Source organism: Lampetra planeri, chromosome 13 (assembly GCF_965212315.1).
Source record: "Lampetra planeri chromosome 13, kcLamPlan1.2.h2, whole genome shotgun sequence".
Taxonomy (NCBI): Eukaryota; Metazoa; Chordata; class Hyperoartia; order Petromyzontiformes; family Petromyzontidae; genus Lampetra; species Lampetra planeri.
The window spans coordinates 6,254,382-6,326,470 of NC_136119.1; the positions used below are offsets into that span (position 1 = coordinate 6,254,382).

A 72,089-nucleotide genomic window follows, 5' to 3' on the forward strand; every position below is an offset into this window, starting at 1 on the left:
GTGATATCGACTGCAAACTTGGTATACTTATGTCATACTAATGACAACACTATATTCTATTAAAAAAAATTACATTCATTTTTTATGTTATGTTTCGGCTTGGGTCTAATTGTCCACGCTCAACTCACGTTGGCTGTAAATCATCAAGGCCCCTTACGTTACAGCAAGCCTCGCGGCCATTTCCTGGAGTCGTGGAGTTCTACCATTACTAGTGCGGTACATTTCATTAAAGCCTGTTGTTAAAAAGTTTACTTAAATCTTACTTATTTTTATATAATCTTTGGGTATTTCGTGACTTTACCGAAAGACCCAAAGAGTATGAATTCATGCAGTCACGAAAGCTTTAAAGTCAAGGCTTTGTTGTTGTTATCGAGGGGGGGGGGTGTTCGCGAGCACCTACGAAGGCCGGCGCGGTGACACACGAGGGGGCGGGGGGCCAGCACCCCACGCCCGGCCGCCTTTGTCTCCCTAGTGGCGCTGTTTTTTTGTGGGGGGTGGAGGGATGGTGGGACCCACTGGGCAGGGTGCAAGATGATCCGTCGCCGCTGTTGGGCGCTGAGCGGGATCCGTCGTCGTCGAGGACGAGTCGCGGTATTTACCCTCCTGCACACATCGCCTCGGGACGCGTTCAATTCCTCCATTGCATTTGTCGCGTTGCCTTTCGCACTGCCCCTTACCAAGATGGCCACCGGAGCGCTTCCTCCCCGACCGCCCCGCCCCCTACGTCGCCCCGCCCCTTCCGTCCCGCCCCTTCCGTCCCGCCCCCCTCCGTCGCCCCGCTTCCCTCCGTCGCCCCGCCCCCCTCCGTCGCCCCGCCCCCATCCGCTTCGCCGGTGACGTCACCGCGAGCGCCGCCGCCGCTTCCTGCTCCCCGTCGTGACAAGACGCAATGGATGTCAATGGGTACCACCACCACCACCACCACAACAACAACCACCACCACCACAAATCTCCGCAGCAGCATAAACAGCACCAACAGCAGCCGCCCGAACAAACATCGACCGCCGCCAAAGACTACGAAGCCCTCGCCGCGAATGTGTTCCGTGCGGCGAGCGAGGGCAAGGCCCTCACGCTCGCCGCCCTCCTGCTGGACAGGAACGCGGACGAGGAGCGCTCGGCGCTGGAGCACAGCACCCGCCTGGGCGGACAGAAGGCGACGCCGCTCATCGCCGCCGCGCGACACGGCCACGTCGGGGTGGTGCGTCTGCTGGTGGAGCACTACCGCGTGGACACGGAGCAGACGGGCACCGTCAAGTTCGACGGATACGTGATCGAGGGCGCCACGGCGCTGTGGTGCGCGGCGGGCGCGGGGCACTACCCCGTGGTGAACTTCCTCGTGTCCGAGGTGTGCTTACTACGTGGGTGGCGATGATGAAGAGGTGGTGGTGGTTTTGGGGTTGTTGAGATTTGAGATGAGGTTGACAGGGTGGGGTGATGGGAATGGACGAGTGAGACGTGTTGGTGGGTGGTTGTGAAGGTTTGAGATGATGTTGACAGGGTGGGGTGATGGGAATGGACGAATGAGACGTGGTGGTGGTTGGGGTGGGTGTGAATGTTTGAGATGAGGTTGACACGGTGGAGTAACGGGAATGGACGAGTGAGATGTGGTGGTGGTTGGGATGGTTGTGAAGATTTGATATGAGGTTGACACGGTGGGGTGATGGGAATGGGCGAGTGAGACGTGGTGGTGGTCGGGGGTGGGTAGTTGTTGAGATTTGTGATGAGGTTGACACGATAGGGTGGCAGGAATGGACGAGTGAGACGTGGTGGGGGTGGTTGTGAAGGTTTGAGATGATGTTGACAGGGTGGGGGGGGTGATGGGAATGGACGAGTGAGACGTGGTGGGGGGGGGGGTTGTGAAGATTTGAGATGAGGTTGACAAGCTGGGGTGACAGAATGGACGAGTGAGACGTGGTGGGGGTGGTGGTTGGGGTGGGTGGTTGGGGTGGGTGGTTGTTGAGGTTTGAGATGAGGTTGACACAGTGGGGTAACGGGAATGGACGAGTGAGACGTGGTGGTGGTGGTTGGGGGTGGGTGGTTCGCAGGTGATGCGAAAAGGTAAGTGTGGAGGTAACGGGTGGCGGTGACAAGTTGGGTTTGTGCACGTGTTGAACTTCTTTTTCACCGTACACAGCCAACCGTGCTAATCAGAGGTATTATTTGATTTGTTACACGGATGATAGCATTTAGCTGGTTGCCCGGCTATTTTACAAGGGAGATCCATGGTTCGTGAGCACAGCAGCCACAAAAGGCAAAAAACTACACGAATATTAGAATAAGTTTTCCCCTTCTGGCAACAAAACAGGTGTTAAAATGTTAAAACACCGAACTGAAACCTTTTACAAGGAATCATACTCTGAGTGTTTTTTGTTTGCATTTTGACCACAAATATTGTGGTTAATGCAGACATGATTCCTTGTAAAAAGTTTCAGTTTGGTGTTTTAACATCTTGAACAGCTGTTTTGTTGCCAGAAAAAAGGGGAAAACCTATTCTCATATTTTGGTACTGGCAAAGGAAGTCCCATGATCCACGAATATTGTATTGCAGAGTTACAAGTACATCGTAGAGTACTTAAGGGATATTGCACAACTAATAAACGAGGTATTTGACCGTCGTAAACGAAACACTGGACTAAAAAAAGTGCAAATATATGACAGCAAGAGCCGCCAGAAAAAAAGTTAGGTACAGGTGCAAATTGGTGCAATGTTTTAGTCTTAACAGTGACATAAATACACGCAAATAGAAAAAAGACACGGTGGGTGAAGGGGTGAGGGTGAGGGAAGGTCGCAGTGAGAATGACATTTGAGTCGGGTGCAGTGAAGAAGTTGAGGGTGAATTTCGATTTAAAGCTTTCGTGACTGCAGGGATTCATCTTCTTGGTTCTTTCGGTAAAGTCACGTAGAAGGGAGATAATACAATAATAAAAATAAAACATAATAAAATAATACAATTCTCACGACGTTTCGGCCACAACACAAGCAGCCGTCCTCAGGTGAAGAACAGGTCTGTTGGAAAGACAGCGTCTGGAAAGACGCTGTCTTTCCGACAGACCTGTGACTTTACCAAAAGAACCAAGAAGAAGTTGAGGGTGATCAAGCTAGTGGTTGAAGGTGAGCGTGATTGACTATGGCGTATGAATGTTGAGATTGGCTGAATTATGTGAAGCAGGCGTTGGTTGTGACTGGAACGTGAGGAGGCGAGGTGGGCGAGGGTGAGGCAGTGAATGATACAGGTGGTGATTGATGTGGTGTCTGAGGGACAGATGTGGGTCCGAGTTGAGGGCATCAGGTCAGGGAGGGCGGCATGTGAGAAGGAAAGGCATGGAAAGGCATGGAAGGTGAAAGTGGAAGGGAGGTGGTTGAGAGTGACATTAGAACGAATTATGCGTGGGAGGAATGGTGTGAGTGATACCGTGAGGGTTATTAATATGTGAGGCAGGAAGGGTTCGTGGGTGACAGGAATAGGTGGATCATACAGTAAACCGCTGTAGTCTCCACTCCTTCAATGGGGGAATAGCAAAACTACACAAACTCTCCTGAAGCCCTCTCGTAGCTATCAGACCTTGACATTTAGCTTCTGAACAATATTGCCATAAGCAAGAACAGATGACAGCTGAGGAAGTATGATTGGTACGGTTTATAGGTGTGGGTGATAGATGAAGTTTGAGGATGAATGAGAGTTTTGACAGGTGAGGGGGGTGACAGGTATGTGGAGTGCAAGGGTGGGCGATTGAGGTGGTACTACAGTGAAGATTGAGGGCATGGGTGAGTGATGTGGGTTTACGGTTGACAGGTGTTGTTGAGGGTGACGTGTTGGTTACAGGTTTGTCTTTGACAGGTGCATGAGTGTAAGGGTGACAGTGGGTAGGTGAGCATTATGTCGTGGGTGATGATGTAAATGAGTGCCGATGTGAATAGGCAATAAATCCCATAAGCGCCATCATCAACGGTCAACAAATAATCCAACATCCATGCATCCTAAATGAAATCACTTGCGGTAAAGCCACGTAGATTTAAAAAAATTATATCTACGTGGCTTTACCGAAAGACCCAAAGAATATGAATTCCTGCAGTCACGAAAGCTTTGTCAAGATTGATCTTGCACTTCTTCTTCACAGGCTCATGCCAACGTGAACCACATAACTGTGACGAGCTCCACCCCTCTGCGCGCCGCCTGCTTTGACGGCCGCCTGGACATCGTGCGGCTGCTGGTGGAGCACCGGGCCGACGTGTCCATCGCCAACAAGTACGGCAACACTTGCCTGATGATCGCCGCCTACCGTGGCCACGCCTCGGTCGTGCGCTTTCTGCTGGGCCAAGGCGCCGACCCCAATGTGCGGGCGCACTGTGGCGCCACGGCACTGCACTTCGCCGCCGAGGTGGGCCATGCCGATGTGGTGTCAGCGCTGCTGGCAGCGCGGGCTGCGATCCTGCCCAATGATCATGGCATGACTCCACTCAAGGTGGCCGCCGAGACCTGCAAGGTATGGACGGGACCCATCCCTGTGCATGGCATTGCCTCGCATAGTTGCGGTCGTGCCGGAGTTCTGTGTTTTGAGGTGTTGGCCTTGATGAAAATAAATTTCCATTCTCGCAATGCATCAAATTGATTCATACAATTTATGATTACAGTCTGGATTTATATAGCATTTAAATGTGAGGACGATGCACATGAACAGTTGGAAAACATCCTGAAAAAAATACGGTACATTTAGGGAAATGGCTTAAACAAGACTTCAAACGAGATAGAAAAAATCAGAAAAATGACAAATGAGATAGTAAAACTTACAAAATAATTGATTCTGAATTTATATTGTCATTCATTCTACCACAATTTACAAGTTGAATGCCTGCATGCACATGTTATTAATATATCATGTTATATTCACTCGCAAAATAGAATTGCCTTTGTAAAGAAGGTAATTCATTATATAGTTGGTGTTTTGCCCGTTTCATAGGTGAGAATGGTCATAAGTCATTTTTGTGTTTTCCATTTATCTATATTAATTATCCTTAATGTGACTAGCTTAGATTGGACATGACCACAGTATTGGGTGGTCTGAACTTTGGGTACTGGCAGTGGAGCAAAATATTGATTTTAATATAATGCACAATTCATGAGCTATTAATCAGAGGTTATTTATAACAATACACTCCAGTTGAACATATATTCTGTCCCACTGCCCTGTCTCTTCATAATCTTACATTTTTTAGGTTACTGAATAAACATGTCCAGAGCTATGGTTTGTCATACCATCAATTCACTTTGACAGCTGGGGTTCGTTGCGTGTAATCTGCGATGACCTCTGCATATGCCCTCGTCCCAAGTCTCGCTGACAGTAGCAGGTGCAGATTCATTGGTCGGGGTGGCATTGCAATCAGTCACCATATGAGTAAGCAGCAGAGGTGTGGACTCGAGTCATGTGACTTGGACTCGAGTCAGACTCGAGTCATGAATTTGATGACTTGCGACTCGACTTGGACTTGCATAACAATGACTTTGTCCCACCTATGAGATGTGGACTCGAGTCATGTGACTTGGACTCGAGTCAGACTCGAGTCATGAATTTGATGACTTGCGACTCGACTTGGACTTGCATAACAATGACTTTGTCCCACCTCTGGTAAGCAGTATTAGCTTCTCTGGGCTCTGGCAGAAGAAGTCCTAGTTATTGGTCGTTCAACCACAAAAATGCGTGGCTCTGACTAAAGCATTGCAGTCTTCAAAGCGACCCTTGTCCCCAGGGAGCAGAGTATCCTCAGGGGCTCCTGATTGCAAGAGTGATGGAGATGATGATCGGTTTTGATGGTTAGTTTTGTGTTTGCGATCACCACCATAGTAATTTTGGCCGTTGCATTGTCCATTCCAGGCAGATGTGGTTCAACTCTTCCTAGACTCGGGTGCCTGCGACAGGGAGTCACGCATCGAGGCCATGGAGCTGCTGGGCGCTTCGTTCGCCAACGACCGTGATCACTACGACCTGGAAAAGACGTTCTACTACCTCTACCTGGCCATGGCGGAGCGAACCAACGCCAGGGGAGTGGCGCTGCCCATTCCCAAAGAACCGGTGGCTGCGCCCGTGGCAGCGTATGGCGGGCGCAGCGAGAGCCGCACGCTGTTGGACCTGGAGAATATGCGGCACGACCTCGACGCACTGCACATGGAGGGTCTCATCGTACGCGAGCGGATCCTCGGGCAGGACAACGTGGACGTGTCACAGCCCATCATCTACCGCGGGGCCGTGTACGCCGACGGGATGCAGTTCGACCGCTGCATCCAGCTGTGGCTGCGTGCACTGGAGTTACGCCAGCGCAACAATCGCTGCACGCAGAAAGACCTTCTGAGATTTGCGCAGGCAAGCAATATTCACTCCTGTTTTTCCGCATTCCTGAACAACTTTTGACCCTTGTTGACTACGCATGGGAATTTAAACTAATTTTAAAAGTACGGCTAGGTGTATATATTTTTGAAGGCCACTTTTTATTTTTATTAGAAAGCTACTCTGTGTTTAGAATGTTTTTATAAACTAAATCTGAGAACATAAACGATGAACTTATGACCAAATCACCAAGAAAGAATCTGATCTCAGGTCTTCGAGACTAACCAAGCTGATTTTACCCTACATTCTGCAGTGATATGTGGTGGACAGCAGAGGGCAGTGTAGCAAAATCCATTGTTGTACAGTATTATTCTCCAATATCTATGCTCCCCACTTTCACCAACCTGGACTGACCAGCGTGAAGTATTGCATTGTACAATGATACCTGCAACCCTCGGTGGTTTAACAAAAGGGAATGTGCATTATAAATTGTGTTTCGCGGTTACTGGGGAGGTGTAATGCTGATCATTTCAGTTCAAGCATTATTGACTTGATAAATTACACTGATCAGAGTGCCACGGTGCCGAGAGGGAGCACCACGGTGGCAAAGATGAACTACCTTGCCTGGTATACAGGAGGTTGTGGGTTGGATCCCAACCCTGACGCCTGTATTCTTAAAGTTTGCATGTTCTCCCCGTGATCGTATGGATTTTTCTTCGGGTCCTCCGGTATTTGGCTGCTCTAATTTCCATATAAGCCACATTATTGAGGTATAATTTATGGCCAGGTTGCTCAGTGGGCTTCCTCTGGTAAAATAAAATAGTAATAGATATACTGTCAACAGTGGTGACCCTAGTCCACCATTAATGTTGAACTTGTTTCCGCAGTGTAAATCTGGTTTGACTTGTCAGGCAGTCACCGGGTGTTTTTTTGTGCTAAAAAAAGTACCCATTTTTCTTGAATATATTTTGGCATTTGAAATTATTTTAAAGATATATTTCCTTTTGACTATTGGTACCTGCCAAGTTTCAATTCTACCCCACTTTACGAGTGTTACAGATTTTATTTACTGAATTATGACATTTTATACCCAAAGGAGGCGACTTCATAGCTCACACCATCCATAGCATTTGTTGTTTACAGGCAGAAAGCTGCATGGCATTGTAGAATATAATAATAGGGGTTTCCTCATTTTTCTGGCAACAAAACAGGTGTTAAGATGTTAAAACACCAAACTGAAACCTTTTACAAGGAATCATGTCTGCATTAACCACAATGCTTGTGGTCAGAATGCAAACAAAAAACATACTCTGCTCAAAGACTTTCGTCTTTGAGCATCACTGTACAGTATATGGCAAAACAATGTGGGAGCGGTGGCGCTGGGTTTAGCACATCGATGGTGAGTGATATTTGAACCTTTCCTGAGGGACCCCCTTCACCAGTCAGCATGGAGCAAAGTGGTAAAATATGTAAAAAAAACACATGACATTTGCACAAATTGTAATTAACTCCTGTATACATGATTTGATGCACGTCATGTGTGAGTAAGAATTTATTTTATCCAACAATTCGATACATCATTCCACGCCTAACACCTACATGTTTTTAGGTTGTCACTTCTGTCGACCACCAACCACATGGTGGGAAATGGCTGAGGGGGGGGGGGGCGGAGGGGTTGGCATTCCAGGCTGACCTGGACTCGAATGATTGAGGCCGATCTCAGACATCATAATCTCCGCCTGGACTCGGTGTGACGTCGGGAGCAGGACAGGGTTGCCTGGCAATGCATTGTGAAGACCGCTATGCCCTGGCCCAGGCGACCTGCGTTTCATTTATTAATTGGGAGTGATCACGAATACGTACAGTCACTAACGCCAGCCCATCCTGCCTACAGGTCTTCTCGCAGATGATCCATCTGAACGAACCGGTGCCTCCCGAGGCATTGGAGCGGGTGCTGGAGAGCTGCATCGCAGAGGTGAAGCGTAGCGTGTCGGGCGTGCAGGCCGCGTGCCAACACGACATGCACGCTTCTTGGGACATGCACGAGGCCAACCTGCACACGGCGCTGTACCTGGTCTGCGTGGTGACACGCACGCGCACCAGCGAGGAGCAGGCGCTCAGACTCAATCGCCAGATCTACCGGCTGCTGCGCATGGACGCACGTACCCGGGATGGCTCCACGCTGCTGCACCTGGCGGTGCACAGCGAGACGCCGGTCGACGACTTCCATACGGACGCCGTATGCTCCTTCCCAAGTGCGCCCGCCACACACCGCCTGTTAGAGTGTGGCGCATCACCCAATGAGGGCGACGTGCGAGGCGACACGCCCCTGCACGTCATCGTGCGCTACACGCGCCCCATCAGCGACTTCCTCACGCTGCATAGCATAATCTTGCTTCTCGCAAAGGCTGGCGCCCACACAGACGCAGCCAACGTGTGTGGGCGCACTCCACTACAGTGCGTTAGGACAGGGGTCGCGGAGGTCATCCTGCGCACGCAGAATCAGCTCAGCCTCCAGTGCCTGGCGGCGAGGGTTGTGCGCCAGAACTGCATTCCGCACGTTGGGCTCATTCCGAAAGCACTGGAGGAGTTTGTGAACCTGCACTGATACCCATTTTCCACTGGCATATCCGTGCCGAGCCAGCACAAGGCTCTCGCCGTCCAGGTGGTTTTCAACTGGCTATTTGGCATGTGGAGTGGGGAACCAAACCACGCTATGCTGGCATAATAAGACATCAGAATCTGGTTTCGGGCCAAGCAGGACCAGGGTCAGGCCCAATAATGCATTGATTGCATGTGACAGTACATCTCACAATGTCACCCCATTTACATGCAACTCAGGAGGCACCGACATTGTGTGCAATGTCGGTGCCTTCTGAGCTGCGCTGGTCTGGATCAGAATGGCTTTACAGTGGAAAAAGAGGTATTCGTGGCCCACAGTTCGACAGGTCAGCCTGGGTCAGGGTGCTGCAGAGAGCTGTGCCTTATTCGTTGTGTGTGACTGGGAGCAGAGATCACATTGCACCTAAATGATCTCCCTTCCAACGAAAGCTGAAAATACGTTTTACGTAGTGCATCCTTCCAGCTAAGGATGCACTACATGGTTATTGGTTGCCCCGGTGCAATGAATTGAATGTGATGTGTTATTGTGGCACACACTAACTGAGCATGACCTATATATATAAACCATACTCTGGTATATGTATAATGTATACATATATCAAACCAATCTACGTAATTGTAAATACATTTTCAGTGCTGTAATTGTTTTAGATTATTCCGGTAAAACTTATTCCTTCGGAGTATTTTTATATACTTATGATCATCTGGGCAGGGATTGGTAATTTATAACGGCTACATGATAGGAATGGGAATTTCATAAAGCCCAATATGTGGTGCATCATCACCAGATGGCAGCATTCAAGCAGCCCACTCTGTTAAGTGAGAAATCATGACGAATGCCATTAATGTGGCAACCGATTATCGATCATCGATCTCCCGGTCTCCAGAGCAACAACATAAGCCATGCCAACAGCCCTTTTCGGGGCTAAACAACGCGCCAGATAGGCCCTGGGACAAGGATCCTCCAACGGAACATTGAGGGACTCTCTCTGGCGAAGTGCGAGCATCTCACGAACATAATGAACACGTAACGTGCCAGTCGCGATCACATCCATGGATACAACCTCATGACGAGCCACAACCAACCTAAATATGGCTTGGCCATATACGTGAAGAACACCATCACAGAGTTACGCGCCTTCCCACCAACTGAAAAAGAAGCCACCTCCACCACCAGCATCAAGATAGGGGAGCTGCACATCACCAACGTATATAGAGCCCTTAATTAAAAATGGCCAAAGTCAGCACTCCCAAGTGCACCATTCGCAGCCCTACTATACGTTGGTGACTTAAACAGCCACCATGCTGTGTGGGGCTATGTAGTAGATCAGGCTGACGGCGAAGACCTCACTGATTGGATGTCCACCGAAGATCTGCACCTGGTTTTCAATTCGAAGCAGCAATCAACTTTCCACTCATCGCTGGCAACGCGACTACGACCACCATCGTTTCCAAAGATCAAAGTGGGAGTCCACTTCACGCATCCTATAAAATACTTCCACCCACATTAGCATCGAAATCCCTGTGATTGTATCAAAACAGTTGACAAGATGGAACCTGGACAGAGCTGACTGGGACCACTATAATGAGGCTGCAGAGAGAGTGGCGAGTCAAATTCCTGCGACACTGAAATGCTATCACCGTTTTTTTGGCGTCCTTATTGTAGCCACCAACAAAAGCATCCCCCGAGGCTTCCGGAAAGAATACAAAAGAGACCCAGAAACTGCTCCGACAATACAACCAATCAAGCAGCCCACAGGTTGGAAAGGCCCTGATAGTTTCTAGACTCAACCAGACGCCAGCTATGGATTGAGTGCGTTGAAGGCCTGAACTTCACACACTCCAACCGCTGTGCCTGGGCCCTACTACAACGCCTCGGTGTTGCTAATCCAACAATACCTGACTGCAAGAGTCCTGCCCAACTCTATAGCCACCAAACTAGTGGAGAACACAAAAGGACCGTGCGACAAATATTTAAAGCGAGAGATCCATCGCCAATTACACCAGACAGTGGCCTTCATTTCTTCACAAGAACCCACCGTCATCAGCACAGAAGAAGTGAGGAAGGGTCTGGCTGCAATGAAGAAAGGCAAGGCTGCCGGCAGAGATGGTATCCCCCCAGAATTCCTCCATCACTTAGGCCCTAGGGGACTCCAATGACTGGAAAAAATGTATACAAAAACCATGAAAACCAGATGCATCCCAAAAGCACGGTGGGAGGCAATGGTAATTGCCATACCAAAACCGGGCAAGCCAACTGACAACCCGTGAAGATATAGGCCGATGTCACTCCCACTCGTCAAGTCAAGAATAAACGGGATTCCGGCCTGGACGCAGCTGCTGTCACCAAGTTTTGGCCTTTGCGACACACATCGACGTCAGATTCCAGAAGAAATACAAGACCAGCACAGCCTTTGTGGACTAGTCATCGGCCTATGAAACAGTCTTGATTAAGGGCTCGAAATTGAAGCTCGCAAGGACCATTCCCTGCCTCGAAACAATACACCTGATATAGGCGATGCTGAGTGTGTCTATATGGGCGACAAAGCCAGCTCACCCCGGTTCCTCAAAAATGGATTGCCTTAAGGTTCAGTACTTGCACATATCTCTCCCACACCCATCCGGCTCAACACTGCAACTCTCCGGGAAGTCCTGCGAATCGAGGAAAACAGTCGCCTTCCCATTCACCAGGACCTCGGTAACGTCCCACGTCATGGCTTGAAGTCATGCAAGCCATTTTGGACCCATGCGCTTGGCCTTCAAAAATCTGAGATCAACCCCAATGAAGTTTGGAGACCTGAATGGAGTTCAAAATAACTCGCAAACACCTTGTGAAAGACCCAACGCAGAAGATCCCCGGGGTTGATCTTCCACGTAGCTCATGGTCCACCCTAAACCGCATCCGCACAAACCATGGCAGATATGGATACCTGATGCACAAATGTAACATTTAAAACTGTCCAGGGTGCGACTGTAGTCATCCAGAACAGACCAAACGGCATATGACGCGATGCCCAATCCACAAATACAAAGGAGACATCACAGCTATACACTCTGCTACTACTCCTCACGCGGTGATCTGGCTTGACCACCTGAATGTGAACTTGTAGTTGTTGCTCTGCATCTACATCAGACATAGGAAATAAGAAGCAGCCCACCTAGCTGTGGAACTCAATAAAACATGCAATAACATGTTTCAAGTGTTTTCAAATCAGCACGTATACATAGATTATCATGCCGTATATACAATTACATTGCACTATTTGAACAATAGGAAAATAATCTTGATTTTAAGCTTTCGTGACTGCAGGAATCCATACTCTCTGGTTCTTTCGGTAAAGTCACGTAGGTAGAAAAATAGATCAGACGTTTCGATCGCAACACAAGCAATCGTCATCAGGTGGGACAACCACAGCAAGAAAACACTGCTGAAGAAAAAAAAAGTCAGCAGTTTTTTCTTGCTGTGGTTGTCCCACCTGATGACGATTGCTTGCGTTGCGATCGAAACGTCTAATCTATTATTTCTCTACCTACGTGACTTTACCGAAAGAACCAAAGAGTATGAATAGGAAAGCAACTCTTATGTTAGTTTTGACTGCGTACATTTTAGGAAATCATTTAAACAATAGTAACCTTTGTTAGTAAAGAGGGTTTTTGTTTAAATGTTACTTAGGATTTTTATTATCAAGCTGGAGCAGCAGCACGTTGGTGGTTAACACGCTGCTATGAACCCATGAAGCAAAATAGGAAATACGAGGCAATAAAAACTTGCCAAAAACTAATCATGACCAGAATCATGGCAGTTCTTCAAATTGCAGGGGAGTCTTGAGATAATCGTTCCATACCTGCTTTATTGAAACAAAATGTATCTAACAAACCACAACCTATTTGCTTCCAGGTGTTCTAAAAACAGGGAGAGGATCATGAATTTAGTTTAATCTCTTATTTCTCTCATCTCTTCACTATCGTGCACAATGGTTTCTCCATCATTAAGCAAATGGTTGTACATTTAAGTTGGTGATTAAACTAGTTTTTTCATCTTCATTTTAATTAAGATTTTAATTTGACTTCATGACATACTTCTCGCACCTCCGATTAGGACGTTTGGCTACGTACTGTGCGAAAAAAGTTCAACGGTCTGTTTTATAACATGTTTTTATCATGCGAATTGGACATAACGCGATTAATGTATTAGGGAACACATTTTTACAACGCGGATGCGAATTGGCTATAACGCGATTGAATGAACAGAACTACGTCGCACGAATAGGAATAAGTGGTTGTACGGCTGCCTCGGCGTAGCATCACACAAGGCGGGATGCTGCTGGATGCTTCTATATGCTACCCACACGCTTCAGTCAACCTGCATACGCATCTCACGTGTTATCGCGGACTGTACTTTACACTATATATTATATATTATAACTCGATATTTCCATAAGTGTTCTTCAGAAATGCTACTACCGCGTTATAGGAGAATAGACTTGCTTCTGACTTACAGGCTAAAAACAGTATTTGTTACTACGGAATTAAATTTAGCAGTGGCATTCTTACAGCCAGGCCTTGAGTGCTAGCACATTCAGATATTCACAGTAACATGTATGTCATGTCTGTGGTCTCAGAACTGGGGAGCGGGAGTGTAGCAGTTAGCGCTACGCTGCGCTATGAACCTGGCGACACTTTGTTTCCCGCTCATGGCCAATACCAGTGACAATTATCTGAACTGGTCCTGGGCCTCCCCTAGATCGACTTTGCCTTAAATGAGTACCTGGTGCGATGTGTAAACATCACCACTGGGGAGATAAAGGCGGCCGGGCGTGGTGCTGGCCACCCACCCCCTCATGTGCCATTCCGGCTTTCATAGGTGCTCGCTAACAGCAATTAGCCCCAACAGTCGGTTAAGTTTTAACAGATCTTTGTGCGAAGAATTGCATTTTCCAAACTATAGCTTTCATGTAGTCTCAATGAGCAGAAAACTGTTGATAGGCTTGGATCGTACAATAACCTGTCTTGCTGGCACGGACATAATTGCGGCAATTCTAAAACAGCTTCACAAAAAATGTGGTAAATGTCTCCAGTTATTATCTGCAGTCGGAGTCCTAATTGATTATTTATAATTATTGGGCCTAGGTCAGTGGGGGGAATATATTGGGAGTTGCTAAGGGATTTAATTTCCCTATAACTTTCTCCAGAGCTTGCCTGTCAATGTAAATGTAGTCTGTTCAAAATTAAAACCAACTGCTTTGTGCAGCATTAAAGCATAAGCACCTGGCATCTGGCGAGCCATGACGGAACATTGCGAAAATGTACTTTGGTGGTTGTGAACCTCAAGATCCTGCTTATGTATGCGGGTTTTTGCAATTGTGTATGTGCAAATATCATTCACATGAGCAACAATGCCTGGTCCCTCAGCAGTCATTTTAAGTGGCATGACATCCAGAGGTTAAGCCCTGTTTGAGTAAAGAACGTCCTGAACCCACTTAATGCGCCCCACAATAAGTGTGTGCCGTCTAAGATGCTGATGAAACGCAAGTGTGTTACTGCCGCAGCACGTTCTGTCACAGGGATAAGTATTGTTCCGTGTTACAGCATCTACGTGTTCCATGCTGCCTCTTGTATTTTTTCTCCACTTACATCCCAATTATGCTATTGGCATATTTTAACGAGATGAAGAATACATTGGAACCTTTGCAGAGCAGTGCAAATCCCCGCATTATGGGTGCACAGAAGAAGTTAATAGTCTATTTCTGAGATCCTTTTAAGTGACCTCATCAACAGCAGGGGATAGCAATTTCCCACCTGTTTGTCACATGACAACCAAACCAAATATTTTTTAATTTTGAGAGCTGAAATTTAGATTGAGTAATTATGAAATGATCGTTCGAGGGTAATCAATTGCACCTAAAAAAATGAAAATTCTCATTTTTAAAATGTAAAGTGTGGCAGACTAAAAATGATATGTATCGCATGTATGTTGAACTTCGTTCACACCGTTCGTAGCCAACTGCTAATCGGATATATAAGTACATATGTATAAAAATAGTATATTTTGTATAAAGAATGCGAATTAAGGATGACTTCATTAGTGATGCTACAGATGATATGCATTACATAAATATCAGCTTACGTGTAATGCCTAAGTTTTAGATTTCAAATCATGCAGATCTGCTCAATAATACATATGCCGTGATGAAGCAGTGTTTTCGGATGTGATGATGTTTATAGGAATAAAAAAAAAACACGGGTGTCTTGGTCAATTACTCTTTTAATAATGCCTCTGTTGGGGAAAAATATGCAGGTGCAAGACACAATCACAAGTCCTTTAACCAAAATATAGGTCATATTTTAAAATCTTGAAAATCGAACCACCCAATTTGTTGTCATGCCTGTTGAACAAAAGAAGGTTCAGAATATTCTCTGAATATTCCAGTCAGGTGCGTCAAAAAACTACCATGGCAAAACATAATTATGAATTTAACACGTACGCTTTTGCGATCAATATAATCCATGAGGCTTTTTTGGGTCTGATCGCTTAAATATAAATGTATCGTTAAACCTGTCGCCACTCGACACGCCAATTAGTAAGGTTTGTTACGTAAACAAAACATGTTACTAGTTCAGCACACTGGCTGTCACCTGATGAGGCTGGTTGCAATGACCGGTGAAAGGTCATACTCGAATTGTGAATGTTGGTTTACTCCAATACACCGGTGTGCTGAACTAGTAACTAATTGGCATGTTTGTTTATGTGGCAACCCTTAATTGGCTGTGTTGGGTGGTTGTGGGTTTAACAACACGTTTATAGTTATGCAATAGAACCCAAAAAACCTCATGGACAATTATCAAAGTCTCAGATAAATGGTGCTAAAAAACAAACTGGTATTTCTGTTTTATATACATAAAAAGTAAACGATTATTTTTTGGGAATTGATAACACAAACTAAACTTTTAGAGCTAGAAAAAAATAATGTCCAACTGCTTACATTTTAATAAATACAACAAAATACATTTACAATTTGTCAAATGATTCAAGTCGCCGAATATTGTTTTTGGGTTCGAAAGAAAGCAAAGTTCATCATTGTTGCTCTCTTCGGTTGTGGAGCTGCTGCAACCAGAGCTGCAGCGCGTACACTGTGCCTGTGCTGACCCGTTCCACGTCGGGGCCTGACGAGGGGACCTGGGCCAGCAGGCACGACGTGGGCAAGGCCTCCAGCTCCTGCCTGCTCCCCTTCATCACCGTCGCACTGAGGGAGGTCACGAGAATAATTGGGAAGAGCAACCCCTTTTGAGTGATCCTGCATTCCCACCACCACTGTGAAGCCAACCTGTCGGTCCAGGGCAGACAAAAGCAACTGCAGCTCAGGATGCAGCACAGAAGCAGTGCATAGCGTGTAGAGGCAGTCTTGTCATTCACAGGATGAGAGCTTGAGCCTAGACTTGAATGGATAGGGAGTCGATGGCAGGGGGGAGTTCATTATCAAGTGGCCCTGTGAACTCAGCCTATTGGTTCTCTAGCCCCTCCATGGCTGGAATGGGAAAAAAAGGGTGTAATATGTTTGCTAATAATTATAGGTCATATACACTGCTGGATGAAGGCACAATGCTGGATATTATTGGTCAGTGATTATTTTACCCATACTTCATGCTAATCAGTGAGTGATTTCTGCACTGATTCAGATATCACGAACCATTGATGCTAGCCTCGGCCATGAATCAAACTGATGCCCAGGGTCCCAGGCCACCGGATGGCTTACGCAAATTCTGTAAATTACGTAGACCACGATTTCTCGCATTTCCGATTCCCCACGGGATTTACACATGGGGAATGCATACATTTTCGTGACAAAGTAGGAGCGATACTGAGCAGCCAAATGCGCTCGTTATAATGGAGTTTCTGAGCAGTCGACGACTAACTACTTGAGCTGTGCAGCGCCTAATAACATACCCTCAGTTATTTGCCCCGCCACCTCACCGTGTGCACATACATCGTATTTCGCCAAGCTTTATCGTTACATTATTTATAGGAAAATTGCTTTCACCTAAAACGCGCCACTTTTCAGGAACCCATCGTGTTAAATGAGAACTTACTGCACTCAGGCTTCCAGGTTTTGAGCACAGTGTGCTAACCACTGTGGCACCACTTCTCCACCCCATATTCTTGCTTAGGCGGCTTAAGTTAAACTCCACAGCTGAAGCCAATGACCACGCTTACCATTTCCACGTTGACCTCCGTGACGTCACATTTCTGTCTTAGAAGCGGCCTGGCTAAAAGGGTGCAGCCCTCTTGGGGAGAGTGAGCCGCATGGTCTTGTTAAACAGCGACGTATCCAGGTTGGCCTAGTACAGCTATTGTGGGAATCTGATCAGAGTCCACTTTGATTGGTTCATAAACCAGGAAAGCTCAATTCCCAGTGGTCTTGGGAACGTGGAATAAGGAATATTATTGTGCCGTGTACCCACAGTCAGCAGATAGCTACGGATGTGATGACATCAATTGAAATCGATTCTCATGCTCACAATATATATTCATCCAAACGTGCATGCAAGAGCTGATTAGGACCAATTCATACATATTCGGATTGACTTATCCCTGCAGTGACTAGACTTTACATGCACCACAAGGACAGATAGCATAACATCATGACAATTATTCATGACAATTGAATCATACAAATATGCATGTTTTCAACAACTGCATACATTTTTTAGCACTTTTACTACAGCAGGAGCTTTTGCGCACATGAAACATTGGAAAAGAGGTTTTCATAAAGTGCAATTTTCTCTAGCCACTCACAATCATATTTACAGTTTACTATTAAACAGCACACCTTGTTGGCGAGTGTTGCGGTGAACTTGTTGTGCAGTGTACCTGAATGTAGCAGGAATACCCTTGGGTGGTTGGCTTATTGGTGGGTGGGACTTGGCATTTTCCGCAGATGACACAATGGCTCTGGCCGTGTCCGGGTCGATCCAAGCACAAGCGCTCACCTCATCCACACACAGGGCGACGTGTTCCTACAACAAGCGCACGCGCCCGAGGCAGGCAGGCTTACACCGCTGAAGCGAAACGCAATCTTCAGTTTATCGGCCTCTGGGTCTTTCAGATGAACATTTCCATTTGCATTGATGCATTAAGCAAAGTTGGGACCAGCTCTGACTTCAGTAGGAACCCGCTGAAGCAGCAAAGACAAATGTGGACAGGCAAATGTGCGGATATAAGGTATGCATGTGCAGAGACTTAAAAACTGCATTACTTAAATTTGTAATCAGACTACAGTGTTCTGAAATCTGCCATTCAAATCCCAAAGCATGTGTCCAACTTAATTATGAGGTGCAGGTTATTATATATAAAGTATTAAAATCCTCACTTTCAAAGACTCGAATGAATGTAAAATATGTATGTTGTACAAATATGCATATTTATGTGTCATTACATGTTTGTATACGTGTCATTACGTGTTTGCTAAATCTTGAACACCCTTCCATCCCAAGGGGATTTTCCAGGCGAAATACTTGAACATACCTATTTTTATGTAAGGTGTTGGATGAATGGTTGCGAAGGTTGCTTGACTCGGATACCTGTAATTGCTGGTGCAGAAGGGATGTTTGCACCAAGGCATAAACCACAATATGATGCCTTCTGGGAAGACCTCGGATGAGATTTCCCGGATAGACCGACTGCAGGAGGGGAAAAAGATGGCCAGTTTCACACCTTCAAGTTAAACTTGGTAACATGGGGCTCTTAAATCTTGACTTGAAGCTTTCGTGACTGCAGGAATTCATATTCTTGGGTCTTTCGGTAAAGTCACGTAGATAGGTTCAAAGAAAATCACAAAAAATAACAAACAAAAACTACGACGTTTCGATCGCAACACAAGCGGTCCTGAAGACGACCGCTTGTGTTGCGATCGAAACATACGTTTTTTGTTATTTTTTGTGATTTACTTTCAACCTATCTATGTAACTTTACCGAAAGACCCAAGAATACGGGGCTCTTATTTTCTGCAATGCTCCTAGATGCCCCTTAGGTGGGGATAGAGTCTCAGGTTGATTTCATGAGCAGGACAAATGTCTGACATGTAGCCATTCACTCTACCCTGATTTAGGATGATTTGTCATCATTCAGGGTCATGATTAAATTCAAGAATACATGTTCTTTGGTGTTCCATCTGTGCTTTCATGCTCGTACTGTCTGTCACAACCCTAGGATGCAGTCTTGAAATAGTCTGCACTCTTCCATTGGTCAGGCCTGCAAGACCCATGCAAGCGGTAATGTATATTTCTCACGAAAGATGGCTTATTATTCCCTTTATGATGTTAAATGTCTTGTATGAGGTCATGCAAGAGCCTCCAAGTTGTATACTAAACATCATGCTGAGTGTCTTGAACCCAGGACTGCATCCTAGTGTCTTTCATGTGTCACGTTTTGTCTTGTTCACTCAGGCCATTGACAAAAAGGAAGATTTGCATGAATCGAATATATTATTAAATGCATGTATCGTGTAAAAAATACATGAGAATCAATATTAATTGATTAATGATTACACTTTTGATTTAAAGCTTTCGTGACTGCAGGGATTCATAATCTTGGTTCTTTCGGTAAAGTCACGAAGAAGGGAAATAATAAAATAATAAAATTAATAATTATATTTTTTATTGTTTTATATTTTTAATATTTTATTTGTTCCCTTCTACGTGTCTTTACCGAAAGAACCAATAATATAATTATTACACGTTTACATGCCAACAATGTATTCAAGAATTCATATTTTTTTTCTTTTGTTTGTACTACTCCTGAATGCTCTCCCCTGCACTCTCTAATCTGTACTGTGTAGTGTGTTTGTTTCAATGGTACTGTCACACCTCTATCGTCTTGTTTGTATTGTGTCATTTGTTGTGATATCATTTACATCATCTTGCTCACTTGTATTGCAGCACGGTTTTAATGTCTTTGGAGTTTGTTTTTCCTAAAATAATTTAATCAACAAACATTTCCTACCGACACAAGATAAAATATGTATTGTAGGCAGACCAGTGCCACAGTGCTTGATGCACTGTACTATGATCCCATTGACCTAGGTTCAATTCCTGGCCAAAGCTCACATCAGCTGAAAGTATCCCAGGTCACTCTTGCAAATGAGTCTGTCCTGGTCCCATGAGTTTCTCACCTGGGGAAATAAAACAAACTTTATATCTGAACCTGGACTCACCCTCCTCCTTCACCAACTGACACTGACCAGCAATGGTGACGTGTCGCCAAACAATCCCCATGACTGACACAGCATGGGGAGGCCTTGACCCAGTGGCGGATTGACAGAGGGTCCAACAACATCGTTGTGGAGCATCGAAACCGGACTCGTGAATTGTTACATGCCCGGTGAGAAGCACTGCTTACCTCCCACAGGCCCATGGTGGTGATGGTGCATTCGGATGGCGACATCTGCAGACCAGTCTCCTCTCTCAGCTCCCGCAGGCCAGCTTCCAGAAGCTGAGAAAAAAATATATCGGGCGGCATTCGTTAAGTTTTTGCAATCTTAATTTGATGTCTGCAAAGATCAATGTTGGTATTTTGCTAAACCCTACCTTAAAGTACTACGGAGTACAAAACACGTTTACATTTAAAGGTGTTGGGTCTTAAGAAAGAAGCACCCTTGATTTGACAATACACTTGAAGACAGTACATTTCATATCGGATTAAGCACTGACTTTCTCAATTGTCAGCAGATAATTACCTTAGGAACACATCTGCAACATGTTTTTCAGATGTGTGAAAGGCAGCCATTCGAATATGTTAGTTTAATGGGTTCATTAGGCTTGCATTCCTGTGACTGCAGGTCAAGGTTATTTTATTGCAGTGGCCTAAGTCCAACTATTGCCTGGGGCTTACCATTCAACACACACCATTAACCGCAAGAGATTGCACTAACTGTAACCTAACTTTACAACATAGCACTGCACTGAATCTAGACGCACGATATTCAGATACTAAAATGATGGAAAATATATCGCTATAAAAATAATCGAAAACATTTTCCAACAGAGATGTATAGATTGTATGCAATACATCACAGAAATTCTGTAATAAATTCCAAATGAATCAATCACGTGGGACCACAAATAGATAACATGTGTCCAATAAAGACTTCCGAATTAGGTACATGAATGCAGAAATAGAAGAGAAAATCTCAACCTGTTCTCCTGGATCCACGTGACCCCCTGTAGGTACAAACATTGGGTCGTGAATACAATGGGCAGCTGACTTAAATAATACAACAGAAAACAAAAGGCCTTCATCTTAAACTATATCTGTGGTGAATGCAAAATCTTACACAACGCATTTATATTGTACATGCTGATGTATTACAGTAAAACAGTCCTAATATATAAACGATACAAGGAAAATGCATTAGGAATATCCAAAAGGCAGTTAAACAAAGGGACCAGCCTCGAAAATATGCGATGTCTACAAAAAGAGTTAAGTGCCTGTTAAATAGCACACAACTGGGTCAGATTGTAAAAAAAAGTTGATTTATATTAAATGGCATCCGATCTCTATAATGTTTCTATTCCCGGGCATGCTCATCATCACATAGTTGGTCATAATCATGTAAATTACAAAGCTCATGAAGCATTCCAGATTTTAATTCCAAGTATGTAATAATAATGAACCTGATTGGGGTTCAATAACCAATATTGACTACAATGTATTCCACATTGAACCGAAGCAGATGATGGGAGGAAATTCCAACGTTTAGCAGTCAGTGGATAGAAGCAGACAGAAGTGTTTTGATCTGCGGTGAGGTGGCTGAACAAAATACGGACGAGAGAAAATTATGGCAACATGGGTGGACGAATTAAGGCATGAAGTGCATAGGAACAGTAACTATCGTAGTGGCAATAGCAGAGTGATACAGAAGCCACCAACCGTCGGGCGGTTAGCGACTGTAATTAAAGAGGTCTGGGTCATTAATCAACCTGACTGGGTGTGCCACCTCGCCAGCGGTATGACAACGGTATTCCAACTTTGGGCGCTTTTGTCTTTTTTTAAACCGCACCAAAATTCACAAACATTACCAAGCTGCCGCTGCTCCCCAACCCCACTGCCCGCCCCCCCCCGCTCGCTCATTAAGGACGCACAGAGCAGGTGCTCGTCATCCGTTTGTCCCCAACATACCGGGGGGCACCCAGACGTTGGGGAAGATGGAGAGCTGCACCGCCCTGCGCGTCAACAGCACGCGCGCGTCCACAGACTGCAGCACGACGGCCACGCCGACGTCAATCCCCCGCGCCAGCGTCTCCCGGGGAAGGCCGCGCGCGTCGTCCGGGCTCAGGTGCTGGATGGGGCAGTCTGCAGCTCGCTACCGTGCACGACAAGCAATCAGGGATACGCACGGGCGGGGGGGGGAGCGGTTGCTGCATTTAACAGAAGGCAGTGCACAACATTAGCAAAATCCATTAATTTGCTATACTATTGCTAATCTATGCTCCCCACCATAATCGACCCACACTGACCAGCATGGTAAAGTAGAGTTAAATAACCCCCACGACCTGCACAACATGTGCAGGCCCTCATCCAGTACATTGTTAAAAGCAATGCATGTGTGTGTACACTCAACAGATAGCTTTTTATTATTCAACACAGAAGAGTTACTTTACACGTGGTATATGGATTTATGTAGCGACGATGCATTGATTCATCATTCAAAATCGACTGCTGGAGTACTTAAACATGAGTTGGATGATGCGGTGAGTGCGGTAAAAAATGTTTAGTCTCCATGCCTTGAGTGGGACCAACTCTGCTCCGGGTAGATCCACGCAGTCCGAAATAAGAAAGCGATTTTCCTGCAGCTTGCAGCTCACAGTCAGTTGCTGTGCTCCATCACTGCTGAAGTAATCTGTCACGCTCTGTGCAGACAGCAGTAGAGTGAAATAGTGCAGCTGTGCTTACCAACGAATCACCCCAAATGTGCCGAATATCATCAGATCTCTACGCTACGATGGATGAGAACCACACATACATCGTGCTATGTTTGTGATTACGCTAAAAGGTGTCCAGGAAAAATTACATGGGGAGGTGTAGTATATTATATTACTATAAGCCAAGAATGTGTGTCCCGCGCGTGACGTCACTCCACACGAGACCCACCCCCCCGCGTGACGTCACTCCACACGACCCCCCCCTCATTATTATTCATGAGTGGGTGGATTTTTACACTAACGCAGAGGAAGGTCGAGCCGAATTATGCATAACATTGCGAAGACATTTAAGTTGGGAAAAACTCTTTTCTCATGCATACATTGTACATGTCATTTGAGCTGCCTTCAGTCTTATATTATAAACAACAAATGATACTTTTTTTTTTATTTACACAAGATTTTCACAAACACAGTATGATGAGGTATACTGTCCAATAATATTTTGTACTTACTGTGTGGACAAACAATAACATGAAGTTATTTTGCATTACAAAACGTTTAATGTTATAAACCCGTTAAAAGCAATTCGGATTGGTTCTTCACTAACAGTGAAAGCTATGTCCATATCCAATCATGTTTCAAACCTACATGTTACAGATGAACAAAAACATATAGAACGTCTCTCAAGGACGGTGCGTCAATGAGAAACGGCATGCAACACAAACGTGCTCCAAAATTCCGTAAACGTGGCAGTGGTGAAAACAGCTCCAAGCGAGTACAGTAAGAGGTGGCGATGCTGTCGATTTTCCTGCTATGGGCACCACTAGACAACGTTCAGTTCTATACTCATGACAGTCAAGTGCAGAAATTAAGAGTCTTTACATGATGCGCGAGGTATTGTTTGGGGGTAGGAGCGGTGGTTGCAGTGGTTTGTGCCGTTTGCTTTGAAGCCAGTGCCTTGAGTTTGATTCCTGGCCATGGCTAATATCAGTGGCAAGTGAGATTTTAACCAATTCTGGTGGCTCTGGATCAACAACCCGCACTGACCAGCATGATGAAATATGGTCAAACCCTCCATGACTGACACAGCATGGGGATGTCTTCGTCCAGTGGTGGATTGCCAATAGGTGTGTCAATTACGATTTAGTTTTATCACCACCAGTGGACAGATTGTGGCCGTTGAAGATGTTGACAGATGCTTGATCACTTAAAAACTTTCCTGTTACATTTAAAGTCCAACGATGAAAAAATAATTGAGTGAGAAATGTTTGTTGATTTTTTTTGCACCAAAAATATTCGTTAAGCCCAGGTTTTGGGTATTTAATTCAGTGAGCGTCCGTGCGATTGTGGTAAGGTGACTGTGGTATCCGGCGCTTACCTGGGTAAACTTGGCGCACACAGGCAAGGTGTTTTTCCTCAAGAGGTAAACAAGCACCCTCTCCATTTACAAGCAAAGCAGGGACTTGGCACGCCCAGCCACCTTCTGTTACACAACAACGTGGCCAGACACATGAGAGCCGTTACAAACCGCGCTACGTGTCAGTGACGCTACAAAGTATGCATTCATTTCAGTTACAGTACCAGTACCCTACAGTTAAGATCTGTGACCTCATATGCTTTAAAGAACTTGCTGTCATTTGAATAGTGAATGAAATACTCATAGTTACACACTTTAAAGGGAATGTGGCCCTCTTCTGGGTTGTATTTACCAACTGATCATAACAAACCTGTTTTAATGAAAGACTGCAACGAGATCGACTGTTTTCCAAACCAGAACAGCGATCAGGCCAAACCCTATCTTTATCTGATGCGTTCAGGTACAAAGGTGACTTGTGATAACCTTTGCAAATATTGCCCAACACTAAGAATCAAAAGTAAACTCCCACATACGCTTGGCAGATGAATGTTTAAAACTGCTGCGCAAAACCTAAAATTAGGACATAAAATTTCAAAACTAGATGGGTGGGAATTAGTTATTTAATCATGAGCTTACTGGGGTCACCCAAACCCTTCACGTCTTGATATATCGACTGCTCGATGAATGTCTGCCCAACTCAAGCCACCTATCAGGGTCTCGCAATGCAACAACTCATCTTGCTCCTGCACACAAGCTGATATCCTTGCTCCATCTCTGCGGTGAACATCCTCTCAGGCGTGTCCTCTCTGTTATTCCATCGTTAGTGTCGACCTGATTGCACCCAATATCGTCAGATCGTGGAAGCTTAGTACTTAGATGGGAGACTGCCTAAGAATACCAAGTGTTGTATGAAATGAACGGTAAGGTGGTTAGTAGATGGCAGTACAGCAAGTGGATTGTTGAATTTATTTGAGCATAAATGTGAGCGTTATCCCCTAAGTGTGTGATTTTCCTGAGGTCTGCACTTTCTTCGAAAATGCTAAACACAAAAAAATGGAATTTGGCCAAACATCCCAAAACTCACGAATACTCATTGTGGCTTTTCCAACTAACTAGAAGGCACTATTATGATTTAGTATGCTGCAGCCAGGTAAGCAATGATCCTTGACTTTACTAGGTACTGTATATTGAACATATGGTGTACCACTGGGATTTTGGCACACTCACTGGAGATTTTTTTTCGCTAACAAAATTTCCATCTTGCCACTACCGCTTTAATAAAAGTAAAACATTTTATATTCACGTTCTATATATTGTGTTGAATATTCAAACCTATTTTAAGTTTTAATAATAGTTTTCCCAGCTTATATTTAAAATGTACCTTGCTTCCTTGGCATTATGGTTGAAACAAAAATAAAACGTTGTTTATTTGCATGAGATGCTCACAAACATGACACATACGTCTGTGAAACATGTCTTTCCAATATTTTTTTTAATAAAATGCAGCACAAATAGTGAATACCATTGTATAGTGTTACATTATTCAATAGGCATTTGTAAAAACTGTACAATTTTCATTCCTTAAAAAACTATTCAGATTGGTTCTTCAAAAACAGGAAAAGCTACATCCATGACAAGTCATGTTACGTAACTAGATTTTATAGATGTAGAAATAACATCTGTGACATAACCTCTCTCGAAGAGGGTACCTTAATCAGAAACAGCATGTAGCACAAGTGTTCCATAAGTAAGAGTGCGGATGATGGAAGGACCCCCAAGTGAGGACAGCAACAGTTGGCTACTTGCTGCATTCATGGGTGGCCAGGCTGTTGTTATTGCATGAGCACCACTGGGACCATCAATCTTGATTTCCAGCTCCGTGCTCATGACATGCATTTGGTAAATAATTTAATTATGCTACAGATATTTTACGAAGAATAACTTTCAAATAATGTTAAAGGCCAATTCTAAGAAGATATATGATCCATTTTTTCGATTTAAAGCTTTCGTGACTGCAGGGATTCATCTTCTTGGTTCTTTCGGTAAAGTCACGTAGAAGGGAAATAATAAAATAATAAAAATAAAACATAATAAAATACAATTCTCATGACGTTTCGGCCACAACGCAAGCAGCCGTCCTCAGGTGAAGAACAGGGCCGTCCTCAGGTGAAAAACAGCCCTGTTCTTCACCTGAGGACGGCTGCTTGCGTTGTGGCCGAAACGTCGTGAGAATTGCATTTTATTATTTTTATTATTTTATTATTTCCCTTCTACGTGACTTTACCGAAAGAACCAAGAAGACATATTATCAATGTTTGTTGATTTTTTTCGTGGCATGTATCGGTTAAGCCCAGGTGTTATGCAAAGTGACTGTGGGATCCGGCACTGACCTGGGTAAACTTGGCGTACACGGGCAAGGTGTTTTTCCTCAACAGGTAAACAAACACTTTCTCCATTTACAAGCAAAGCAGGGACTTGGCACGCCCCGCCACCTTCTGTTACACAACAACGCGGTCACAGACAAAACGCAAGCCGTTACAAGCGTGCTCCCAAAGTTAAAATTGGATTGGAGCAATAAAGGTCTAAACAAAAAAGATGATATTAACAAAATATTTTTTTTTCGAGAAGTCATTGTAACAACCAATGGACATGAACTATAGGATACTATTGAAGAGTGTAATGTGTTGAGATTAAGATAAATTCGTAAAACAAAGGTCGTGTACAAAAATGTTTGGTGCAATGGGATCTGCTTGTGCAGGAGACGTATTGTGGCATCGCAAGACCATGATCGCTGGCGTCGCCGTGGACAGGCATTTCATCCAGCAAAGCATAGAACACGGCTGACGATTTAGAACAATTTCACAACATATAGGACATTTGATCTGGTTCTGGCTTTTATTTCTAGATGTGAAACACACATGCTCCAAATCAAAGAGGGAACAGAGACCTTCAGTGTTCCATAGGGTGCACTGTGCCATCTCGACATTACAACATCTACTACAGAATCAGAATATTAAGTAAAATAACTGAGCAAAACGTACTCTTCGGTTTTTCCGTAAAGTCACGTATGTAGAAATAAATAAATAATATAGCTTCAATTCTAATAGAAATAAAATAATAAATCACGACGTTTCGGAGGCAACACAAGTCTCCGTCATCAGGTGGGACAGTCACAGCTAGATTTACTGTCTCAAGTGAGACAGTAAATCTAGCTGAGACTTGTGTTGACTCCGAAACGTCGTGATTTATTATTTTATTTCTATTATTATAAAAAACATATTTTATTATTTATTTATTTATTCCTACGTGACTTTACCGAAAAACTTGCTTTTAAGGGATTACATCTTGAATCATTGCCTCACTTGATGCAGCTAATCTGGCTGTGACGGTCCCACCTGATGACGGAGACTTGTGTTGCCTCCGAAACGTCGTGATTTTTATTTTATTTATTTTCATTAATTTTGATGTTTTACCTACGTGACTTTACCGAAAAAACCTAAGAATATGAATCCTTGCAGTCACGAAAGCTTCAAATCTAGAATTATGAGGAAAACGTATTGGATTAAGTTGAGTGACTTTAACGGCCACCATTTTCATCAGATACCGAAAAGGATAGGCCATGCACAACTAGGCTACTGAACACTAAATCATATCCTGCTTTAAAGTACTTTATAAGTAAATGTACGCGAGATTGAGAATATGTAAAAACGAATGCCATCACACCATGCAAAATACTGCATTAGGTGCAGGTGGTTAATCAATGAGAGCAGATATGTGATGTCAGATATGGGATAGTTTATTGAAATGTATTTTCAACTGAAAAGGAGGGAATGATCCATTTGCTTCCGAGTGTTTCCCAAGCTAAAGCAGTGGCCACTCAACCCTACATGTTTATTTGATGACATCAGGTACAAAGGTAACAGCCGTTGCAAATATTGCACCACACAGGAAATAGTCACGTCCCACACGCCTGACAAATATTTAACAATGCCACAAGCAAGACGTTTTATGAGGGGCATACAATTCAAAACATTATGAGTGCAAGTTAATTTATTAACAAGCTTTCTCGGGCCAATTCAATCCATAGGATTTTAACTTCACATCTTGACAAATTTCCATTTTCGTCCTATTTTTGGCAAAATTGCCGCAGCATCTCCATGGGCCAATTTACCAAACCAATATATTCTGGTCATTTCAACAAGATGTGAAACTGTCCCTAGATCCATGGGAGTCTCTACTGTTCTTCCAATCCATCTGTTTCCTAGCTGTAGACACATGCACATAAATGGGCGAAATTGTATACACGGCTGCAGAATTTTGAGTGGATTATTCCAGCCATTAAGAGTAGCAATGCATTGGCAGCAACTTGCTCCACTGCAAATAATGAGACCTGGATAAGGCAGTTTGTTTTTGAAATGTTGGCATTGATTGACCACGTTATTCCACTGCAGCATGTAGGCCTTCGTCCAGTAGTAGATTGCCCATGGGTTGATGATATCATCTATACGGAGCACGAAAAACGTGATTCGATCATCAGCCATCAGCTACCTCCCCAAGCCCTACCCCATCGCTCAAGGTCTCGCGATGCTATAATCCATCTCCTGCACACCAGGCGATGTCATCGCTCCATCTCCATGGTTGACGTGCGTTGGAACGCATTCCCTCCTTTGGCTGCTACTTTGTCATTAGCCTCAACCACAAAAACAAAGATTGCCCGTACAACCTGAATCAAGTGCTGTCAACGAGCACCTATGAAGGCCGGCACGGTACACGAGGGGGTGTTTACTACACACCACTGCACCAGGTACTCATTTGAGGCTGAATCGACCTAGGAGAGGCCCAGCGCCGGTTCATATAATCGTCAACCACAGGCCATCACGACACGAGCACCTCATTTCACCCGTGTAATCATTACAGCAAGGCAATTTCCTCAACACCAGACAACGCGTGAGTCAATTCTGCCATTTCTATACATAGCGCATCTGGCGCGTTTATGAGCACAACAAAATCTTCTTTTGGCAAAACAAAGATCCCCCTGCCCCGGTATAGCCTGCACAGACTGAGGGGCAAGTGCTGTTGGCGAGCAGCACCTGTGAAGGCCGGCACCGTGGCCCACGAGGGGGTGGGTGGCATCGTGGCCCACGAGGGGGTGGGTGGCACCATGGCCCACGAGGGGGTGGGTGGCACACGAGGGGGTGGGTGGCACACGAGGGGGTGGGTGGCACACGAGGGGGTGGGTGGCACCGTGGCCCACGAGGGGGTGGGTGGCACACGAGGGGGTGGGTGGCACACGAGGGGGTGGGTGGCACACGAGGGGGGTGGGTGGCACCGTGGCACGCGAGGGGGTGGGTGGCCCACGAGGGGGTGGGTGGCACACGAGGGGGTGGGTGGCACCGTGGCCCACGAGGGGGTGGGTGGCACCGTGGCCCACGAGGGGGTGGGTGGCACACGAGGGGGTGGGTGGCACCGTGGCACGCGAGGGGGTGGGTGGCCCACGAGGGGGTGGGTGGCACACGAGGGGGTGGGTGGCACCGTGGCCCACGAGGGGGTGGGTGGCACACGAGGGGGTGGGTGGCACCGTGGCACACGAGGGGGTGGGTGGCCACTGGAGGGATGAACGATTTGGGGAAAATATCTAATTGCGATTTTTCTGACAGATATTGCGATTTGATTTGCGATAAAAATTTTAAGTCAAGCTTCAGTTCATTATTCACGGTGTAACAGATTTTAAACATGTAATGGAGCATTACCACATGATACCATCAAAATATTAACTGCTCTATATATTCTAATGCAAGGATGATAACTTAAAAAATATGAATTGCTTCCAACATTTTTCGATTAAAAGCTTTCGTGACTGCAGGGATTCATTTTCTCAGTTCGTTCGGTAAAGTCACGTAGAAGGGAAATAATAAAATAAAACATAATAATAAACGTCGTGAGAATGTATTGTTTCATTTTTATTATTTCCCTTCTACGTGACTTTACCGAAAGAACCAAGAATGCTTCCAACATGTATTAAACATTTTAATTGAAATAGAACAATCGAACATAGAACAATTGTTAAGTTTACCGAAAGAATCAAAGAGTATAAATAAAAAAAGTTATAATGAAAAATAAAACAATTCCAATAAGAAACAGGACTTTTCAAATCGCAAAAAATCGCAGCCTTTGCAATTTGCTAATCGCATTGCTTCAAATTGCAATTTCGATTTGAAATCGATTAATCGTTCATCCCTAGTAGCCAGCACCACGCCCGGCCGCCTTTGTCTCCCCAGTGGCAGTGTTATTTTGTTTGTCTTACGCACTGCACCAGGTACTCATTTGAGGCCGAGCCGACCTAGGGGCTGCCCAGGACCGGTTCGAATAATCGTCGCCGTGGTGTTGAATCCAACTCGGGTCGCGGGTTCCATGGCCCGGCGCGCTTCAACAAGAGACCGGGGGGGGGGGGGTGGGAGAAACGCGTTGATCACGACGGTGCTTGAATGGCACCAGACGGGCCACACACACACAATATACTCACGGCCAATCGCCCTGCATCGGTTTGCTGCGAATGTCAGCGAAGAGCAAAGGACGCGATCTGTTTGAGGGCGCAGAGACACGCGAGCAGGCGACGCACGGAGGGCCTCTGGACTGTGGCCGGGGTCCCAGCTGATCCGGAACCGGATCCCGTGTCAAGTGAACGGGAGGGATCCGGATCCCGTGTTGAGTGAATAGCACGAGATCCTGTGGAGGTGAATGTGGAGGTGAATGTGGAGTTGAATAGAACGAGATCCCGTGGAGGTGAATGTGGAGTTGAATAGAACGAGATCCCGTGGAGGTGAATATGGAAATGAATGTGGAGGTGAATGTGGAGTTGAATAGAACGAGATCCCGTGGAGGTGAATGTGGAGGTGAATAGAACGAGATCCTGTGGAGGTGAATGTGGAGTTGAATAGAACGAGATCACGTGGAGGTGAATGTGGAAGTGAATGTGGAGTTGAATAGAACGAGATCCTGTGGAGGTGAATGTGGAGTTGAATAGAACGAGATCCTGTGGAGGTGAATGTGGAGGTGAATGTGGAGTTGAATAGAACGAGATCCTGTGGAGGTGAATGTGGAAGTGAATGTGGAGTTGAATAGAACGAGATCCTGTGGAGGTGAATGTGGAGTTGAATAGAACGAGATCCTGTGGAGGTGAATGTGGAAGTGAATGTGGAGTTGAATAGAACGAGATCCTGTGGAGGTGACTGCGGAGTTGAATAGAACGAGATCCTGTGGAGGTGAATGTGGAAGTGAATGTGGAGTTGAATAGAACGAGATCCTGTGGAGGTGAATGTGGAGTTGAATAGAACGAGATCCTGTGGAGGTGAATGTGGAGGTGAATGTAGAGTTGAATAGAACGAGATCCTGTGGAAGTGAATGTGGAGTTGAATAGAACGAGATCACGTGGAGGTGAATGTGGAAGTGAATGTGGAGGTGAATGTGGAGTTGAATAGAACGAGATCACGTGGAGGTGAATGTGGAAGTGAATGTGCAGGTGGATATAACGAGATCCTGTGGAGGTGAATGTGGAAGTGAATGTGGAGGTGAATGTGGAGTTGAATAGAACGAGATCCTGTGGAGGTGAATGTGGAAGTGAATGTGGAGGTGAATGTGGAGTTGAATAGAACGAGATCCTGTGGAGGTGAATGTGGAAGTGAATGTGGAGGTGAATGTGGAGGTGAATGTGGAGTTGAATAGAACGAGATCCTGTGGAGGTGAATGTGGAAGTGAATGTGGAGGTGAATGTGGAGTTGAATAGAACGAGATCCTGTGGAGGTGAATGTGGAAGTGAATGTGGAGGTGAATGTGGAGGTGAATAGAACGAGATCCTGTGGATTTCACACCTGATGATTATTGCTTGTGTTGCAGTCGAAACGTCGTGAGAATGTTATTGTTTTTATATTTTTATTATTTTATTATTTCCCTTCTACCTGATTTTACCGAAAGAAGAATGATCGAGGCACAAATTCCATTCTTAACGAGGCATTGCTCTTACTTGGAAACGTTTGAACATGTCCGATGAGTTTCTTCCAGCAGTTGGTCCCACTTATCCGATGATGTTCACAGCTTTCCGCTCCCTCTTCATGCATACTGCGAAGGGCAGATAAAACCTCCCAGGAAACATTGCAACGTTGCGCCAACCTTAGCCCATATTTCTATAGCAAAAAAAACCGTATAGCTCAGGAATCAGACCGTTTCTTAAATGAAGAGGAGGAAGTTCCAGACGTCACACTGGATGAACCCAGAAAACAAGGAACATTTCGGAATTTTATACAGGTTGATATGGAATATTGGGGCCAACGTTCCATGTTTTCTGGGTTTATCCAGTGTGACATCTGGAACGTCATCCTCTTCATCTGAGAGCCGGTGTGATGTATAACATTCCTCAAATAATGTTAAATGTTCGATCTATACAATAGATTATTGATCAATCGCTCTTCCTAAGGGGAGCCGCTACCATTTGTGAATAGCCAACCATCATCTTCATGCTGCTGCCACTGCTTACTATGACGTCTTCTGTCACGTGATGTGTTTTATGAGACATTTTTCCTCATTCGAGCCTTTCTAGGTGTTAAAAACAAAAGAACGCGCGTGTATTTGATATTCAGTGCCATCAGACGTAATTTGCCATTACTCACTTTCGTTTACATAATAAACGTACGGTATTGGTAATTATCAGACTTGAGATTTTCGCATCTTATGACTGTTTTTACTTTACGTAAAGGGTGGTCCAGATGTATCGTGACCCTCACTTAATTCTCTAAAAGTCAATGTTTTTTAAAAAGTAAGGTTTATTTAAAACGGAAATAAATATGCAATTGAGAAAACAAATATTATTTGGTTCTTTTGGTGAAGTCACGTAGATATAAAATACTAATAAATAAAGTGAATAAAAATAATACAAATAAAATGCAAATAATAACAAAAAATCTGTCTGCATTAGTGCTTTTAATTTTTATTATTTTTATTCACTTTATATTGTATTAATACTTTATATCTACGTGAATTTACCGAAAAAAACAAAGAATATTAATTCCTGCAGTTACGAAAGTTTTAAGGCAAAGGGAAAACAAATGTTGAGGGTCAATTAATTGGAGGGGGGGGGGGGTCACAGGACATCTGGCCCAACCTGTACAGCGTTTGGATAAGTTTGGTTTCGTTCTCTAATTGGCACTGAGTGTCCTATTTCTTACCCCCCCCACCCGGTCCGTACTTTCTGTACTGTCCCCGTGCCACTCGTCACAGCCACCGGAGCCTTAACTAAACAAATAAACAAACAAACGCCAATTGCATACAACTTGCAGCGTTTCGACACCGATCCAATTCCGCCCCCAAATCGCTCAAGACGATTCCCCCGCACATATAGCGCGAACGTAGAAAAGAAATCGATTACACTAAACCGACCGTCTTAAATCGACGAATCGATACACGCCCATCGAACGCCGCCTTCGGCAGTCGAGTTAATAAATGTGAAGCGCGCTCGCGGCAACTCGCCGTTCGCGTGCGTGGTGCGCCGATTAATCGCGAACTGATCGATCGCCCACGATTGTTCGCTTGCTCAGAGGGCAGCGAGCGAGCGAGCGCCGCCGCCTGAGGATGACGGCTTGCGGCCGCTAAGAGCCACCCCCGGACACAAGTCGCCGTGGCGATGTCTGAGTGCGCGCAGTTGGCTTGCGCTGTGTGCCGGATCGGCCTCTACTCGGTAAGGACTTCGCCACGGCTTGTTTTTGTTTTCCTTTCCGCTTCGCTCGTAATCATTTCCGCGTGATTGAGTCTCCGTATTTTTTTTCTGTTATTTTTTTTTGTGCCGAGGCCTAAACAAAGCGCCGGTCTCTGATAGATGTCCAGGCCGGGTTCTCTGCCGCCCTGGCCGGCAGGATGAGGTGACCCCATTCGCCCCCCTCTTCCTTTGGTTCTATGTCCTCATTGGTATTTATCCACATAGTATTTCTTTGAACCCTAAACTTATGCTTAAGATTTGTTGTAGTGTAACTAAACGTATGCTGGTAATGTAGGTGTTGTTTAATGGTCAATTGATTCCAAATAAACTTGTTGACTCTGCAAATGTGTTTCCAAACACATTTTACAAATCTAAACTAATGCTGTAAGTTTGTTGTGATGTATGTAAACGTAAACTGGTATTGTTTTTCGATTTAAAGCTTTCGTGACTGCAGGGATTAATCTTCTTGGTTCTTTCGGTAAAGTCACGTAGAAGGGAAATAATAAAATAATAAAAATAAAACATTAAATAATTCTCACGACGTTTCGGCTGCTTGCGTTGTGGCCGAAACGTCGTGAGAATTATTTTATTATGTTTTATTTTTTATTATTTTATGATTTCCCTTCTACGTGACTTTACCGAAAGAACCAAGAAGATGGTATTGTTTTGTTATTTGTCATTTGACACGAAGTTTACCGTGTCTGCTTCACCAGCAAGGTGCCATGTAGTTAGCTCCTTTAAGTCCACACTTGTAAGGGTATTGTGATGTGTGTGAACGTCTGCTGGTAATGTTTGTTGTTATTTGTCATTTGGTCCAAAAGGAACTTGTCTGACATCACAAGAAAGGACCTCTTCTCTTCTGCTCAGCCTTTCTCCCAAAAAGTTATATACTCACTTATTTCAACCCTTCACCTACACGTTATTTTGATTTCATCTCAAGGACGGCTGCTAATGTTTGTATAGCCACTTGTCAGTTGCTGCTTTGGGGACTGATCTGACGTAACAAGGAAGCACACACCTTGTTTGCTGTTTTCAACATTCCCCTCCCTTGTTTTTGTGCCAAAAAAAACATCGCGAACACTTTACTGCAAACCCACACTCTCAGTTTATAAGCCACTTATGTGCTTGTGCTGATAATGTTTGTGTTGTGCCGTTTGTGTTTTGTGCCAAGACATTTGCTTCAAAAGCAACTGGTATAACATTGCAAGAACACACCCTCTAGTTCCTCTGTGTTGTTTACTAGAAAATCATCCCATGTCAATTCAAGACCCACAATTTAGAAATATTTACTTAAACCTCTGCTGATATGTTCTGGTAACTTAGTATACGGCACTCTAATACGATATGTACTCTTGAAGGAACTCGTCCAATCCCAAACAACATCCACTCTATTTCTCTTATGCCCCAAATCACTTACCCACCAGCTCTCATTCAACACGTTAAGTTTATTATGCATTTTAACCCGTCATGTTTATGTTTTTGCTGTAATGTGTCACTGTAGTAAACAATTGACTCAAACATGTTTTATGCAACACTGGATGGCCTGTGGAATGATTCACACCCACCATAGGAATGTGGAATTTCCACTCCTCAGGGCTGTAAAATAAGGGATAATCGCCTCCCAGTGCGTGTTTGAGTGGGGTACCACTCATGATTTTTTGTTGCAGAGAAACTTTCAACATCACAAATACCTTCCTAAAATTCTGAGTGGGCAAGATGCCAAAACTCAGGCGTTCCATTAGTAACGTAATTATTTGAATAATCTCGGCAAGATCTCTAATTTTACAAATCTGTGATTGTGCAGACACACTCCGCAGTATGCGCTTCATAAACTTTCTGCACTTGTTATGGTAGAGGTCTTCATCCAGATTTTAAAAGTGATCTTGTTAGGTAGGTATGGACCGTTTTATTTGCTGTAACCTCCGATAATGATCTTTCTTTCAAAGGTTAAACGTGTTTGTGCATGTGTTTCATTAACGGAGTGTGCCGGCCGTAATCATCCAAGCCAATAATAGTACTGTAATGCTGCAGTTAGCGATGCAATCGCAAGTCAATCTTGTACTTTGAAATACCTAAGCAGGATGGACCCTGGATAGTGTTCGGGTGGTCTATTGACATGCATAAAAACGAGTGTTTTTGGCTGCTGCAGGACCACGTCAGCAGAGGGCAGTATAGCAAAATCCATTGTAATGTAATACGCTATCATGTCTGTCTCCCTGCCTTCAACTGGCGCTGACAAACGTCGTGAAAACAGTCAAATAACCCCTACGGCCCACAGCGTGGGAAAGCCCTCTTCCAGTAGCGGATTGACAAAATCGCTGTATATGCACACTTCGTAATACTATTCTAGAATGTTTGCCAGCTATTGCACTCTGTTCTGTATGTATTTTGTAAGTGTGATTTTTAACGTTCTAAAGTCATTCATCTGTTTTGACTAAAATATTTAACCACGTGGTTTTTGAAAAGCAATGTGATCAAATCACAAGAGAAAGTAAAAGGCGCACGCTTACAACACATTCATTGCAGGCATTTAAGGAACTATCCATTGAACATTTAGAATGTAAGAAGTTAACGCAATGGAACACATTTTTCGTAAACAGTGTACGAACAGGTCAGACACTAAGTTGTAATTATTTACTCGGTGTGGGCTTCTATGGGCTTTCATTATGATTTTTCTGAATTTATCCAGTGGCCTAATAGCGCCACCTGGAGCATGTGCATTCAGTTTTCATTTATTAGGTATAACCCTGTGAGCCATGCGGCTCTTGACTCGGGTGCAACCGCAACAAAACAAAAACATGAACAAGAAACATCTTAAAGTGACTACACACAACAGAAAAACCCAGGAAAAAACAGCAAAGTCTCCCAGAACTTGCTTTAAATTAATTTTGTGTTTTTTTTCAGGATAAAAATATGATTGGTTTACACAATTTCTAGTTTGCGATTATGTTACCAATTAAAGTATCTTACTTTATTCTGTGCGGACCATATATCGTTTTTTTGGAATTCAGCAGCTTATGCGGTAATCTACAAAGTGGCAGCGGAGTTCTGTTGCTTGGGCAGCTTAAGAACGAACATAATTGGATATATCCTTGCTAAGTTAAAAGCTTCCTGTTGCCACGATTAAGCAACGCCTGTGAAGCTCGTTCTCGAATTTCAACAACAACTAGCTATACAAACAATCTAAATGGAATGTAATTCTTTGTTCGTCTTAACATAGTGTAACATCTCCTTTTCCATAAGTTCAAATTAACCTAAGCAAAAGGAGGTGGTGTGTATCACGAGACTTGGGCAAAAACTGCAGAGATCTTGGGTTTGAATCTGGGGAGGGCTCGTGATTTAACTAGGTTCTCAAGTATAGTCCTAACCTGTGAACCAATGACTGCACAATATACCTTAATACGTTTGCTTTGTCCTGTAATGTGGCAATATTCCAGCACTGATAATATAATTAAACAAATTGCTTTGACGAACACTTCTCTTTAGCACGATGTTTTGGGAAAGTGCAGCGCCCCAATGTGGTTACAGTTGATTACATGAAGTACTCGCGTGAAGGAATTTCAGATTTATTATTTCAACACAGGATGATGCTGTTGTCTGCAAGAGCCACCACATAGGCAATGTGTCTCATCACATGATGCCTATAGCACAATGGGAATACAACTGGTAAAAAAGACAATAATTTAGGGAAAACTTACACGGTGTAGGTAATTGCTTAAAGTATATGCTTTTTAAAGTAAAGTCAGAATATATTACTTCGATGAATTCTCATTTGAGTAAATTATTCATATGTGGGTTAATGTTGCAAAGTGCAACATATCTTAATGCAGGCGTTTGCATGTTGAATTAATATATGGGTAGTTGAGGTTCATTCTAGATTTGAAGTTTTCGTGACTGCAAGGATCCATACTCTTTGGTGATTACTGAAAGATGCAAAGAGTAGTTGAGGTTATTAATCGGCAGATGTTTAGAAACACAATGTCCCCTTTTATGACTAATGACCCTTGATGGTAACATTTCGGCATAGGTTAATTCATTTTACCTATGTATCAGGTTGAGATGGCCAGTGATAACTATCTGTCTCCTGGGTTTTGACTAACATCTCTTGGAAATGTGTTTTTCATGTAAAGAAAACACATGCGTGTAACATATTCCTTGGGTTTTTCGGCAGAATATTCCTGCAGTCACGAAAACTTTAAGTCAAGATTCATGCGTGTTCCATTTTAGAAATATTTTGGGTCATCCCTACAAGGTCACGAACGCATGTGCAGACAACGAAATGGGCATCTCCATGGGTATGGAATATATATTTTTTACGTGTTCTCCGAATTGTGCGCTCTATTGGAGCCACTAGAGGGTGCTGCATATTCAGGTATTGAAGGATCATGCTTTGCGAAATGACACCAGCTTACCAGGGAGAATACTGGTAAACTGGTATTGAGAACCCGAGCCTTGCATATGACGATCTGCTCAAGTATATATTTTTCATCAGTGTTGAATTTCTTAATCGATGAAAACGGATTATAAAAAGTATTACATTATCTATTAGAATGGATTCCTTGGAAACCATTTCAAAATGGCTTAAGCGAGGTATCCGTCCTCCAAAACACTGGAAGCACCCCGCGGTGCTTGCCCACCATGACAGGTGATGGTGGTCACGTCACTAATCCCTGCTCGTATCGACCTCCAGTCTGGCACTATCATTTATGCAAATGAAAAAAATTTACGCTTTTAAAATGTTGATTAATCAAAGCATTAAGCAGGCTATTGAAATCGATGAATGTAATGTTGCAGCTCAACTTTGCATTGCGTGGTCGTGAACCACTGCAGTGTTGAAGACTGCTGTGTGTCTTTCTGCTGTGCTGCCCTGCCCTGGGATCAGTGTTACAGGGTCCTGTGTTGTAAGGGCCCCCCACCAGCTCGCCCGGAGTTCGACGTGGTGTGCGTCGGCATGACTGGAGCCGGCAAAAGCACTCTGCTCGCGCAGCTGTGTGGAGAGAGCATCGACGACATCCTTCCCACCGCGGGTATGGTCACGCATGGCAGTGTGTGTCTGCAAGACTCTTTGGCAGCGTCTAGTGGGCAAAAGATCTAAACTTTGAAAGATGTGATGACGTTTAAAGCAAGAGGTTGCAAAACAAACGAAAACACTTTATTGTACAGTTAAGCAAAGCTTTGTGTCCCTGGTGTGACCCGAGTTTGATGCTTCGTTAATGAGAAAAGACTGTTAAGTTAATGTCAAGCTCTTTTTTTATGGAACTCTCGTGATATCGCTCAAGTGATATAACGGAGTGCTTGACCATGATTTTAAAGCCTTTTTTCGTATTCATGAAGCTTCAAACCCATGTCCCATAGTCCGAGATGCACACTGTAGGTACTTATCTACAAGAAAAATAATTATTAGTTTTTTGGGGTTCTGTCTTACAGTAAGGTACAAAGGTAAACAAGGACGTCACCTTGCTGTGATAATTTGTGTGCACGTACAGAACAAGTCACATTTGTAAATGGCCTGAAGTTAAATAGGCGTAGGGAATTTAGAACATTTGTTATAAGTCACAGTTCATGTCGTGTGAACTAAAAGCAGGGGCTTTGTCACTCAGATATATCATGGCTTTGTGGATAAGATTGACTTTTTTTAAAGTACCGTTTCCATGGATAGGCACACTTGAAAAAAATAATGGTGAAGTGCAATTTGGAAATGTTAACTGTTGCACAAACTGCTCCTTACCACATGCTTGTCTAATGCAAAACACTTGCTGTAAAGATCGCTCTGCTTTTCTGCTACTTTGCCAAGCTTAGTTCTATGCCATAAATCTATTAACCCTTTACCTACCGCGGTGCCTGGGATGGCCCTACACAGCTGCCATCTGCCTCTCGAGTGCTTCAGCTGCTTGATCCTGGCATGCAAAAATATGGCAAACATGTCTGGGTTGAGGCACACACTCTACTGCTTGCATTCATTCAAATTTACGGCACTGGTATGCATTTCAAATATATTTTTCAATTTATTTTGGGAAGTCTTTGGAAAGGTTTTATTTCCATGAAGAATTTTTTTTTAAAGAGCCAGCAGTGTTTTTTTCTAAAACTTTATTCCAGTAGTAGTGCTGGTGTCATGTCATGACACACAGAAATTTCCATTCAAAAGTGTTGCAGTTAATGCACCACCTTGCATCAGAGAAGAGTCCTTGAAGATGACATAGATCGACTTCCAAAGTGCCTTTAAAGGGCCTCTTTATCCAAACTTTGCCCACATGTTTCTTTGCCCTTAGTAATGTTTGTTGCATATCAATAAAATAAAAATGTGTGTATTCTAAATAGCTGAAATAAGATTAAATAAATGACATCAAATGTTATGGCTGACACCATAACTTTACCAAACTTGAGGCCATGGTTTAATCTGGGGTGGTTGTCTGGATTTTTTTCTAAAACTTTATTCCAGCAGTAGTGCTGGTGTCATGTCATGACACACAGAAATTTCCATTCAAAAGTGTTGCAGTTAATGCACCACCTTGCATCAGAGAAGAGTCCTTGAAGATGACATAGATCGACTTCCGAAGTCCTTTTAAAGGGCCTCTTTATCCAAACTTTGGCCACATGTTTTTTTGCCGTGAGTAATGTTTGTTGCATATTAATACAACTAAAATGTGTTTATTCTAAATAGCTGGAATAAGATTAAATACATGACAAATCAAATGTTATGGCTGACACCATAATTTTACCACACTTGAGGCCATGGTTTAATCTGGGGTGGTTGTCTGGATTTGAACACAGGATCTCCTAGGGTTCAGAAAACCACTGCTTTTAATTATGAATATGTTATATATATTGTTAATGCATGACAAATATGTATATACGTGAGTTCTCGGCAGAATGTTAACACAATTTGGACAGTTATTCTTTTGTTTTTGATTTTCATGTGCAAGGAATTAGCTGTTTTTATTCACTTATTTAGCTGTCTTGCTTTGGCTGATGTACGGATGGCCACGGAAAGGCACGCATTAAACAGTGATCTGGATGGGCCGCATTGTTCTCCAATGATCAGTGGTCAGCAGTAATGAGATCTGCAAGACAGCTGAAATTCCACACCAGGGTGAATTAAAAAAACAGGAACACAAAATCTCAATGAGCTGTACAATCACCTGTTATTTTAACAGTATCCGTTCAAACATTGTCAGTTTTGCTTGCATAATCCACCAATGTTCAAATCTCCTTTCTCAAAAAATAACCTGTTCTGGATTAGTTCCTGCCTGATAAATGTATATTTAGTGTTATAAATTGTGTAGATTATATTTGCATGCACATTTGCATAAACAATGCAGGAATTAACCCATTCTTGTTATGTCTATTTTTTTTACTTTAAGGCAATCTAACGTGATGTGTTCGTTTTTCAGGTTTTAGTATAAAGGCCATCCCACTGCAAAATGTTATCCTCAATGTGAAGGAACTTGGAGGTAATTCATGAAAAAAGTATTTTTCTCTTGAAATGTAACTCGTTTATAAGGCACTTATTTGCCATTACTTTTGCTAAAATATTGCTCGACTTGCTAAGTTTTTGCAGTCGAGTAAGTGCATACCAAGAGTTGAATGTTTGGGATCATTTTTCTACAGGGTAAACTATCATAATCAAAACAGGGCTCCATTCTTGTTATTGGCAACAAGCATGTAACCTTTTGAAATGTGCCAGTTACAATTGTTTTAAATGTCAAATGTCACATGGACAATATAGGTTTTCCATTTGTTACGGAACATAATGGGGAAGAAAAAAAATACTTCCCAGACCAATCTTGAGGAATTCATTGAAAATACATTCACCACAGATCACAAGAATTGGCAATAATGGTTTAGACTGCACAATTGTAACTGTTAACAAATAATACTATTATTGCACTGGTATTATCGTTTTCTATTCGTCTTTGGGTAGAGTATCATGAGGTCCATCTAAATATTCACACTGATGTTAGGCATACAATCACCTGTCATTTTAACAGTATCCATTCAAACATTGTCAGTTTTGCTTGCGTAATCCACCAATGTTCAAATCTCCTTTCTCAAAAGTTTATTTTAGTCACAAACTTTGGTATTATTTAACTTGTTTTGCTTTACAGGCCTTTATCAATTCACTGCTGGTTGAAGGCCTTTGAATACCGTGTTGGTCAGAGACGATATTTGACCATACATCACCACGCTAGTCAGTGCGGGTCAGGAAACTCAGTATTTGTTGAGATATAACTTGTCATGATGTCAGCCATTGCCACAAATCGTACTCTTGTGGTTGGGGTCATAGGAGAGTGTGCAACCACTACTACCACTCCATTTCCCATGAAGTAGTCAATGTTTTTTTGTCGATATAAATTGGCTTGTGTTATGTGGGTGTTTTTTTTTTGTGTTAATTTTGCTGAATAGTTTTTTTGTATTTGCCATTTAAAAAGGGAAAACGTTTGTCACGTGGCACTATTTTATATACCTTGTTTATTTAAACATTTTAAAGACGGCACTTTCAGATGTCTGAACATGTTTATTGCATCGGAAGGAACTCCATGTCATAGGTTTAGTGGCTACAGATGTTTTACTTTGAAAAACTCTTTTTCCCTTTCCTTTTCTTCCTTACGTCAACTTTTTCTTCTCAATGACTTTTTACGCATTGAAGTATGTGTCCTCACGTGCACATTTTATAGATTGATTCGACTTGTGAGACAGCGACATCCTCTACCCCCCCGCCCCCCCACACTGCTTGCAGTCTTGGAGAAAGACGTTACTGTGCTCCGGCAGGTGGGGATGCGATCCGTAAATATTGGAGCCGCTACTACCAGGGTTCGCAAGGCCTCATCTTCGTACTGGACAGCGCGGCAATGGAGGACGACCTGGAGGTTGCACGCTCCGAACTGCACGCCGCACTGCACCATCCGCAGCTCTGCACCTTGCCCTTCCTCATCCTGGCAAGCCACCAGGACAAGCTGGGCGCTCGGTCACAGCAGGAGGTAAATCCCGGCCACCGGCCACAGAGTCTGGTGGTGGGCCCTTGCTTTTTTCCACAAAAGAGTCTCCTTGCCGTGTCGCGGGATTATTATCCCAAGGGAAAATTGTTAAGGTTCTGAATGCGGAGCGATTCGTAATGCCTGTCACATCTTTTTACCGCTCGCTGCCAGGTGGAAATAGATAGTGTTGTGGGAATAAAACTTTAAATGCCCTTTTCTAAAGGCAGGTATTAAATCTATCATTGCAGGTCATTGTTAGTTGTGATATCTCCGAATAAAATTGCAATGGAGCGCCGTATATGCATTTCCCTAAGTTTTCCTGTGTGCATGTATATCGTGGATTTGCAGGTAACTTGTAGGACGTTTAGGAACACATCTATTTCTGATCTATAACGAGTGCAAGGTGTTGCTGTAAAAACCCATGGTTTTTAACTTGCTTTACACAGCACTGGCACTATGCTGTGGTGCATGTTATGGTGTCACATCAAGGAGGAATTTGATCTCCCAGCAGGCAGATGAATGATGGGCTTGTGAAGCTTACGGTGTCGGCATGGGGGGGCCTTGGGCATACAAGGGTTTACGTAGTGTTTTTTTTATTCTGTCCAGACAGGCTATTTCAACTCGTAACACTTCATGACAAATGATCAGTGGCAGCATTACTTGGCATCAACAAAGTATAGAAATCTCATTGTTCCTCAATAATTTTACGTGTTAAGAGGTTTTTTTTAAAGTCCTAAAATAAATGTCAGCTCCTTGGTCAAGGTATTTAAATGGTACAGCACAATAGCATACTTTTGAATATGGTTATGGTATGTATGTCTGCTGTAGAGTTATTTTTTAAGGGGTGGGGTTGCTGTGAGTGGTTGGGGAGGAAAACGGTAAAAATCATGTATATGGCATGGATTGTTTTTGCCCTGTAGTGCATAAAATTGATTTTCAGGTCTCCTATCAAGTGGTTATGTGCAAACAGTATATCATTGTTGCTTTGATGTCTGTTATGTAGCTGTGGGCCAAGATTGGAATACAGTAAAGCAGTGATTCAGTATTTATTGTGATGTTTCAAAAACAAAGTTTCAAAATCTCACTACTTTTGCCAAGTTCTAATGTTGACAGTTTAACTCCATTGTCTGTCTCATGGTGGTTTGTGCTGTCTGAGCACGTGCACACCCACTTCTTTGTGTGCGGGTTGTGTACATTAACCCCATACACACACCACAGTTACATTCCTGTCTGGTCACCGTTAATCAAAAATATTACATTTGAATGGAGCCCAAAGTACAATTGATTTGTTAAAAACAAGCGCATATCATAAATACAGGTTGCTAACCATAACGACACATTTATATTTATGCAATCAAACCCAAAATACCTTTATTATGGATGATATTGGCCGCGGAAGCCTACGTGTTAAACTGATAGGTGGCTTCGTTAGGTCTGCACGGTCTGTTGAGCTTCACTTTCCACGTGATGCTTTCACCTGTCCTGCATTTGGAGATGCTGTTGTTTCGTGCGTTTTCCCACCAAGCTTGATATTTTACAGTGATCAGGAAGTAACCTTGTCAGATTTAACCTCCATTATCAGACCCACTTTATGTTAGGAATGCTACAATTCATCAATCGGATTAAAATCGATTTTTAAGCTCATGATACATGCATCAAATAGTGCATCCAATGCATTTATATTTACACCGTATAAATTACATGCTAATATACTTTTCGACAATAATATATGAAACTGCAAATCAAAATAAGGCAGTGCAAACAAGACAATACTGAACTCTTCTCAATTATTGCATTAATGGCCATTATTGTTTATACTCTTTGGGATTTTTCGGTAAAGTCACGTAGGTAAAAAAAACGACAACAACAGTGATTTTGGCTGTAACGGTTCCACCTGAAGACGGAAGCTTGTGTTGCCTCCGAAATATCGTGATTTAATTTATTTGTTTGCATTTATTTTATTTTTTACCTACGTGACTTTACCGAAAAATGCCAAAGAGTATGCATCTTTGCAGTCACGAAAGCTTCAAATCTAGAATCACAATTGTTTAGTTCCATTTAATGAATCGCACCTCTGTCATGTTGTGACAGAAAGACAGTGGGGGACATCAGGCTTATAATATGGCATACAGGTAGTCAAATAGATACTGTCCTTTCAGTTGACTGAGACACAAGCATGCAAAGCATATACAAGCTTTTCCCACAGCCTGCCACAACTCTTGTGTCTCTTCTTGGAGTCTGATAACAGCCAGACCTTGCGTGTCCATAGAGCCACATTTTGGAATTTACACTGGATGACGGCTCAAAGCTACATCCTTGAAATAACTTCAGATTATTTGTACTGTCTGGTGCTACAGCATTTATATTTCCATAGATTTACTCTGAATGCGTTGCTTATTCATGACACAAATCACGACTGATTTTAACCATCAACAAGACGCGCTAACACCGAGCAAGACTCTAAACTCTCGTGAACTTAGTTATGGTCGTAAAAGATAATGCCAGGCGAAGAGCAGTGTACGCCTCTTGTCCACAGAGCAGTTCTCGGCTCCAATATCACTTTTTTAAGAGTGCACGATTATTTCAAGTGACTCGTCACACACTCATTCTAGAAGTAACAAATAAGAAAGTGCGAATGGAGTTACATTTACAGTGAAAGAAGCCAGACGCAAACACAGTCCTGCTAAGTGCCATTTCCTCGTCGGTACTAATTGATTTACCTTGGTTGCCAGCAACATCATCGGGCCGGTCTTTGCCGCATTTGTTTTGGATTCTAAGGAGTGCTTAGTAATTGGCAAACATGCCAGCTTCGGCTGAGTGGTATGTCTCGTGTCTGCGTGTTGTGGGAAATGGAGCTGAGAGCATAAAAATACTTGGGGGGGGGGGGAGGAGGGCATGGGCGACTCGCAGTTTTGGCGCTATTTGGTTCTCGTACCACACCAAATGTGTGATGTGTGATCTACCTAGCCCAACAGGGGAGGAATGGGATTGCTGGCTACCATCGTGATCCAAGCATGGGTCGGGTGGGTCACTCTAACCTGCCATGATCTCATTGGTTGCTGGACTCTCCAATGGCCAAACCAGGTGCCTCGCCAATGGGAGCAATGCGATCGCCTTTTGAAGTGGATGAAACGTGTGGGTTTTGTTGTTTGTTCGACGATGTGTTAAAGATGAACGCTATAACGAGGTACAACTTCGGCTTTGAATCTTTATCTAATATTTGTTCCCCCCCTTTGTAACCACATATTTTTTATTCGTCGGAGATGTTTTAAATACGAATGCGCATTTGCAAGTATGAGAGTGTTTTCTTGGTTGTGCATGCTTGTTAAAGTATGTTCTCCCTCACCTGATTTTAGCATGGTTGGCTACGTACGGTGCAAAAGAAGTTCAACATACATTCATACATATAAGCCAATGCATGCACAAACGTTGTTTTTTTTATGCGCGAGTGTGTTTTGACATGTGGTAGAGCAGATTTGATAGTTTCCTGGTTTCATACATACATGGGCACCTTCATTCATGCCCCCCCCCCCCCCCATGTATTATGCTTTTATTTCGTTCACACGTGATTTTCTCGAGACAACTTGTGCATTTTTGTCAATCCACTCCTGGATGAGCGCTAACCCGACGCTGTACAGATTGTGGGCTGACCATGCCTGACAACATTGCTCAAGTTATATTTATTTTGTTTAACCAGTTGAACACTCGAGACCACTATAGTCTCATTTGCAAGAGTGACTAATCACCAAAAGGGGCCAAAGCAAATAAAATAAAGTGATACATTCCCGAGAAGGTTAAGTCGGCTTGGCCAGATTCTTTTTAGATTGATCACAGGACAATTAAGTTACAGAAAATGTAAACTCTGTACGTATGTTGAACTTGTTTCACACCGTACGTAGCCAACCGTGATAATCGGATGTGCGGTGTTTATGGAGGCAGGGAACATAGAATTACAGTACAGCATTGGATTTTTCTGCACTGCTCTCTGCTGCCCAAAGCTTCGCCTTGCATCAAGTAACTATCATGCATGGGGGTCACCCATTCAAGCAATATCCTAGCTCAACCCTCCTTAACTTCTGAGATCTGATCAGATTGTGCACAATAAAAGGCATTTAGTCATGGGTATACATTTGCATCTATTGTAAGATGTTCGTAGAACGGTTTTTTAAAAGATATAATTAAATCATTGAATAAAGGCAACAAAAATGATTTTATATCCAATGCTGACTAGCTTGCAGATGAAGAGAGTGAGTTTAATGCATGCATTTTAGCTAATGTTTATCACATGTGCAGGCCCTTAAGATCTTTCCGCTTATTACATCTGTGGACATGAAGCCGTTACAAAAAAATCTTTCGTCAACTTCCAAACATACGGAAGAGCTCATGAAGTCATGGATAAGCCAAACCCCTAGCCTATTCTCAGTCAAGATTGGCACGCAAACAGCTGAAATGGCAATAAAATGCAACAGAATCTCATTAGCATTCACAAATGTTAATTTGTATTTTTGTTTCTACAAATCTTTTTTAACTTTCAGGGTTTGGAAGCTGACAGCCTAGTTGGTGGTGTCTGCGCAAGACGGAGAGCAAAGTTGCAGATGGTTGGCAGAAAGCCCACAAAAAATGCTCAGACAGGCTAGCAGGTTGTCAGACGAGTGAGCAGCACGCCGCCAATCGTAGGCGCGAAAGATGAAGGGGGTTTGCCCCCCGCGCCTGACCGTACATATTACAAAATGATTTTCCGGCAACTCACACTGTGCAGACTTCACATGACACCTTTGCGCGAATAAGAAGGAAAATGTTGCTTGGTTAAGCTCGTTTGGGTGGGACAAATTTTTATTGTAGGACATTGAATCTGCAGTGAAATCGGAGACGTCGTAACACAAAAGTGATTGAGGATGTCATAGTTAGCAATGGGAATTTGTAATCAGCAAAAGTGTTGGATGATTGGCAGTTCACAAATGGCAGCGGCATTAAATATGTGCAGTAATTATTGTCTTCTTAGGTTTTTTCGGTAAAGTCACGTAGAAAGTAAAATAAAATAAAAACAAAAATCAGGTGGGACCGCTGTATACAGCTAATCTGGCTGTGACGGTCCCACCTGATGGCGGAGACTTGTGTTGCCTCCGAAACGTCGTGATTTTTGTTTTTATTTTATTTTACTTTCTACGTGACTTTACCGAAAAAACCTAAGAAGATGATTCCTTGCAGTTCAGAAAGCTTCAAATCTAGAAGTAATTATTGTGTTCACTATTTATTGCATCTTGTAACATTCGGTTTTGTTGTATTCATAATGTTAATGTAATACAACTTCATTCCACATACATGGCAATACTGTATAGTTTTCAAATACATTGCCTGCTTAAGTATGCATAACTAACTCTTCATGCCATCACTAATTTATTTTTTGGATGTTCAAGTTGACAGCTGAGTAAATCATCTTTGTGTGACATATTTGCAAGTAATGGAAAATGCCTTGCACATGTATTCAAAAGTGTGATGTCTTACTGAACACAACTGATTGTATCTAAATTGTTTCTGTTAGAGGCAAGCCAGGCCTGACAATGTTTTCTGTGCCATTGACGAACCACTGATATGTGATTAAAATATTCCAAAATGTTTAACACGTAGGCTTTCGCGACCAATATCATCCATAATAGAGGTTTTTGGGTTAGATCGTGTAAATATATAGTCAGATTTGGCTGTCGCCTCATGAAGCTAGTTGTAATTACTGGCGAAACGTCATACTCGGATTGTAAATGCTGTGGCTTCGGCTCTCCAACACACCGGTGTGCTGTACTAGTGACGCATTGGCATGTTCTGTTTACGTGACAACCCTTACTAGTTGGCTGTGTCGGGTGGTGGCGGGTTTTAACGACACATTTATATATTTACGCGATCTAACCCAAAAACCTCTATTATTCCTAAATGCATCTACCAGCTCATGAAGGCACAAACGAAAATATGTTCTTGTCTCATGTTTCTTCGGAATCCTATTTACAATAGAAAGTACACTTTCAGCTGTTGCTTTGTTGCAAAGCTTTGAAAAGTGTACTGTTAAAGTGCTACGCAGCCTAGGATATCCACCCATCGATGCTGAACCACTTATTAAGCATTGCGTATTGTACGCATTTTTATTGCAATAGTTAGCATGGGGAGTATGACGTTTAAAAACATCTTATTTCCAAGAATGGCAAAGAACGTACCATGTAGAGATGCACAGAAATATTGTTTTAAAGTTAACAAATTCAGGGGGTTGTTGATGTTTCTTTTTGTTCTCCGCCGTGATGAACAAGCAGTGGGAAGCTCTGCAAATCTGTGCTTGCTCTGTGACGGCACAAGGAGGAATGCCCTGGCATCTTTGTGCTTGTCTAATTTTGGGCTTGGTCGTGCGTTCTCCTAAATCAGGAAAGGTACGCAGACTGCATGGTGAAACATTCTTGCGCGCATAAAACGCCGCCACTCACACACGAACAGTCCTTTTCGATCACTCAAGAGACTCTAGAGATGTTTGTTTCTTGTTTTCTATTACACTTTTTCACCACTGAAGAATGTTTTTTTTACGTTTTTCAGTTTAATTTTCGTGGAGTGTTTGGCTGACTTTTAAATCTCAAATTGTAGTACACAATTACTGCAGACACTGAAAACATGTTGGCGAGATTTACTAAAAACTTGGCATGTATTAAATGTTAGATTTATTTTTAAACACTTTTTTTAGTCCAATGTAATGATGTAATTTAATAACTAATAGAGGGGTTATGATATTGTAACATTAAATAATGGTAGATGTACCCATTTTTACTCTTGTCAAATGTGTTTTTGTTGCCACCCTTGTCTGTAAGCCATCTTGAAAGCTAGATTTGAACACAATCGTTTTATGGTCGTGGCACAAGTAAAGTATTTATTTAAAATATATATTATTTGTTCAATGCAAATTTGAATCACTTTAAATTGGCTCTAATGCAGGTTACTAGTTGTATCAGAAAAAGTGTTTTTTGTTAGTTAATTCTGTCGGGATGACAATGATAATTGCTAACAAAGAAGATCTCTGCTTGCCCAGTAGAGGTTGGTTTTGGATTTTTGACAGTTGACGAAGGCGATGATAATTGTGGATCATGCCTCTGGATTATTGATAAGTCTTGAGAGGTCACTGATAAAGATGCTTAAAGAGCGAGAGGTTAGGATAGCTTTTTCGTGGTAGGTGACTGATCGTTATCGAGCGTTGAAACATCTCGTGACCCGTGTTTGCCTTGCGGAAAATAAAATGGATACCCAGTTCCCTGAAAGATGATATTAAAATGTTGTCTGTTTTGGATGAACACTTGTCAGCAGTTCTGTTCATTAGTTGTGTTGGGTGTGCGTGTGATGCCTGCGGTGGTCACAATGACCCACTTCTGTGCTACGAGAGGCGGCGTGCGTTCCCGTAAGTGATACTCTACGTCTTTTGGGGATGGTTGAGAGATCTCATGAGCTTCAGCCACCAAACTTTAGCGCGCTCTATCTTACGCACGGTCGAGTGGCTGAAAAAAACTGGAGCGTATAAAAAAAAAATCTAATCAGCCATTGACTAGGACAAAATGTGAATGTTGTAAAACTTGATGAGGTTTTTTGAAAAATATTTAATTTTTTATTTTCAAGTAAACAATAGATAAGCTTAAAGTTTTCGCAAGAAATACATTTCTAATAAGACTGTTATTATTTTTGTGAGAGCCGTTAAACTTCCATTGATTTTGTTATCCTTTCACTCTCATAAGGGCCCCTTTTCATTTGACATGAAACTAATGTGTTTCATGTGTATAACGCGCGCTGCAGGCTCATCCAAACCACAGACACCAGAGTTTGGAGTATTCTTGGGTCTTTCGGTAAAGTCACGGAGATAATAGCTTTTAGTTTTTTAATCTTCTTTGAACCTATCTACATGACTTTACCGAAAGACCCAAGAATATGAATTCCTGCAGTCGCGACAACTTTTAAGTCAAGATTTAAGAGTTTGTAGCACAACTGAAGTGTTTGGCAGTGCCTGAGTATGATGTCACAATTGGAAGATAATTTTGTTATTCACCAATGTTATTCACCACTGTTGTTATACGAAACATCTGACTTGAGCTAAACAAACTAAATTACGTGTATACATATTATGTAGCAGAATTGTGGACCCACGAAAACGAACTCAATGGAGTATATTCGATTTTTTTTTAAATGCCACATTTGACGTGTTTACTTACAGTAACGGAATTAAGTTCAATGAAAACTAAGAAAAAAGTCGGTCTTAGCCGTAATAATTTATCGAACTTTGATGACAAATGTTTACCCGTATATACTTCTTTTATTCCAGTGTTAATATGTTGTTCCTGTGCTAGTCAATTGTGCAGTAATGGTGGTAAATTACCTCATACCTATATAACCTGCATTGAAAAAAAGCTGTGTGGCTGAGTGAAATATCTATTGTAACGCATTGCATGCACAATTCGGAAAGATAGCAGAGCAAGTTGTTCAGACAGTGTCTGTATTGCGGCGTTGCTTGGCACCATTCCCAGTACATTAAATGAATTGGCAACTTGTCACGATGAAGGCTTTCAATTATGATTATTGGGGGATGAGATCAACAACTTTGGGGAGAGCTGTGTTGTGCTAGGCGTGGCATATATGCCAGCAGGAGGATTGCAGACACCAGATGGGCAGACGTTATAATTAGGCTGGAGGTTGTTACACGGGCGGGGGAAGACGGCTCATTGCCTGAAATGAGACAGTTTAGTGCGGCGTGTGTGCATGAAGACGAGTATTGATGGGTGCGTGTCCTTGCACTGACCTGCACCTGCTCTTCTTTGTTTTATTTCCACCATTACCCCCACTACCCCCCCCCTGGGCTCTCAATCTCTTCTGCCTTCTACTTTCTTGAGCCTAATCTTAACGCGAGGTTTTTTTTTTTGGGGAAAATTAATTTGCCGACACTTCGTAATGAACAACGTGCCAAAGACGGTATTATTAACACCTTTTAACAAACCCTGCGTTTTTGCAGGTTTACACTCGCGAAGAAACTGAAACATCCGTACATTTACACGGCTCTCGGCAAAATAGTTTTTGCTCGTGTCTGCCTCGAGGGGCGAACTTGGTCGTGATTTCCATGATCGTATTTGCAATTTCAGCACAGGTAGCTGTGTGGCTATCGGTGTTTAAAAATGGGAGAGTATATGCCGGACTCAATATGACGTGCGAACAATGTGTGTGTGTCTGTCAGTAAGTGGCTTCTTGCACACGGATGCTTTGGCCAATAAATGATAGAGTTTTACATAATCAGATGGCTCGCTGGTGCGCAGTTCATTGTATGGTCTAGAAGCTGTTTGCACAGTCTGGTGAAGCGCATGTCTGGCTGGGTGGCAGTTATCAATTGGACAGCTGACACATGGTGAGTGGGCCCCCCATCCCCCGGCCGCCTGCCATTGCGCATGGCCTGTGTGCGTGCGTGCACAGGGCCTGTGTGCGTGCGTGCGCGCCGCTCTCACGCCGTTGTGGCCACCGAATCCGCCTTTTCCGCTGTTTCTTCGGTGCACGCCAAGGTGTAGCTCGATGCTCCCATGAAACCACGGTAACAAAACAAACCGTCTTCATTAAAAGTGCAATTGGCAACGGTCTTGTTTTGTAGCCTGTGCGTCACACCTGCGTAATTAATACCTGAACGGTTACAAAAACATTCTCCATTGATTGGTTCACTCATAGGAAGTTAATTGCGAAGTACTTGTGCAGGTGAAAAAAATCAGGTTAATTGTGCCTCGGCATTTACACACTTCTATGGAATGCATATTTTAAATTGCATTTCCTTTGCGTAGGTCAATTTGACTTTCGTTTACCCGCTGAGCGCCTCGCTCCACTCCCCCCCCTCATTCAATTACAAGTTCAGACTTTTCAAAACAAAAGTTTTTTTTTTCTGTTTGCATCCTGTTCTTTGGCAAATTGGCTCAATCCTGGCAGCAACATCGGCATGAGGATTTTGCGTCAGAATCGATAAAACGATATTTGAACGTTAAAAGTTTTGTACAGCATCCAGGGTTATACCGCCCTGATGCGGATCCAACCGTTGAGGCTGGTTGCCCACAACACTCGCTTGTCCACAACACACTCCCTTGTGGGCTGACCGCCATTGTTGAATGCTCATAGTGTAAATGCTTACCCCGAGCTCTCAATACTCTGATAGTGTGCTGTCTTCGAGTTATATGCCTTTTGGCGTCATCTGGTCCAACACCAATGGAGACTAGGCTCTAAGAAAAGCTGTCTCGGGTGTGGACCAATCAACTTGAAGGACAGTGCATATCATTATCATCATCAGAGTTGTTTCTTTTTGTTTGCATTTTGACTGCTTGTGTTGTGGTTATTGCAAACATGATGCCTTGTATAAAGGTGTCAGTTTTTGTACCAGTTGAAAGGGTCAAAACCTATTACTATATTTTGCCACTGGTAAAGGAGAGGTCTCATAGTGTTATAGTACCCCCGTTGTTGTATGCGTTAATGTTTCGCGAGCACGCATTTGCACGCAGCACGTGTATCGGATGTGGTGTGAAATGTTCGAAAGTCTGGAAATACGCTCTCAAGTTACTTGAAGTAATTTTGCACTTGGTGAAACTGAGGCTGAAAACGATTCAACAACAGCTGCGGAAAAGCAAATTGCTGATTGAAGGTCTAATGTATTTGCGCGGCTATTAATTCGATTGTAACTTTACGCACATTGGCTGCGCGTGTAAAAACCATTACATTTTCGTATTTTTCGTCATGCTTCTTGCAACCAATTTCTGCTAAATATCCAATGAAAACATATTATGCTCATCAAGGGTTCTCAATTTTCCCAACACACAGGTGCTCTAAAATAATACGCATGATGTAATTGTATTTCTTTGTAAAAATAGTGTTTGTTTTTTTAGCAACAGTGGGTTATATACGGCATACTTCCGAATCTCCATCATTGCTAAATTTCTTTCAAGCAATAAATATGTACAAAAAAATACACTAGTTTCTCAGGGATAATTTTTGCTATTTAACAATGAAACTTAATTGCAAGCGTCTAAAAAAAAATAGGAATCCAGCAATTAACACACACACATGCCTTTTATTCTCTGATGCAGATCAAGAAGTACCTGGAGTTGGAGCCTCTTGCTAAAGGAAAGAAGTGGATCCTGCATCCGTGTTCGTTTGAGGACTTGGAAGCTGTCAGAGAAGGCGTCTGTCAGTTCCTCCAGCTCTTGGAAGAAGAACAGCTTCATGGCGCCCTCATCACGGGCAGGATATGATGCCACTATCACTTCTTTAGCATTGCATATCGTACAGTTTTTGGTCTCGAGGGCTCAAGGACGAAGTGATTACTCTTGTTGGGATCTACCGATGGGAATAACTGCTTGGGCTGCCCATATATTTTCTTTTCCCAAGTGAAAAGGCACAGGGCAGCATAGGCGGAGAGCCGGAATCTTTCGAGGATACCCAGGACTGCTTTGACTGATGAGCCTCCGCAAGCTGGCGATTTTATGAGGTGTGCATAGACATCACAATGTACGTTGAGGCCTCGTCACACCGCTTCTTGAACTTCATCCATGCATGGGGGCCTTGAGACAATGGTGGCACTCAGAATACCGCAAACCAACACGATAAACGACCACAAGGAGTGTTTTTTCCCTCCAGAAGATTACTTCATCGGCAGTTCAGAGGGCATCTTCAATTGCCCTGCTACATTTTTTGAAATGACTGCAGCTGCCTTGGACTGCAACCTAAAATTGCAACAAATCTCCTCTGGTCTTTGTGTGGACTTGGGGTAAAATTGACCGTTTGCCATGTTGGCAAATATGTGTGCGTGCAGTGTACATAACAGCACTTAGATTGACGGGCTATTATTTGGTGGATTCCAACTATACTGGTCGGATTTTTTTCGTCCTCGAAACGTCTTTTATATTTTTGTAGGTTTTTCTACTAGTGGGATCTTCATGTATAGCTTCCAGACTGTTGCTCAACACCCCCCCTCCTTGTCTGCTCCCATCACTGCAGCTCACAGTGCTCTGTAATTGTTAATGAGGCCCAATTCTATGCAGACAGCGTAGCCAGCCTGTGCGTTACAGTGCACTAGTTGAGCGTTGGTATGCGCCCATGCATTCTTAATTATCGGAGTCCTCAATTGCCCCCAATTAGTGCTCTTTGTTCACTCGTGAAATATTGTAACAATAACTGTGAAGGCACCTGTGCATACCAGCATGCTGGAGCACGCTTGTAAGGGCCAGCACAGGCGCGCACGCCTCCCACGAGGGAATGGAGCCGCCGTTGACATTGGTGTTTTACACTCAATTTGCAGCGCAGATGTTCGCATTGTCTGGTACCAGGTGGGCTGCTGCATTTAGAGGGGATGAATCCAAAAAGACGGCAGGGGGGTTGAGGGGGGGGGGTGCGGTTGTTGTCACGCTGTTAGGGGAACTTGCTAGAAATTAATCTCTGGATGAAGAAACGTACAATGTTGAAAAGTTGGAAACTTTGTGGTACTGTGCTGATTTATTTCTGTATTATTAATATTATTTAAAATAACATACACTTTGTCATTTCTGACTCTTAACATTTTGTGGATTCATGATGCGTTGTGCACACACATTAATTTTAAGCCAGTTATTATTTTTACATCTGAAAAGTAAAAGACACAAGCAAATACATATTACACACCTCGCACATTTTCTGAAATGGTAAACGTTTATTTAGAAATCTGTTCGGCGAAATAAGTATTCATGCCAGTTTAAATGAATACGTGTCATTGTAAATCTGAAATGACTAAAGGTGGATTCAACTGTAGTATTGTTTAAAGGTTGTCAAGATATGGGATGAAGCTCAGGACTTGTAAGTGAAACTGTGGTCATATATTCAAAAGTGCTCAATGTGGTCCTCGATGAAAGTTGTGAATGCAGGTAAATGGGCTTTTTTATGGTACAACCTGGCTGCTGCAGCTGTTGGCAATGCCCCATGCAGCAGTCACACTGATGTTGCTGGATGCTCTCTTCAGACACCAAACCCAGTTCCTCGTCCACATTCTCTGCCGCTCTTCACACTCAGCAACTATGGCCACATGCACCTGCCCGTCTGTTCCAGTGTGAGTCTTACCGGCTAACTCCACAGCCCTCTACCTCATGGGATTCTTCTGAAGGGGAAGAAAGAGAGGGCGGGGGAGAGGAAACCGAGCGTGTCGACGCATCTGTGAAGAAAAACAGCATTGCAACTGCGAGCAAACGAAATTCCATTTGGTGTAGTTGCCCGCAAAGTCTTTCATCACCGCAACCTGGCAGAAAGCAAGCGACGGTGTGAGTGATGCTAATATTGAGTGGGCAAGTGTTCTTCAGATCGGGGTCAACCACATGCCGAACTTTCATACCACGATTACAAGAAACATGCTAAACCTAAGTGTGAACTACCCAAGTGTGACTAAATGGTGATTTTTGTTCCGTAATTTCTTGTCAGCATGTTAATTTAAAAGGTGTAATGCATTGACAATGGCTTCTATAAAGTTTAACATTTTTTCTTTAACGTATTTGTTTTGCATGTGTAACAAAAACAACAACTCCCCAATGTGGTTATGTAGGAGTATTATCAGACAGCACATACCATGTTGGTGTATTTGATATCACACCTCTGATAGCACGGTTGGCTACATACGGTGCGAAATAAGTTCTAGACACATTTTGATTGTTGGTTTATGTTAATTCTTGTTAACTTGTTACTAAAGTTATTTAACGACTTGGTCAATTGTACAGGGACGGGGAATAAAAACAGCCCCTTACGCATTAAACTCCATCCTAAACAGCAACATTTAAATCGCGTTTTATGTGCAGTATATACTTGGCGTCTCTGACCAAATCGCTGAATGCGCTCCACCTCATCAGGTATCGGAAGCTAAGCAGGTTGGTGTCTGGATAGTGCTTGGATGGATGACCACCATGCACCAACAGGTTGTCAAAAGGCTTGTGGGGTGATGGCAGTGCAGCACATTATTGTACAGTACTTCTATGCATTCACATCTATGCTCCATACCCCCAGGCGGCACTGACTAGCTGGGTGAAATTTGGTTAAATAGCCCGTGAGGACACGCACATGGGAGGCAATACTCTTTCAACTGTAGATTGACAAAACAAAAATCTGCGCATGAACATACACTCAGAGGTATATGTACATACACTCAGAGGTATATGAACATAATCTCTGCTGTGAAGCAGTGGTTCTCAAATGACATTTGCGGTGTCTCCCCTCCCCCCTTACTCCATCCTCCGAACTCCCATGTCTACTGATCTGTGTTCAGATTTAAAATAGATAAAGCACGTTGCACGCATCTGTTCTTCGGTAGTCGCGTAAATCTGCACGAGGGGGGGGGGGGGATTGGTGGCGTGAAATGGAGTACAGCGTTTAAAAAGGGCTGCTGCGAACTCGGCTGCCCGTGCTACACTAATGCAGACACGTCCACGTAGCAGATATCAAACACCTCAATCATCTGCTTTGCGCGGGGGGATTGTGGTGATGCAACATTACGGCATTGACCTTCCAGCACTGACATTTGCACCTCCAACTGAACTCAATCAAAGCAATATAACATGAACCTGGGGCGCCGATCATTTGGGCACGAACATACAGCAACTGTTTTTTGATGGCTGTGACCTTACCTTTGACCTTTTAAAGTAAAACAAATCAATACTATGAGCTATTGTGGTCTGGGAACATCTCTTAACATTTGACCAAGATTGGTGAAATGGCTCAATAGATGCCATGGCAATAGGCGGACAGACAAGGACAATTACTCATTCCCTTTGGTGCCCGAGGACTGATATCGACCAATTATAGTTGTAATTGATTATTAACATAATCAATTTTAATGTATTCATCAATTATTGCAGGCCTGATAATATTACTGATTGTTTATGGGAGCATATCGGGCTTGAGATTGCCAATCTCTTAACTTTTTTCCACATGCATTGCTCTAATTTAATGACAATACTAAAGACCCAGCATTGAAAACTTGAGTTTTTGCGGCATGTCTAATTTATTTTCATCTATTTCCAGCTACTTTGATTGTTTTTAAAAATGGGGCTTTGTGCATATATATGTGCGTCGTTCTTGTATTAAATAACACAAGTTGGGACCTTGCAAACACTCATAAACAACAACAAAACATTTATATATATATAGTTTTACACTGATTTTAAAAGACAGGTTTTTTTTTAAAAGTATTTATTTGAAATTGCAGGATTTAGTTTTATTCTAACTGCACATGTCCTGTGTGGGAAACGACATTGTAAAGGTACCTCTCGGGCAGTATTGTATTTCAGACATGCATGTATTGCATAGAAAGTCAGAATTGCCTCGCTGTCATGTTTAATCACAACAGCTACACATGAAAGTTATGCTTTCAAAAAAGAACCTTATTGTTACCTAATCCAAACCCTCCATTCTGCTGCGTAAACAAATGAGCTGCGCATGTTTTTGGACAAAAGTAACATTGCTAGAAATGGTAATAAAAAAAACAGTGTATCTTGGTGCGGTTAAAATCGTACAAATTTTCTAAGTGCTGACCACGTACATTTATATATTGTACACGCTTAATATGTTGTATATGTTAGTAAAAGTACCTTTCATTTTTGTCTGGCTCACAGTACAAAGCCAAGGAGGTTCAATGCGTGACGTTACATAGCTCTACTTCCAAAAGCAGCAGAGCAATTTGTGCCACTAAACATTTTGGCTTGAGCAAAATGTCAGGCTGCTTCAGGTTATGTGCAGTGTTCTGCACGGCATTGATCGTCTGCCCAGCGGATGTCTTAGAATCTGCACAGCGTCAAATTAATTGTGTGCAAAATGGGAACCTAATTGTACTATTTGTTTTGTAATGTTTCAAAGACGGTGCTCTTCATGAGCTTGCTCAGAACACCTTGGATCTGTGTTGTTACTGAATATACATAAACACGATCCATTAGGTCTGATTTTTTTTTTACTTCTTTTTTAGAAACGTAATTATTGTTTGGTATAACAGCCATTTACTATCTTCAGAGAAATTGAAACTGGTGTTTGAGTAATTTTGCCTTGAAGACAATTCACACTATACACTTCTGGATTACAAGAGTTGAGGTGAGGCAACAGCAATAGCCGTCTACTTCTTAGTCAAATGCATAGTTACTTCTTTTGGACGACAGCTGTGCGCTTACAGATGAATTATAAATATTCCACCGTACCAGTTTTCAGGGAATTTTTAATAAATCTGTTTAACACAAAACAAAGAAAAGATAGCGTTCACATGCAAAAACATATCTACATATATCACGTCAGCTTGGGATATGCCTGCAGTTCTATCATATCCACAGCAGTTTCTCGTGGCGTGACCTGATGTGAACCTATTCTGGCAAAACCTGCTTTTCATATATATTTTTTTTATTTTTTATCGCCATGCAAAATTTAGAGAGCTCCACTTTTCCGATTTTTTTTCTTCTTTTCACACGCATTGAATGCGTTGCAAGAGCACAAAGAACTTTAAGTGAGAAAAATGCATTCGAGAAAATTGTAGCGATAAAATGTGGGGTTAAAATAGATCTCATTTAAAATAAAATTGAGGGGCATACGTTCATATTAGCGAGCGGGGTGCACTAATCTAATTTTCTTACAAGCCACGTTGATAAATTCTTCATAGTATAGTGGTGTATAATTGTTTATATTGGGTTATATTTTTGTGCCATAAGACCTTTTATCCCTACAGCAAGGCAGTACTTAATAAAAGTCTGAACGATGTAAATGACATAAAAGCATGTCTCTGCCTCCGTGAATGAAAGCATGTTTCAACCCATTTCCTTTTGCAGCAGACTGAAACATTATTGGTAATGCTAATGCCAGTTGTCCTTAACACTGATGAGAGCTCCAACCTCTCGTGACATCCCGCTTCTAAAAAAGAGCTGTAATTGCTTGAGGCTGTGAGGTCCAACTGCTATGACTCATTTTTCATGTGGTAGCTTTAAACGTTTACAAAATCTTTTGTAGGTGCATGAATGTGGCACGCCGTTGAATTCCACCCTGAACAATCGTCTAGGTGACTGCCTCTTGTCCTTATTTGACTTGCTCTCAAACCAACTTTTGCAGGGTTCGGGCTCAATTTCTGCCGCATTGCACCTGATGTGAAACAATGTAATGTGTTTTACTTTTGGAAGCGTAATTGATTTAAATAACTGGGGTGGATTTTTGGAAGGTTGGTGGGTAATGAAAACCACTTTTTATTGAATAATTTCAGCAATACCAGCATTACTGCTTTGGAAGTATTAATATTGAGTGAATGGCAATCAATAGCAGGTTGGCCTGCATTAATAATACTTTGAGCTGCATTCATACAACAGTGCATCCTTAATTATGAACCGACTTACAATTTCTTTACGTTATATATTTATGATAATTGTTTCTTAAAGTTGCATTACAGCATTAACATTGTCTACTCTATTTTCCTTGATATATTTTGGCAACTTATAACCATAATCTCATTGCAGATGCGGTATTGTGTGTCGATATGTGGGGCTGTTGAAGCTTTCTGTTAGGATATGCAAAATAGTGCACTCATTCTTAATAGTCACCCCTTACAGCAGCACACTTCAGTATTGCATACCATTCGTGCATAAAGGAGACCTCGTATTAGGTCACAACGCAACAGCTTAAAATTCGCATCTTCATTGCTAATTCTCAAAACTTTTTGACTGCCATATGTCGATGTATATCCCACAGTGACTAATTGTGAAGCTACGAGAGAGTTGGTGGCTTTGTTTGGCATTGGGTGTTTTAATCCTGTTTGTTCTCTCCATGTGGCCTCCGTCTTTGCAGAGGGATAATTTACTGCTTCTCCGCAGACTGGCAGCTGCCTGTAGCCCCGCGGTGCACGCACGGGTTTGGGTGTTCTGCTCTCATTCAGACCTCCCAGCTCACATGACGGTAATTGTTGCAGTATGCCAATATATCGGGGAGTGAGCCAGAAAGCACATGTAGCAGCGCTTTATTAACTAAATGTGGACTTTGTTTTGTCGGTGCCAATTTTAATTATTTCTTTTAAAAATACATATGCACGTTTCAATATTTGCACAAATTACATTTTTACACTCAATTACGTTGCTCAAATACGATAATGTATATCAGCAAGCTGGTGCATTGCAGTGAGCGCGCACGCACGCAGCACAGATCCTCATGAGTTTGTGTGCAACGTTCCTTGCCATAAACATTGCCGCTGTGTTTTTTTTTCTCTCTCCATATATCTCAAAGCAATTGGAAGAGAAACTAATGGGGGCGACAACCTGGTCATTGGATGCATTTACTCAAGTTATTGCCACTGCGGTGTATTTTTGAAGTCATTACCCAGCTTAAATATCTTAACGTGCACGAGTGGAAGCCTGCGTTTGATTTTGTGGCGGTGTCCTGCGGTCAGAACGACATTTATTTAGGCTTTGCACCTTGATGCGTGCACACATAACAGGGGGGTAGTTGGGGGGGGCAAAGGGACATCCTAGCTGCATTGCTCGCAAGTGCCACAGCACAATATGTTTTCCCCCACCGCTGCTGCTAGGGTTACGTCCCACACAAATCGGCGGACACAGACGCGATTTAATTAAGAAACATTTGTAAAACTTTTCGGTCTTGAAAGTAGGAAAAGGTGTTGACTTCATGCACTTTTAGTTTTTTGCTCGTTTGCTGATTTATTCGCTTTGAGTCGGGTATTTCAATGTGCACTCTTTGGTTCTTTCGGTAAAGTCACGTAGGCACAAAATAATTTATGATTAATTTTATTTAATACCTACGTGACTTTACCGAATGAACCACAGAGTATGGATTCTTGCAGTCACGAAAGCTTCAAATCAAGATTATTTCAACGTGCTCCCGGATCTCTGGACGTGTAATCTGAATCGCCCAATTTTTTTTGTTTTAAATCCGTTTGACAAATTTTGGTATTGCGGCAAACATATACCAACGCGATCCACGGCCACCAAATCTACGTGCGGTTTGTTGATTGTGCAACGCGACGGCTTTGCATGTTGCGAACGTGTGTAATTGCGCCGTTAGCGCAGAGTTCCTCACGGTGCCGCAGTTAGTCAAGTAAGGTCAAATCATGACAGATGCAGCAAGATTGAAGGCCCTAAACGGTGCCATTTTTAACCCAGATCAGATTTCATTATTGCCAGAGGGTGATGTTGGCTTGCAAAGTTTTACGCCCCCCCATCCACCCCCCCCCCAACTCTTTTCTCCGACGTTAATGGTGATTATAGCTGTGCAAACCAACCAAATGCACTTGCTAGTTAGGAATAACCCAAGTACTGTACGTAATTATTTCCTGAGGCCTGCAAGGTCACGCAAATTGCCATCTCTGCAAAGAATGGCTTTGGATTCATTTTGTTGAGATGACTGGTGTAGGGCAAAGTTGTACGCCGGTGGTGATTGAAGGAGGAGGAAGTCAGGGGCCCTGTCACCTCTTGAGCTATACATTAGCCGAAGGAGAATGTGAGACGATCCGTACAGACCACAAAAGGAAGAGATAAATTTGCCGAGACTCATCTTAATAAGGACAGGGAAGCCTTGACAGCTGCTCTCCAAGAGATCAACTCGCAACAATAGCTTCGCTGCGTCTTTTCTTAGCCGCAGCTTCTCAGGTCTTGCCTTTTGTTTCATTGCCGTCGGCTCATGTTCATAGTTTATTTCCACAGTGCGTCGCAAACTGCCGACGGAGGTCACGTGCAGAACAATCGCAGCCACTTTGCGTTGGCTTTAGCTCGCCGGTGAAGCGTGTTTGCTTATTTTTCTTCTCAAAATATAGGTATGCTTTAAATGTAAAAAATGTGTTTTAGTAAAAGAAAATCTTAGTTGAAAAAATACAAAAAAATATTTTATGCCCATGACTCTCTTCCCTTGCGAACTAGTATTTTGTATGCCCTTGTCTTCCCTGCGTTGCATGGTGTTGCACAGATTTACACCGTGTCTTGAGGTGCAGTGGTGTTTAGTCGATCTGCGAAATCCACATCGCATATTTGCTTTGTGTAGTTTAATGACATATAATAGAATGATACAATTACCATAGTTGGTATTGTTTGAGATAAAAAAAATACCACATTCTATAGACACATACCGTAAGTTGAAACTCATAAGAATTATAATGACTTGGTCGTATATATTTTTTGAAATGCAATATGGCTGTAGGTTTTAAATTATTTAATGGCACAAAAAATGAAAGTTGCTCACTATAAACACAAAAAACATGCATTACTCCTGACTTGAAATTGTGTGCAAAGTTGGTTTTGTGTTTTAAGTCGTGTTCCTTGCACAATGTAAATAGTGCTGCAGACCGGCTATCAGTGTCAAATTTTAACACTCGATGGTAGTGTTGTTTTTGCAAAGGTCTTGCCACGCAGTGAAGTTGAGCAGAGGTCATCGCGAAGCGAGTGTAAAAAAACGTTTCTATAAATGTAGGTGCATAAAAAAGAAAATATCTAGGGGTCCCTAAATGGCTTCAGAGGGCCCCTTGGTGGGTGGGTAGGGTTGGCTGTGTGTTCTGCTGCATTGTGACACCCTACTGCAGACACCATTCTCATGTCGGAACCCTGAGAGGCCCGCTCTGTATTTCACCAGAAGGAGCAGACAAAACACACTTCCAGACAGAACTTGATCCAGCCGTCTGAGACACTCTGTGTTTTCTCAAGACACCCCCCCCACTCTCCATCCCGCCACCCCAGTTCATGCACCCCCCTCACCAACCCACCCAACCGCCAAACCTCCCTCACCACCGCCCAGTCTCAGCTCTGAAGTCTTAGGCCCTTAGATCACAAGCCCGGAATGACGAACGGCCAGCACAGGTCACCGTTGTGCAATAGCCTGCCCCGCAATTCTCACACACTGTCTCTGCCACCACATCCGACCTAAACATGGATCACTTGACCTTTTGGATAGCAATTTAAAGGGGTATTTATCGCATTGCCCGATTATAGCGGCACACATGCTGAGGTTAATGCCCACAATCAGATTGGGATTTTCCCCTCTTTCTCAATTTCACTCTTTTTTGTTTTGTTTCCATCCTAGCCCCCCCCCCACACACCCACCTCCCCTTGTTCATTGAATAGCCCGCTACGTGTTAAATTCTATACCCCTTCCTACATTCTTAAACATTCCACAAATTGACTCTAAAAATGTTGTGCTAGTATGAAGTAGTAAATTAAGAAAGTTAAAAGGTCCATTTCTTTACCTAAGAAAAACAAAGCCTTTGGTAGATGTTTTTTTTGGTCAGGCAAAAAAATGTTGATTTCACAGGTCCGTTACATTCTATTTATGATGGCATGACTATAACTTATTGAACCTTACTGGATATTTACAATTTGTAGTAACATTTACATTTTAGGGGGTGTTTTTTTTCGCCAAAAACATTTAAAGTATTAGCTGAGAGTATTTCAAGAATGTAATTGTATAAATCAGTGACGCAAACTACATACTCGAGAGAATGTACTCATGGTGTGTTGGGAATTCCAATGTGAATGTGTGGTTTGGTGGTCAGTGTAATCCTAACACTCCTGCTTGAAAACATGATGATCTGTGTGTGTGTGTGAAGTAGCACCATAATTAGGACTTAAGGGGGGGGGGGGGGGTCCCACAAATGCAGCAATGCAATATTATAACAACTTTAACTCGAGGAATTTCGTTTAACGGAACAGGTTTTTATTAAATATGTTTATCTTTTATCAACAACCTCTAAAAACTTCTGATATCACAGCAGTGGTTGATGAACGAGAGCAATTTGTGTAGCATTGCAACTATGTATCACGGACACATTATGACCTAACAGTTGCATCTATCATTCCGTTATAATTCTCTTGATGAAAACCAAACAGCAGGGCATTTTACAAGTAAAATAAAAATCCTGCCTGAAGTCAAATTAGTCGATCGTCGCGGTCCTTGTAAGGTTGTTAACGCACGGTCGTCATCTTCGTCAGTGGTCCTTTGCTTATCGCCAGGTGAGAGAGCTCGTTGAGAATAAACGTCTCTTTTGCAAAAGAAAGCCCTCGGTTAAAAAAGAAGAGAAACTGCAAAAAAATTTTGCTAAAGAATAAAGCAGCTTGAAGTGCGGTGAGAGGTGACTCAGAGGTCAGAGCATGCTGAGGTACTGAGTTCGAACCTGGGTTTCAGCCATCCTTGAATAAACTGGGTGCTCAAGTAGAATGAGTCGATGGGCCGCAGACCCATCAATAATGAATGCACACACAAAAAAAACACATTCAATTTGGTTGCACACTTAATTTGGCTAAATTCCAGCTCAGAAGAAGGAAAATAATATTGGTTTGACACCAACGTGACAAACAGTCTCGCAGCAGAGTGTGTGGCGAAAGTTCCTCGCCAATGACCCTGCCGTGGTCAATGATATTTAAAAAACCGGCCACTTCAAGAATATTTTCGGGTGTATTCCTGTAAACAAAAAATGTCGTTTGCAGCCATTTTCGGACATACCGGGTGCCTTGCCCCGTGAGATTTATAAATCGATTCTTCATCACGTGACACGATGCCAGGAGCACAATTCCAATACACGCGCGTGGGGGGGGGGGGGAGAACTCAAAAGTATAACAACAACGACGCACAAGTACACGGCAAAACAAAGCGAATACAGGAGTCAAAGATGAAGCAACATCTATTTTCTTGAATGCAATAATAGTAAAATGTAAAAACGAAAAATGTGTTTCTGCACCACCATATCGGCATTGCGAACATATTTTGTCGTATTTACATTCATAGCACTGGGTGGAGCAATGCCACAGTGGTTAATGCGTTGTGCCATGAACCCCGTGCAAACGAACATTGCTTCTCACGCGCCCGTCGCCCCTAAGTGATCTAATTTTTGTTCCAACCAGCAGCGAACATTTTATGTTTAGGGTTGGTCTACTGCCCAGGAAAGGTAAAACAGCTACATTGGCTAGAACTATTTAAGGAGCATACGTATGATATGAAAATAACTGTTTCACAAATAAAATGACATTAAAAGTGTTCAAAATGCATTGATATAGAGTTGTATGCAATATATATAAAATATTAATTAAAAATATATACCACTTTGCGCGATATCATCAGTGGATGCCATATGGAGAGATTTGTCGACATAGGAATGTGAAATTCCCATTGCTAGCTCAAAATATCTACACCAGCAATGAATGCATCCTAATACTCATTTGAGTGTGGAGTGTGTTGAATATAAACGTTTTTTTTTTAAGTAGTGGTTGTTCAAAATGTGTGTGGGGGCGCTCCCAAATTTATTCCAACTGTGCTATGTGTCACGGGACAGCGTCCATGTGGAACCTTCACGGTGCAGTGCATCCCTCGGTGTCGGAGAACAGCCCACGGGGAAGGTGTGACCTCTTGTTCACACACGAGGGAACTGGCACTCTCCTCGGCTTCGTGATATATAGAGACATCTTAGTCACATGGCAGTCAAACGGAAATGTAACTTTGAATTCTCAAGGGTGGACTTTTTTTTTTCTCCTTCCGAATTAAGTGAAAACCAAATGTTGTGCAATTATTTCATGACGGGTCTGACACCATCAATTCTTGAGAACCCAGTTTTATCACGGGCGGCTGGAAGCCGGAATCGAAGAGCTGGATCTCAGCGACTCCGGCTCGGTGACCTGACCGCTGATCCACCCGCTCACTCAGCTTTAATTTTGGACTCGGTTATTTTTGCTGCATGTTAGGTTTTTACTAACCAATCTAAGCCAAATGTGTGCTGTAGGCGAGCACGTTGTGAGACCAAGAACACATTTGGGGACTCGCGGAGCAGTGCTTCACCCCCATGCTCGAGAATAGCCTTGCAGAAGCAAACATCTCAGAACTGCCTTCTTGGTTCTTTCGGTAAAGTCACGTAAAATGGAAATAATAAAATAATAAAAATAAAACATAATAAAATAATTCTCACTACGTTTCGGCCACAACGCAAGTAGCCGTCCTCAGGTGGAGAACAGATCTGTCGAGGAGACAGAGTCTGTCTCATCGACCGAAACGTCGTGAGAATTATTTTATTATGTTTTATTTTTATTATTTTATTATTTCCATTTTACGTGACTTTACCGAAAGAACCAAGAAGATGAATCCCTGCAGTCACGAAAGCTTTAAATCGAAATCTCAGAACTGCTTCTGAAATCTCTTCAAGTGCCCTCTGATCCACACACTCGGGGGCAGGACTTTCCCACCCACCCTTCTGGTACACAGAAACATGTTTAGTGCATGGCGGTCAAACCAATATGTGACATTCTAAGAGCCGGAATTTTTGGAAAATTGAGTGCAAAACCATTTTTTGTGGCCGTTCATTATGAGCGACTGGGCCAAAGCCATAAGCTCAACCCTGAGGTCTTCTCGGCGTTCATGTCGAAGCGTGATTGACAAATGTATCTGACGGTCACCAGGTGCACATGCATGTTAATGTTTACACACACGTGGGGGACAATGCGTTGGAGAGAGACACACGAGTAACTTCCCATGCTGATGTCACTTTCCCCCGTGGGTGCTGCTGTTATGCTACTGAATGCAGTGTCATTCGCACTCTATCCATGCAGAAACGTACGATTCAACTATTTTATTTGATTAAGTAATTTAATTTTACGAGGTTAAGGCCCACTGAGTTCTTTTTCAGAAGTGACCTGGCCACAAATAACAGCTCGGCGAAGTGGCTTGTCGCGTGGAAATGTGCATTTTCCAAATACTCTCAACGTACGATTCAGATACAGTATAGTCGACCCTTTACCGGGCAGCAACTATATATGAAGTTGCTGTTATGTAGTTGAGTTTTTTTAAAGAGTGAATGTTTGCATTTGTATATAATTTATATGTATGTGTCTATGTTACAGAAGTATTATGTACTTAAAGTAATGTTTCACTATTTATTTGTGAACGTGCATACTGTAGACTATACATATATATTTGGAGTGTACACATTCATCTAATAGTAAAGTGGAGGTATAATATAGCAAGTTAATAACAAATATAATTCTAGATAATTTAATGGAGAGTTAAATGAAGAGTAATTAATATTTAACTAACAGCTCGTAGTGGACGATGTGTAGATATTTTACCATAAAAACCTATAAATGACAAAAAACTAATCTATATTTTTTAAATTAAATAATTGTTCACGATTAAAGTTTTCACAGGTTAAGCCCGCATAATGACACAATGCAAAACAATTACGGTAGAGGAATCAATTTATACATTGCTTTCGCGACCGATATTACAATTCATTATGGGGTTCTTTGGGTTAGATGATCGTGTGGGTAGAATGTCAATGTTCTCGAGTCAGATCTGAGCTCTTGCCAATGCTTCGTGATGCTGTGTGAAAGTCAGAAAATATTGTCAACATTTTGCTTGTGCCTTTGAACGTAACCGGTTTTCTGAATAACAAAATCAATTGGCACATTTTCGCTAGTGACAACTCAATTTGTTTGGCTGTGTTGGCTGGTGGAGGGCTATAGCTCAAATTGACAAACCTACACAATCTAAACAAACAAGAAAGCAAACAATTATGAAGCAGAGTTTTCCCTCATTAAAAGCAGGGTTGAATTTTTTTCCAATTTAATTCCAACTGTGCTGTTTCCTACCATAAGACGAAGTATCCAGAGCAGTGTATCACTCCGAATTAGAGAACGGCCTGTGGAAGGTGCTATCACATAAGTACTTTTGAAATCCCATATAGTGAACTTTTATACACTCCCGAATGGCTGAACTTTCCCATATGTCGTGCCAAAGATTTGTTGAATGCATGGCAGTCAAAACCGATTTCTCATTTTTCAAATTTCAGAACTAGGATCCTTGTTTTTTAACAACGTAGGTGAATACCCAAATTTAAATAACTAATATATATAAAAAAAAAAAACTTTTTAAAAACACGCTTTTATTAAATGTACTAGTAATGGCAGAACTCCACGACTCCAGGAAGTGGCCCCGAAGCTTGCCACGTCAGGGGCCGTGGCCAATTACAGCCAACATCATTTGACCATGGAAAATTAGACCCAAGCCGAAACATAACATATAATAAAGAATGTTTAAAAATATATATTTTTTATGATAGAATATAGTATTGTCATCAGTATGACATAAGTATATCAAGTTTGCAGTCGATACCACATTGGGAAGTGGGTTAAAATTGAGTTACAAGATTTGAGGATACAACTACAACGACAACAGACAGAGTGAGTTAATAAAAAGCGTGTCAAAATTTTTTTCTTTTTTTAAATCCTTTATATTAAGTTCGCTTGCTTGCTTACGACCGTGCAAATCTTTCGGTCGTTTTTTAACCCACTTCCCGTGATCCAATCGAGCTGACATTTTGCACACAGACTCGTTGTGCGTGACAATTTATTTTCGTGAAAATTTTTTTCTAAAATTGTACACATTTTAGGAAAAAATAAATTATATTTAATTACCAATTGCTTAATGGTGGCAGGCAATCATCTGACCCATAGGTGGCAACCATCTCAAGCCAGAGGACGAGAGGACTCTAGCCGCCACGCATATAAAGGATTTATAGTGAAAAACTTTGTTTTTACGGGTGAATTTTTTTCAGGGCTGAGAACATCAACTCACTACACTTAAATACCGAATTTTATGATGGACAGATGAATTCTGGATTCCGAGCCAGGATATCGGCGGTGCCAGTTCAATGCTCTGACCCCCGAGCCATCTGATGGCGCTAGGAGATGTTAACTACCTCGCCTGGTATACAGGAAGTCGTGAGTTTGATCCCCACCCTGACGTCCGTATATTTGGAGTTTGCGTGTCTCTTTCCCCGTGGTCGCGTGGAGTTTTCTCCGGGTCCTCCGATTTCTCCCTCCACATTTAGAAACCTGCGTTTAGAGTGTTTGAATGTTATACATTTCCACATGATAAACCACTTCGTTGAGCTATCATTTGTGGCCAGTTCGCTTCTGAAAAGAGCTATATAGCTCAGTGGGCCTTACCTGGTAAAATAAAAAGAGTTTATAGTTTTAGTTTAGTTAAAAATAAACCATCTGTTTAAAAGACCTTCAATTACCAGCACAGGTCGTCACATCTGTTGATAAACAAATTGGTTAGGCACGTCCTAAGCCAGTAAATTACGTCAATGTCTGCGGAACGGATGATCACGAAATAAATAAAGAACCCGAGTAGAACAGCGATGTCACAGAAAACGAACGTGTTTCCGTGAAATCGTTATATAGTCTTTTTTTTCTTTTTCACATATAAATCAGAAAATATCTCAACATTTTATTTACTCGTAAAACAGGTGTGCGATGCTTTGCTATGGCGAATGCATTTCCCCACGTGGGTTGTGTTATCTCCTGCAGGACATTAGCTTCGTAACAGCAAAAGTGTTGTCTTGTTGGGCACATGAATGTAAAAACAATGAAAATATCTCACAAACATCAAATCTAAATATTGTGTGTTTTCCTTTGGGCAAATTCTTTCGTGTCAGACCCGATTTCCCAGACCTTCCGGTCCCAATATTTTGCACCATCCGTGGCATACCCTGCTGATAACGCTGATGATGACGACGAATATGAAGATTACGATAAAAAAAAAACCCATTGTTAGCGTTCGCCACTTCACGCGGATCAAATTGTGATGACGCTGCGATGATAACAGTGTCCGGCCGGCCAGCCTGCCTCCACCGTGCCACGTTCTGCGAGGGCTCGCCCTCCCGTAGGCCCCACGCACCCTGGCCCGGTTCCTCGCATTGGCGCGGGAACGGTGGCTCACAGATGCCGGCGCTCGAGAGATGAAAGCCTCTCGCTGCCCCCGTGTCTGCCTGCGCTCAGACAGTGGGGTCAATCACCGGAACGGTGGGATGCCCCATCTTCCCAAGCCGAAATAGACGGCGGCTCCCTCCGCTTCTGGATTTCCCATCTCTGCGGGACCCGGGCGCAGACGCCGTTCGGCGAGGCGCGCTCGTGCATGGGGAAGTCATTAGGAGACGGGCGTGGAGCCTCCTGTGTGAACGAAAAAAAGATTGATAGTGCGCGGCAGCCTCCTCCTCCTTCTCGTTCCTCCTCGCGTGCGATGGCATCGGCTGCTGCGGTTGAGGGTCACGGTGCCCCCCCCCACCCCACCCCCCTCGAGGGTGCTGCGGGAGTCGTGGCAGCAATGGGGGCTGGGTGGGGGGGGGGCTTCGTTGGCTGGCTGGCCGGCTGGCTGACCGGCTGGTGTGGCCGTGGTGTTTTCGTCCGACGGTCAGCCTGCCTCTCAGTTGACCCCCCTCCAGAAACGAAGCACACGTGAGCGGCGTTTGTATTTGGGTGTAATTACTGCTCTCACTGGAAGCCAAAGCGTAATGTTTGCATTCGTTTAAATCTGGCATCGAGACGTATTTTAGATAGAGAGAGAGAAAAGGAGGCATGAGCTAGAGTGGTGATTTATTTCAGGCCTGTATGTTATATTAAGTTTTAAAAAAAATCCACCTGTGCTAATGGTTGCTGTATTTAATAATAATGTTTATTGAAACACACCTGCAGATATGTTCACTTTATATGAATGCCGAATACATTTATTTTTGATATAGTGCCTGCAGGAAGTTCAGAATGTTGTTAAACAATTATGGATAATTTAACAATTGCTGAGAAACTACACAGACTACTTTAACAATTACTTAATTATATGAATTCTAAATTGTGATGATTGACGAGCAGGTGCAAAGAATGTTAAACTCCCATTGTGCGTTATTCATGCCAGGGTAGAAATAAACAGAAACACATCAAGACGTCCACTCATTATTAGGCATGTGCCATACATCGATTTATGGATTAAAAGCCATTATTATGCTCATGATACTTGCATTGAATTGTGCACCTGAGATTCAGTTTTGTTATGATTGATGCAAATTATATTATTTTGTTACATTGAGGTTAATGTAATAAACAATGACGATTAATACATATAATTAGTCAATCGAACAAGAAACAATACAAATGAGATAGTAAAAACGTGACACCGCAACAGAATCAAATCGTGACCCCAAAATCTTGACAATTCATCAAACTGCTCACACCGTGAATCATTTCCCGCCTAATCATTATGCCTGTGCATTCGGAATGATTTTTTTTTGCATTAACAGGCAGTTCAAAACTCTGCAAACTTTGTGCGTCTGCTAAGGATGTATTTTT

General features: G+C 42.9%; 3 protein-coding genes across 5 annotated transcripts; 2 read left to right on the forward strand and 1 right to left on the reverse strand.

Annotated features, from left to right (window-relative positions):
• Positions 1-826: 826 nt before the first annotated feature.
• Positions 827-15,187, forward strand: FEM1B (fem-1 homolog B). Its single transcript, XM_078599986.1, has 4 exons — positions 827-1,345; positions 4,119-4,484; positions 5,871-6,356; positions 8,215-15,187. The coding sequence occupies exons 1-4, from the start codon at positions 890-892 to the stop codon at positions 8,926-8,928; spliced, it is 2,022 nt and encodes a 673-aa protein (XP_078456112.1). The 5' UTR covers positions 827-889; the 3' UTR covers positions 8,929-15,187.
• Positions 15,188-15,189: 2 nt separating this feature from the next.
• Positions 15,190-30,898, reverse strand: NUDT17 (nudix hydrolase 17). Its single transcript, XM_078599987.1, has 10 exons — positions 30,740-30,898; positions 26,607-26,711; positions 24,238-24,342; positions 22,722-22,847; positions 22,117-22,300; positions 21,133-21,158; positions 20,338-20,430; positions 18,522-18,620; positions 17,812-17,957; positions 15,190-16,186 (listed from the first exon to the last, which is right to left on the reverse strand). Exons 3-10 carry the CDS (start codon positions 24,301-24,303, stop codon positions 16,018-16,020), a joined length of 909 nt encoding a protein of 302 aa, XP_078456113.1. The 5' UTR covers positions 24,304-24,342; positions 26,607-26,711; positions 30,740-30,898; the 3' UTR covers positions 15,190-16,017.
• A 2,761-nt stretch (positions 30,899-33,659) lies between these two features.
• On the forward strand, positions 33,660-56,749 carry ARL15 (ARF like GTPase 15). 3 transcript variants are annotated; one of them, XM_078599989.1, is made up of 6 exons: positions 33,951-34,124; positions 34,783-34,843; positions 38,844-38,988; positions 41,353-41,412; positions 42,731-42,939; positions 54,048-56,749. In XM_078599989.1, exons 1-6 carry the CDS (start codon positions 34,120-34,122, stop codon positions 54,210-54,212), a joined length of 645 nt encoding a protein of 214 aa, XP_078456115.1. In that variant the 5' UTR covers positions 33,951-34,119; the 3' UTR covers positions 54,213-56,749. The 3 variants fall into 3 exon arrangements, with proteins under 3 accessions (XP_078456116.1, XP_078456115.1, XP_078456117.1); XM_078599991.1 differs by lacking the exon at positions 54,048-56,749 and adding an exon at positions 47,472-50,252; XM_078599990.1 differs by lacking the exons at positions 33,951-34,124; positions 34,783-34,843 and adding an exon at positions 33,660-33,943.
• Positions 56,750-72,089: the final 15,340 nt, after the last annotated feature.

What these genes read in the sequence shown, in the direction of transcription:
- ARL15 (XM_078599989.1), top strand. An exon ending in CGACATCCTTCCCACCGCGG is followed by an intron (nt 38,989 to 41,352) that starts GTATGGTCACGC and finishes TTCGTTTTTCAG; the next exon opens with GTTTTAGTATAAAGGCCATC. An exon ending in GCGCTCGGTCACAGCAGGAG is followed by an intron (nt 42,940 to 54,047) that starts GTAAATCCCGGC and finishes TCTCTGATGCAG; the next exon opens with ATCAAGAAGTACCTGGAGTT.
- NUDT17 (XM_078599987.1), bottom strand. Translation starts at nt 24,303, where the DNA reads ATGGAGAGGGTGCTTGTTTACCTCTTGAGGAAAAACACCTTGCCTGTG. An exon ending in CAGAGTTGGTCCCACTCAAG is followed by an intron (nt 22,301 to 22,721) that starts GCATGGAGACTA and finishes CGTGCACGGTAG; the next exon opens with CGAGCTGCAGACTGCCCCAT. An exon ending in CCACCATGGGCCTGTGGGAG is followed by an intron (nt 18,621 to 20,337) that starts GTAAGCAGTGCT and finishes CCCCTCCTGCAG; the next exon opens with TCGGTCTATCCGGGAAATCT.
- FEM1B (XM_078599986.1), top strand. Translation starts at nt 890, where the DNA reads ATGGATGTCAATGGGTACCACCACCACCACCACCACAACAACAACCAC. An exon ending in TGAACTTCCTCGTGTCCGAG is followed by an intron (nt 1,346 to 4,118) that starts GTGTGCTTACTA and finishes TCTTCTTCACAG; the next exon opens with GCTCATGCCAACGTGAACCA. An exon ending in TGGCCGCCGAGACCTGCAAG is followed by an intron (nt 4,485 to 5,870) that starts GTATGGACGGGA and finishes TGTCCATTCCAG; the next exon opens with GCAGATGTGGTTCAACTCTT.